General features: G+C 41.7%; 1 protein-coding gene across 1 annotated transcript; it reads left to right on the top strand.

The window, feature by feature from the left end:
* The first annotated feature begins 9,775 nt into the window (after window positions 1–9,775).
* LOC126201653 (mitochondrial E3 ubiquitin protein ligase 1-like) lies at window positions 9,776–48,982 on the top strand. Its single transcript, XM_049936801.1, has 4 exons — window positions 9,776–10,060; window positions 41,625–41,830; window positions 41,904–42,290; window positions 48,413–48,982. The coding sequence occupies exons 1-4, from the start codon at window positions 9,956–9,958 to the stop codon at window positions 48,738–48,740; spliced, it is 1,026 nt and encodes a 341-aa protein (XP_049792758.1). The 5' UTR covers window positions 9,776–9,955; the 3' UTR covers window positions 48,741–48,982.
* Window positions 48,983–72,089: the final 23,107 nt, after the last annotated feature.

Genomic DNA, 72,089 nt, shown 5'->3' on the forward strand with positions numbered 1-72,089 from the left:
CCAAATACGGTAGACTCTCCTTACATTCCTTATTGTCATCAGTTATTAACAGTTTGCAATATTTTCTATGTGGTCGAAATAGGCTTGCGGTCTTCCATACCGAACTTTTCTAAGGTTTCTCTTTTATACAGAGATTGATCAATCCATAATTCTTCTCCATTGGTACTTCTTAGAATCTTCATGTCTAGGTATTGCTTTACTTCAGCTAAATCATGTATATTAAATTCTGTTTTTAAAAAAAGTCCAGTTTATTTTCACTGTGGGTCAAAATAAAATAGCATCTTCCCTTATGGCCATGATTGTAGTTCCTTCCTTGCTTCTTTTATAAATATACTTGGATCTGCTTTTTGCTGTGGCATACCCAACTTCATCATAGTTTTTTGTAAACACTTATTACAGCAATCGCCACCCTGCTTTAATCTGTACATGCCTTTCTTCAAACGCCAAGCTTTCCTTTCCCCTTGATAAGGTCTTTTAACTTCATCAGGTGGGTTCACATATATTTCCACCTCCAGATTTCCATTCAGATACCCTCTTTTCACACTTATTTGATGAATTAATAGGTCTTCCCTTACTACAAGAGGTATCTTAATGACTGATATTTCACTACTGGTGAGAAAGTCTCATGATAATCTAGTCCTTCTTTCCACCAATCTAGGCTTGAATTTTGGTATTGAACTCTCAGGATTTTTAATACTGAATACCCATCTTGTTCATAGTGCTTTTATTTTCAGGTATATCAATCCATTCATACATATCATTATTCAAAATGAATTCAATTCTTTTTCCATTGCCTCATTCCAAGTTTGAGCACTGGTACTTGCCAATGCTTCATCGACTGTGGTGGGTTCACTGTTGAAGATTTGGACATCATACATTTCATACTCTGGATATCTTGTTGGTTTTATTGTATGTGTAGAATACCACAAATTGGCTTCCTCTACTGAACCTTCTTCCTCAGTTTCATTCTCAAGTAGCATATCAGTTTGTTCTTCATCCTTATCTCCCTATTTTTCAATTTCCATCTCTTTTCAGTATTAGCATACCTTATATTTGGCTGAATTACTCTAATATTTTCACTGTTTTCCTTTATTTTATGTTTAGAATTCTCTAAAAAAAACTACATCTCTGTTCCTTATTATCTTCTTATTCACAGGATTACACTATCCGTATCCTTTCGAATCCTTATATTATCCATCAAAAACATATTTCTGCGATTTTTCATCCCATTTACCTCTTAATTGTTTTGGAATCTTAACCATGGCTTCACATCAAAGACTTTTAAGTGCCTTAGGTCTAGTTTCTTACCAGTCCATACTTCAGAAGATGACTTGTTTGTCATAGCTTTGCTAGGTGATCTGAAAATTGAACACAACACTGTTGACACCACCTCTGCCCAAAATCACTTAGGTTGCTCTGCATCGCTTAGCATACGTCTTGCCTTCTCTAGTATAGTTTTGTTGGCATGTTCTGCAGCTCTATTCTGTGTGGGACTATAGGAAATGGTAGTCAGATTCCTGATACACATTTCATTCAACTGGTAATTAAACTGTCTGTTTACATACTCTGATCCGTTGTCCAGCCTAATAATCTTAATTTTCGTCCTTACCTGTCTTTCGAATATTTTGCAATAAACAGCTAATATATCACTCACTTGATCCTTGGTACTTATGAAGTAATTGTGAACGTATTTTTTTTAAATCATCTTTGAATGTCAGGAAATGGTAGCTACCTCCTAAGGATTTATTCTCTATAGATGCAGAGAGGTCTATATGAATGAGTTGAAAGACTTCCATAGATCTGCTTTGATTTGATTTAAATGACAGTCTGGCCTGATTCCCTTGCAAATACATTTCACACTGTACATTATTCTTTTGATCATTTTCCATCCCAGCTGCCATATTTGTCAATAAGGCCATACTTTATCTATTCAAATGTCCAAGACTCCTAAGACACAACAAATATTTTGCAGTGTAAGTGGGGTGATTTCCAGTTTCAGTAATATCTTGAACTGTGTTTAATTTGTAAATATATGTTACTTCAGTTGCAATGGCTACTACATTGGCACAACAGTAAATTATTTTGGATCCCTCTGCATGAAATATAACTTATTACCCTTCTTTAATACTTCGCTTACCAACAGCAAATTAGTTGCAATATTCTTCATATATGTAAATCAGGAGCAGTAACATTTTGCTTTTCACCATTCACTAGGAAATTAAGATTAACTTTCCCTGTGAGTTCACACTTTAACTTATACCTATCAACTGTGGAAATTCCAATGTTAGATCTTGAGTGAATATCATAGAAAACTAATGGAGCTTGAATAATACACACAGATGCCCCTCAATCTAGAAACCATTCTGCATGATCTTCACTTGCTTTACTAAAAGAATAAAAAGCAAAAAGTGCCGTACCTTTATGGGAAGTTTTCCTCTCAGGATTACTAGAATTAAGATACTTGTTTTCGTTAATACCCAAACTTTCGTTACACTATGATGACAAATTTCCAATCTTCCGGCATCTGAATCATTTTGTTGTCTTCTTATGTTTAGAGTATAAAGCCGATGCTGTTTCTATCTTCAGATCGTAAGCAATTAGCTCATTTTTCATGTCCTGTAGAATCCGTCCTTCACACTATCCACTGTAAAGGGTATTCCTGAATGTTCCAAACCCATAATCATAGGTGAATATTTCAATGGTAGCCCAGCTAAAAAAAAGTGCCAATCCATTCTGCCACAATTTTAAAACCAATATTCCTCAGCCAATTTGAGACTGAAATTATTTTATTCGCACATTAGTCCGCATTTTTGCACTTGTTCAGTCTTGTAGTTATCAACACGCAAAGTAATCCTACTTTTCTCATTAAACCTCCATCTTCAAACATGTTTTTCAGTTTCTCCCATACCTCCTTTGCTGATGTATCGTTTTCTTTGTTACTGGATCAATCACAAGGATTAGTTTTGATTTCGCCTGCGGATCCTTAGCAGAAAAACTTGATTCTGTAGGTTTCAATTGATCATTTATGACCTCCCACAGGTCATCAAAATCTGAGGCGTGTTTTTTAAGTAAGGTCCGTTTGAACATAAGTACACAACAGAAGGTTATATCAAAAAAGTAAATTTATTTTCAGAAAGTACATACTTCACTCTATTTTTCGACGTAGTTGCCAAGTTTGTTGAAACACATATCATACCTCTCAACCAATTTTAAAATACCTTCTTCATAAAAACTTGCCACCTGCTCTGATAACCAAGAGTTCACTGGCATTTCCACGTGGTCGTCGTCATTGTAATGGTTGCCACTGAGATGTTGTTTGAGGTGGAGGAACAGATGGTAATCCCTCAGCGCAAGATCAGGAATGTAGGATGGGTGGTCTAAAACGTCCCAGCGAAAACTGTCCAATAAATCGCGGTTCTGACCTGCTGTGTGAGGTCTTGCATTGTCATGGAGAAGAACAATTCGCTTTGTCAGCACGGCGCGTCTTTTGTTTTTAATCTCTCTGCGTAGCTTTCTCAGGGTTTGTCAATATGTTTCTGCATTGATAGTGATTCCTCATTGCATGAAGTCGACCAACAAAACACCATGCCTATCCCAAAACACCGACGCCATGATTTTGCGCTGGGACAGAGTCTGTTTGGCCTTCACCTTTACAAACAAATGTGTGTGCCTCCATTCTACGCTCTGTTGCTTCGATTCGAGCGTGATATGCGAAACCCACGTTTCGTCTCCAGTGACGATCTCACTCAAGAAGCCGTCAGCTTCTTCGTGATAACGAGTCAAGAACTTCATCGAATACTCAAATCTTTGGTTTTTGTGGGCCTCTGTTAGGAGCTTCGGGACCCAACAGCAGCACAGTTTCCTAAGCTTTAGGTGTTCAGAAACAATGTTGTAAAGCACTGATCTCGACACGTCGGGAAATTCGTTTCTGAGGCCTATTATTGTGAAGCTCCTGTTCTCACGAATCCTCACTTCAACTGAAGCCACCAAATCGTCTGTAATCAAAGAAGGGCGACCAGAACGGTGCTCATCATGGTCGTTGTCATGGCCATCTTTGAATTCACGTACCCACTTATGCACTTTGCTTTCACTCATAACAGTATCACCGTACACTTCGCAAATCTGTCGATGAATGTCTGCAGCAGACAGGTCCCTTGCTCACAAAAACCGTATCCCTGAGCGAACTTCACATGCGGCGGGCGAGTTGATAGTCTTAACCATTTTGAAAGCAGAGGACAGATCTGTACAGGTTAGCTATAGAGCTGAAAGTGAGCATAGTTGTTCCCGAGATATAACGGTACACGACGCACGCGCTCGTTGCGGTATGCGCGTGAACTACTAGTGTCTACAACAAAATGAACCTTACTTAAAAAAACATGCCTCGTACAATTGTGTCAATGACAGATTACCACATTGCATAATTCTTGCGACCTATGAGCTGCTCTATTTGTGGAATCTGTGTTGTAGTCACATTAACAGTCACTTTTTTCACTGGACCCACAATGTAATTTTATACAAACTTCTGTGAACTTTTACGCAAAAACACGTCATCATGAAATTTATTATTTCACTTTAATTCAGTGCTGGGCCCAAAATATATTGGTTTCTTTGTGTAGTGCAGCGAAAGATAGTAGAAAAATTGTTTAGGAACAAAGTAAAACTTATATTTAATTAACACATTTTTCATCTTGGCTTCGCACATGATCTCATTGCCAATCAAGATGATGTCTTATTTCACAGAGGTCCAATGCACTCAGTACAAAGTGTTTTATTCACAACTCTACACACTGGAAAAATACTTTTTCACATTTCTCAAACAATCCGTTCACTGTTGATCACATGACCCCCAAGCTCATTTGTGCTTGACACTTGATCATATGCAGATCTCCATATTTCGTTTCATTGTGGTATTTATGGTTAATATCAGTAGTTTTTGTTCTGTTTTTGTTATATACTGTTCCTTTTCATCAATTTTTAAAAAAAATCATAATAAATGACGAAAGATTAATTGCAGTAGTGAGGCAGCAGTCTTAATTGCACAACATGCATGTACTAAATTACTTTTCCTCTACTACATTTATAAAGTGGGCTTTTCTACATAGCAGTACGGTATTTAATATTTAACAATGAAATGCGATGCAATATGGCTGCAACATGAAGTGAAAAAAGTACTGTAGGTAAAGTAAGATTGATTAGTAGGAGGAATTTAATTGTATGTTGTCAAGCATTTGTAGCATTTCATAAAGAAGTGGGCTGAAACCTATGTGTTCGTGGCAACTTATTTATTGTTAAGTAGCTCTCAGGATGTGGGTGCAACAGTGTAACAGGCAACAGTGGGCAATATTTATGAGATTTCATTAACTAACACGGTATAAATAAGGCATATAAACTATTAAAAGCCAAATACAAGTCGTAAAGAAGACCTAGAACTCTTGAAGGGAAAGCTATTGACAGAGATATGACAATTAGAAAAAAATTGCACTAGACTGGCTACAAAACTTAACCTTAAACAACCAGTTTTTCATGGGATGTGATGGCAGATCGTAACACTGAGTTCCTTTTAGTAATTCTGGTTGTAGTTTGCTGTAACAAATGAAAAAACTGATGCTTCTACTTTCTAAAATATAAAATGAAGATTCGTCTTCCTTGAGCTCCTTGTACAATGTGTGAAATTCCCCTTCTGTACCATGTAATGACATTTTCCGGTTAAACACACATTTTTCTGTCATTTCGCACTTCTGTCTTTCTTCTCTAATATACAAACTATCCCTGCAAGATGCAAACCATTTGAGTCCGTTAAATGTCATTTTCATACAAATGTGGACTCCAGAATCCATATGTATAAGCCACAATGTTGTGTATATGCATTTCACGTGTAAAGATTGTTGAAAATCGTCTTTCAAAAATTGCAATTCTCGGGAGAAAAACAAGTGAAGACAGCCATATGAGCTGAGATAACATGATTCTGACTAACCTGACGTGTGATGACATGATGGACATTGTGAATACACATTGGCATGACGCTTCCGTGACGTGACGGTACCATAATGGCCAGTGAGAATTGGTTTTAAAGTAGCGAATGATTTGGAAAAGATTTTTTCAAGTTCATAAATAACTCAGTACTTGGAAAACCGATGTGAAATAATAGAAACACAGTGAACATAAAATTACTTTCAAATAGTAGAAACAAATTTCAAATGACGAATAATATTTCATGAAAGTCTTGCTACTACTCACATGAATAAAACTAAACTCACATTTAACATGCCAGTTTACATTGGAATGAACATAAGTTGTTTACCAAAGACTTAATTATAATTTTCATCATAGAGTTATGAAAGCAAAATATGGAGAAAAAATTGGACTTCATTATTGAGATACTGACAGTTACATCTATACTACACAAACAGAAGATTTTTATGAAAATGTGAAGCAAAAGATAATATTTGCTACATTCACAATTAAAAAAAGAACTATTAGGTAAAATGAAAAAAGAATGTAATGGAAAAATAATGGAGGGATTTTGCAGAGAAGATCAAAAATATATGCTTTTCAAATTGGTTATATTGCGGAGAAAAATCTAAAGAGTAAAAAATAAAATAACTTTACAAGATTTTAAAGATTGTGTAATGACATTTAACAATGTAGAACAATGAATTTAAAAGGAATTAGTAAATGTATAATGTATTCTGTTAAGGTTAATATAAAACACTAAGTACTCATGATGATATAGGATATCTTTTCAACAGTAGAAGAGATACATTACCACATAGATATCGTAAAATAAATATTTGTCAAAATTTGCATTTCATATATTTTCAGTTTTTGTAGGATTCAACATTTAATATATTACTGTTTTCCATTGAAAAATAAATTAATTATACGTTCTTTGATTTTTACGTTTTATTCCCAGACATCATAATCATCTTTTAAAGTCATAACATCACTAACATTCGAAAAAATCTCTTATTATACTTCTCAATCTAGAATGTGCATGTGATAATTAACATTTTCATGGATTTATCAGATAACACAGTTGATGTTTTGTTAGAACATATATAATAATAAAACTTTCTAACTTTTCCAAAACACTGATGAGAGTCATCTATCTACAAAAAATTATAATAAAATTTTTACGGAAATAAATGAGACAAATGAAAAGATTTTTCCTTGTTTTACTGGGTTTTCCATTTTATTATCTGCATATTCATGAAAAAAAGAAGTGATGATCAGGAAACGATTTGAAACTTATTTATCTGATTTTATACTTGAAATATTGTCAATGTTCATTGTTTTAATTAATTATTTCGAATAGATGAAATTTGTATGTTCTAGCACATTTTGCAAGATGATGAAAAAGTCACGAAAACTTGACAGAAAGATAGGGAAATGATTGGTCATTAAAAACAGTTTCAAAAAACATGAAAAACTAGAAAAATAATGACAATATATGAAATAATATTTGCTGATAATGGACGGAAAAGTGATGAAAATGGACGAAAAAACATGTACTTTCGCTCAGTGACCTCTGTTCAACATTTCCATTGTGATTTCTGATATTTTGGGAAAAACTTATTTTTATCATAATTTTTGACAATGACCAAGATATTTACTCAAAACTTCGCGATTTTTTTCATCTTCTTGGAAAATGTTGACAGAACATGCAACCTACACCTTCTTACGTTAAAGAGAATATTTACAGCTGTTTCTCATTGTTAACACGCAATTCATTGATTTGGAACCACTTACTGGCTGCTCTCCGATGATCCCTACATTACTGCTTTAATGTTGCTAAGTCTTTGCCAGATGCAACAAAGGTCTTATCATCTAAATAGAGTGTGGATTTCCACAACATAGCTCTGGTCTAATCATTTACACAGAACCTTGTGTCACACCTTGCATGATGTCGAAGGCATGATCTCATATTGTTGAATTGCATAGTTTGCTTTCTGTCAGTCCGGAAGGATCTGGTTGTGAGTAATTCTAAAACCGTAGCATTAGAGTTTTTCTAATAGTATTCTATGGTTGAAAGTGCCAAATGCCTTACTGAGATCCACAAGGATAGCATTAACAGATAATTGATTCAAATGACGATATTGTAGGCTAAATGAAACAACATTTGTAACTGCTTTTACTGTTGACAAATTGGACCTGAAGCCATACTGAGTGTCGCTAAGAATATTATTCACAGACATATGTTCATTCATTTGGAGTTGTATGCAATATTCCAGGACTTTTGAAATGAAGGGCACTAGAGAGATTGAACGGCAAATTTTATGGAAAGACTTGTTATCTTTTTATTGGCGAGCAGTAATAACTGTCATTTTTAAGGATGAAGGGGAACAGCTACTGACAAACATCCGTTTTATTAGAGAATGAAGTGGGTGTGCTGTTACAATCACAATTATTTTGATCACAAAATTGGTGAAACCATGAATTTTTTTCGATTTTGAGTAATTTAATTTTGCTATTGCAGGTGTAATATTGGTTACTTTTACTTTCTTCCATTTAAATCCAGGAATTATATCTTCAAAATTTTGTATTAAGGAGTTCCCACGATTTGAATTAAGCAGGTTGTCATATATTCAGTTGCAGCAGTGTTATTAGTATTGCCAAAATTAATAAAGAAAGTGTTGAAATCATCCGGCGTGATACCAGCATCCCAGGTGTTATTACTGCTAATACCTTTACTTGAATAAGTAAGCACATTCTTTCTGTCTGCTTGTATAAAATAAGTCAACCATCCATTTCAGCAAATGTTGATAACTTTCGTCCTGTTAACGATGACATCCCCGAAAATATAATACACCTGTTTGGAGAAGGGGAATTTGTAAGCTTGAAAGTAAGCGTACTGGACGAACTCAACAGAGAAAGTATTGTGCCTTCTGATTTAAATCAGCAGAAGGAGAAAAATGAAGCAAAATTTTGCTGATCTGACTGACACTATATGTTCTTCAAGGCAGCTGGAGGTTTTAAAACGCCAAATGTCAAGTCTGAAATCTACATTAACTGCTGTTGACTCCATCACATATCATCAAAGACATGGTCCCTGCATTGTTGTAGGGGAAAATATGTTGACTCATAGAGCCTGTTCTCTGCAAAGATTAGGAAAACAGTGCACCATAAGCACCCCGAGAAAACGTGTACAGCTGAGGCACAAAAGCATTACTATTTTTCTGTTACAAGACAGGCAATAGATACCGACGTTAGCACAATGCAAATTTATCTTCCGTAACTTTTTTGTTTGTAACGTTTCTCATAGTTCTGCAGTTCATATAGTAATTCTGCTGTTGCTCCTATACTTCACTCAGTGGCATAAAGAATGCGTATTTTTCCCTTGATAAATCTGAAGAACTTGAATTTATGCAGTACTATGTATTCTCAAGTTTCTTAAAAGTTTGTTTTTGCTATTCTTGCGATTAAAATAGTGAACAGTGGCCGTAGGCAGTTCGAGTACCAGTGATGTGGAAGAAGATGATACTTTGTGTAGGCCGCTTTTGGATTCAGTTAGTATTACCACCAGAGAACGAGTAGTTAGTACAGTAAATAAAAGATCTCCATTTTAGAGCTGCATTTAATTCTACATATACTTCCAGTGATATTACAGTGTGGTGGTAGGTCGTAACGATCAGGCCGCTTTTGTGTTGCGCGCCCCGTGAATATCTCTGTAATTCGTATGTTCTGCGAGAGCCGGCTCACTTGATAAGCGTGGAGCCGCAATTGCACGTCAAGCGCTATACACAAGTTCGACCATGACTCCTTCTCGACACCTGATAAGACTGAATTGCTACTCATCCTTGGTCACTGGCAAGGATGGGGTGGGGGATGTGATTCCCAATTGTTGCTACTGATGAGAGTGGGTGTTTGAGGCGGTGTGAAATATGATACCTAAATCTAAATGTAAATACGTTTAAGAAGGAAAAAAGTCACTACGTTCCCTTGGTTTTGATATAATATGGAATACTCCTGGCACGTTATAGGACTTGGAATCGACGCACTTGTTTTCGGAATATGCCTCAAACAGTACATAAAGGGTCGACGTGCAACTAAAGCGTTACAGGTAATGTCTTTCTTCATTAAGTAGATGTTTTTTTTTTCTCAATTAATTCCTTTTGCATGTTAATAAAACATGGATAGAGAGTTTACACGGGACGAGTGACCTTGCACTTATAATGCAAAAGACGATTTAGAGAGAGCTGTATCTATCTATCTATCTATCTATCTTTCTTTCTTTCTTTCTTTCTTAATCGAGAACAACTTTCCTTGTAGATGGTATTTTTAAGGTATCAGATCATTACCGTCACGTTTGTAGCAGCAGCACACTGTACGTCAGAGAGATCAATTTAGGTAATGTGATGTTAAGAGATCATTCGCAATGATGTGCACTGCTGATACGTTGACAACTTACACAGAAATACAGGTTCTTTGCGGATTTTTGTATATTGATTTTCCTCAGGAGAACTGCTATGAAAACTGAGAATGTGCTCGTCGACTAATCAAAGAGAACACTTATGGAAATTTTTCTCAAGCAGTGGAGGCATTCAATCATACTCATGCACACAGCTGCAGATTTCTTGTGCATCAGTCAGCAAAAATGCCTGGAAAGTGAACTATTATATCTAAAGCTGTAGGCCTACATGATACATCAGTTCAACTCTCCTCAATACTGGAAGCAAACTACACAGGAAAAACTGGTCTAAAAATTCTGGAGGGAAGAATTGTTGCACTTGCTGTACCACTGTAAATAATGGTCTTAGTAATTAAGTTAATTATTAATTTTCTTTCTGAAAAACCTATGTTTAGCACATGAACATAGCACACAGCATAAAGTTATCCCAGCCTTGAGCCTGGGTCTGGCACACACTTTTAATATGCCAATAAGTTTCAGAATAAAATTGTTTAGAGCACTTAAATAAATTGTTTAAACCATGAGATAGTATGGAGTTCATCAGATACAGTGGACCATTTTTTATGTGGGCTGCTGTATGACACTGCTGTGCAAACCCAGTTTCCATTCAGACCAAACAATGAACATTTTTTAATCCTGAGTTGAGTGATCAAAATGTTGTTGAAAGTATAGTGGGCACACCCATGCATATTGGTTCTTCTCAGATTACTGGATGTGTGATGATGATGATGATGATGATGGAGTGGTTGTTGTTGCAGCTGTCCACAGTAGTCTTATCATGTGCAGGTCTCTTCATTTCTGCATAACTACTGCAACCAACATCCATGTGAACTATTTTACCGTATTCAAGCTGTGGCCTTCTCCACAGTTTTTAACTCCCTCCCCTGGTACCTACACACATGCTCAGTACATTACCAAATTAACTATTCTTTGATGTCTGTGAACATCTCATTGACACCCTATCCCTTCTTTAAGTCAAGTTGTGTTATGAAGTTCGTTTCTCCCCTATTCAAAGTAGTGTGTATTCAATGGGAGATCAATCTACCCATCTTTCATTTGTAGCATTGCATTTAAGTATACTCTGTTCCATTCTTTTCTGAAATGTTTATCATTCATGTTTCATATTTGTACAAGGTGACACTCCAGACAAATACCTTTAGAAAAGGCTTAATAACTCTGGGTTTATACTTTGTGTTAACATATAAGCAGCAGTAAATTACAGATGTTGTTGTTGTTGTTGTTGTGCTCTTCAGTCCTGAGACTGGTTTGATGCAGCTCTCCATGCTACCCTATCCTTTGCAAGCTTCTTCATCTCCCAGTACTTGCTGCAACCCACAATCTTCTGAATCTGCTTAGTGTATTCATCTCTTGGTCTCCCTCTACGATTTTTACCCTCCACGCTGCCCTCCAATGCTAAATTTGTGATCCCTTGATGCCTCAGAACATGTCCTACTAACCAGTCCCTTCTTTTTGTCAAGTTGTGCCACAAATTCCTCTTCTCCCCAATTCTATTCAATACTTCATCTTTAGTTATGTGATCTACCCATTTAATGTTTAGCATTCTTCTGTAGCACCACATTTCGAAAGCTTCTATTCTCTTCTTGTCCTAACTATTTATCGTCCATGTTTCACTTCCATACATGGCTACACTCCATACAAATACTTTCAGAAACGACTTCCTGGCACTTAAATCTATACTCGATGTTAACAAATTTCTCTTCTTCAGAAACGCTTTCCTTGCCATTGCCAGTCTACATTTTATATCTTCTCTACTTCGACCATCATCAGTTATTTTGCTCCCCAAATAGCAACTCCTTTACTACTTTAAGCGTCTCATTTCCTAATCTAATTCCCTCAGCATCACCTGACTTAATTTGACCACATTCCATTATCCTCGTTTTGCTTTTGTTGATGTTAATCTTATATCCTCCTTTCAAGACACTGTCCATTCTGTTCAACTGCTCTTCCAAGTCCTTTGCTGTCTCTGATATAATTACAATGTCATCGGCGAACCTCAAAGTTTTTATTTCTTCTCCATGGATTTTAATACCTACTCCGAATTTTTCTTTTGTTTCCTTTACTGCTTGCTCAATATACAGATTGAATAACATCGGGGAGAGGCTACAACCCTGTCTCACTCCCTTCCCAACCACTGCTTCCCTTTCATGCCCCTCCACTCTTATAACTGCCATCTGGTTTCTGTACAAATTGTAAATAGCTTTTCGGTCCCTGTATTTTACCCCTGCCACCTTTAGAATTTGAAAGAGAGTATTCCAGTTAACATTGTCAAAAGCTTTCTCCAAGTCTACAAATGCTACAAACGTAAGTTTGCCTTTCCTTAATCTTTCTTCTAAGATAAGTCACAGGGTCAGTATTGCCTCATGTGTTACAACATTTCTACGGAATCCAAACTGATCTTCCCCGAGATCGGCTTCTACCAGCTTTTCCATTCGTCTGTAAAGAATTCGCTTTAATATTTTGCAGCTGTGATTTATTAAACTGATAGTTCGGTAATTTTCACATCTGTCAACACCTGCGTTCTTTGGGATTGGAATTATTATATTCTTCTTGAAGTCTGAGGGTATTTCGCTTGTCTCATACATCTTGCTCACCAGATCGTAGAGTTTTGTCAGGACTGGCTCTCCCAAGGCCATCAGTAGTTCTAATGGAATGTTGTCTACTCTCGGGGCCTTGTTTCGACTCAGGTCTTTCAGTGCTCTGTCAAACTCTTCACGCAGTATCGTATCTCCCATTTCATCTTCATCTACATCCTCTTCCATTTCCATAATATTGTCCTCAAGTACATCGCCCTTGTATAGACCCTCTATATACTCTTTCCATCTTTCTGCTTTCCTTTCTTTGCTTGTAACTGGGTTTCCATCTGAGCTCTTGATATTCATACAAGTGGTTCTCTTTTCTCCAAAGGTCTCTTTAATTTTCCTGTAGGCAGTATCCATCTTACCCCTAGTGAGATAAGCCTCTACATCCTTACATTTGTCCTCTAGCCATCCCTGATTAGCAGTTTTGCACTTCCTGTCGGTCTCATTTTTGAGACGTTTGTATTCCTTTTTGCCTGCTTGATTTACTGCATTTTTATATTTTCTCCTTTCATCAATTAAATTCAATATTTCTTCTGTTACCCAAGGATTTCTAATAGCCCTCGTCTTTTTACCTACTTGATCCTCTGCTGCCTTCACTACTTCATTCCTCAGAGCTACCCATTCTTCTTCTACTGTACTTCTTTCCCCCATTCCTGTCAATTGTTCCCTTATGCTCTCCCTGAAACTCTGTACAACCTCTGGTTCTTTCAGTTTATTCATTTCCCATATTCTTAAATTCCCACCTTTTTGCAGTTTCTTCAGTTTTAACCTACAGTTCATAACCAATAGATTGTGGTCAGAGTCCACATCTGCCCCTGGAAATGTCTTACAATTTAAAACCTGGTTCCTAAATCTCTGTCTCACCATTATATAATCTATTTGATACCTTCTAGTATCTCCAGGATTCTTCCATGTATATAACCTTCTTTCATGATTCTTGAACCAAGCGTTAGCTATGATTAAGTTATCCTCTGTGCAAAACTCTACCAGACCCTTCCTCTTTCATTTCTTACCCCCAATCCATATTCACCTAGTATGTTTCCTTCTCTCCCTTCTCCTACTCTCGAATTCCAGTCACCCATGACTATTAAATTTTCGTCTCCCTTCACTACCTGAATAATTTCTTGTATCTCATCATACATTTCATCAATTTCTTTGTCATCTGCAGAGCTATTTGGCATATAAACTTGTACTACTGTAGTAGGTGTGGGCTTCGTGTCTATCTTGGCCACAATAATGCGTTCACTATGGTGTTTGTAGTAGCTTACCCGCAAACATATTTTTTTATTCATTATTAATCCTACTCCTGCATTACCCCTATTTGATTTTGTGTTTATAACCCTGTATTCACCTGACCAAAAGTATTGTTCCTCCTGCCACCGTACTTCGCTAATTCCCACTATATCTAACTTTAACCTATCCATTTCCCTTTTTAAATTTTCTAATCTACCTGCCCGGTTAAGGGATCTGACATTCCACACTCCGATCCGTAGAACGCCAGTTTTCTTTTTCCTGATAACGACGTCCTCTTGAGTAGTCCCCGCCCAGAGATCGGAATGGGGGACTATTTTACCTCCGGAGTATTTTACCCAAGAGGACGTCATCATCATTTATCCATACAGTACAGCTGCATGCCCTCGGGAAAAATTACGGCCTTAGTTTCCCCTCGCTTTCAGCCGTTCGCAGTACCAGCACAGCAAGGCCGTTTTGGTTAATGTTGCAAGGCCAGGTCAGTCAATCATCCAGACTGTTGCCCCTGCAACTACTGAAAAGGCTGCTGCCCCTCTTCAGGAACCACACATTTGTCTGGCCTCTCAACAGATACCCCTCCGTTGTGGTTGCACCTACAGTACGGCCATCTGTATCGCTGAGGCACGCAAGCCTCCACACCAACGGCAAGGTCCATGGTTCATGGGGAAGGAAATTACAGATAATGGAATTTAATTGAATTAAAAATCTTGTTATGCTGACAGAATTAAAATATATAATAAGATATTAAAAGTAATAGAAGATTTGCTGAATTGTCAGCAAAATGATAGAAGTGAACAGGATATAAAATGCTGACAGCCAACAAGGGAAGCTTATCTGAAGACAAGAAATATTTATCACTTTTCACATTTGAAATTTGCTTTGTTTTATGAACTCCTAGACCAGTATTCTTATGAAATGGCTGCAGTGCTTTTGTCCTCCATTGAAGATGCTTCTTTTTTCCATGTTGATAGAAACTACGCAAGCAATCATTTATACCAAAGAACAATTTTGTCGATAAAACTAATCAGTTATGAGACAGAAGTTTTGCTCATGAAAATAGGAGCATCAGTCATTGGGACTTAAAACAGTTAGGCCTACATTTAATGGTAAGGAAAGTAAAAGCTTTCACTTTGGACTGGATTTAGGAAATGTTATGTCTCACTCATATGACAACATTGTAGGTTGGCAGGTCCTGAATTCTCAGTTCTTTTGGAGAGAAAATGAATTGTGGAGAGAGTGTTAATATTCTGAGAGTAATTTTCACTATTTTTGCAAGGTAAAGCATGATGTGGGTAATTTGATTTCATCTTAATCATACAATGCATGTCAATTCATCGTCATTAATTTCTCTGGGAAAACAGACTTCTAAATCATATATGTTAAGAAATAAAATATTTTCTTTTTCTCATGATTTCTTTTTTTAATTTACAGCTCTGTGAAAAGTGTGTATTTTCTGAACTGTTTATCATCCAGTTTTCATATTCGTACAAGGTTACACTTAATAAAGCAGAAAACTAAAAAATGTAACTAATAAAAGTACTGGAGACCTGGCAGGTTGTTGGATTATTTTTAAATCTCTCGTAGTGTGTTCAGACTTAGTTGACAGGCATACTGATGGGCTTTTAACTAAGAAAATACAGACTTTTAGATTTGTTTCTGATATTAATTTTTTTTGTTTCATAAGACTGAATGGCAACTTCCCTACATCTTTCCTGTTATATTACCACATGCGACTTGTAAATATTTAATAACAATTTTTTTAAAAAAAGAAGATTTTCATGAGTTTTTACAAATTATTTACTCAACCCCATTACAAAACTTATAAAACTGCACAGTATATTATTTATTGTGTTAATAGTTGGCACCATCAGAGTGGGTGATTTGTTATGTGTAAAGTGTTAGAAACTATTCAACATTCTGTGTATTTAGCACGTAATTTCTAGTGTAAAATAAGCATTTGTTTAACTCTTAGCCAAGCTCTCTTTTGTTTGTTTGAAACACTTGGAATGTGCACATGAGTCATTCTGTTTAGTTCTGTGTGTAGTCTGAACTTTGTTAGATAGGGTACTGGTGATGGAATACAGCAGTGAAAGGATGTGGTGTGTGGGCTATGAGAACAGGCATAAGAAATACTTAACAGTTTTTGGAAATGTGGCAGAGTTGCCACAGAAATATCTTGGTTCTCAAGTAACTCTGTTACCAACACATATATTGTGCAGAAATTGCTATACTCACCTCAGCAAAAAAATTAGTGGCAACTACCTGAAAGATCAGTAACTAGAATGTGGAAGTGAAAAAGACTGTGCAGATGTTTATATTCCTGAAGGTGAAGTTGTTGATGGGTTGAATGTTAACATTTCTGCTATAGCCTCTAATATCTGGCAAGATAAGAAGCACAGGAAGAAAACACTGTAAAATGGAAGGTGAAAGAACTGGAAAAAGGTTTCACACAAGCATCACCAAAAATTTGTGAAATGTTTAAGTAGATGCAATGGGAGCAGAAAACAAATATGGGCAACAAATGTGATATGTGGTGTCAAAACCTAAACACAGCAGCCACTTATCCTAAGAAAATATAATTGATACCAGATAGCTGCCCCATGCAGCTATTGCAAAATGCTCACATTACTTAATTACAAAAGCCCATGAAATAAAGAAAGAAAATGGTGTTTGGGCAAGTTCAGATTTCTACTGTGAACATTCATTGCAAGATGATCCACTGAACTTTGCTTAGGAATGTTACCTAAATGATGACAAAGAGTGCAGAAGGTAATTTGCCAGTATGGCTGGTGTTTCCTCTGTAAGTGGGAATGATGGAAAAGGTAAAAGATGTATGAAAAGTTCAGTAAGAGAAGCATATCTCCTAGTGAGAAAGGAAAACCCAAATTTAAAAATTTGTCTCACAAAATTACCAAAATGGGTGAAACACCAGCCAGTGAAGGAAGTGTGCATGTGTATTTACTGCCCTAATTTGAAAATTATTTGTTTCACCTTAAGTAGTGTTACAGGAAAGAGGTGCACAGAAGTATACCTGATGTGTTTTTGTGTATGTGTCAAGAGCCACAAGATAAATGGTAGTGACTATTGAAGCATTACACCTTCGGGATACTGACAGTGATGTAAGCTGAGTATTGTCGGAAGGCTAAGAGTTGAGTCATTATTGCTTCACATCCTGTGCCATCTGGGTACTTCTGACCAACATCAGCTTTTCTGAATTGCGCAGATGAGAACTCTCCATGCAGTATATCCTACGTTCCTGTAACCCTCCTGGCCTCAGCCTTTGTTATTCATTGTTCTTCATCCACTTATTTCCTTCCCTTTTCCTCTTCATCACTACACAGCCTTCAATTCTACGAGCACACCCACAGTCTTTTTACTTCTCTTCTCCCCCAATCTCCCTCCCCAGCCATCTGTCTAACCTCCCAACTGCACTAACTTCCCTACCCTCTCTCCATCTCACTCTGTATGCTCTCACAAACAGCACTTTACCATCTCCCAACTTTACCCCGCTCTCCCTCCCCTCTCCAGCCTCCTCCTTACCCCTACCACCCAGATCGCTTCTCCCTTCACGTACAGTTGCTTGCAGTCTTGCCTCAGCAGCCAGAGCCAGTGGTCGCGTGTGTGTAAGCTATGTCTGCATGAATGTGTTGTATGTTGTCTAATTCAGAAGGAGGCCTTCTGACTGGAAAGTTACTTGTTTAGTAGTCTTTTTGTTGTGTCTGTCTGTGACTCAACTACTCTGCTGTATGGTGAGTAACAATCCATCCTTTTCGTAATATTGTCGGATCTAAAATAAAGAGAGTTGAAAGTAAATATGTGTAAAAAACATTAGAAACAGGAAAATGCATTTTATATATTTAATTTCACTATAAAATGTTTGAACAAAATCAAAAATTGTTTTCCTGCTTGCTTATTTTGACTCATAAAAATCAATTTTGCATTACATTTACTCAATGTCAGCAAACATTTTAAATATTTAAGTGTCCAGCTTTTCTACATTGAGTGTAGATAGGTCTAACTTAAAAAATTTGCCCACTCTGATTGTACTTTCATAAGTACAATGACCAAATAGTATTGTGTGCAATTGCGAGACTATACAGGGTGGTAGTATTGGAGAAAATAATGTATAGGGATTCAAAAAATGTTCTTATTCTCTCATTTTTATGAAGAAATATTTGGTAGTTTAAGGAGTTATGATATTATTGTCATTGCTGACAGTAATTTTTCCACATTACCATTTGTCAAGACAGATAACATCCTATGGCTATTCATATTTTCAAAACGATTTTGAACTTTGCAATAAGTTAAAACGTTTCGTATTTTATTTTTCCAAATTAAAGATTAAATTAAGCTCGGAAGTGTGTATGTGTTAATCATGTCCAATAGTATTTTGAACAAGCTTTTTAATGATTTTTGTTTTGTTTGGTTACAATTTTATTTTTCCTTTCCTTAAGAAGTTTTTACAAATGCCCTCATTTAGAGAGATTTGTAACATTTTAACAAATCAACAAAAAAATGAAATATTTAAATTTTTAATAGATGTCACATTTTAATTTTTGTATTTGTTAAAATGTTATAGTCTATATCTAACTGAGGGTATTTGTAAAAAATTCTTAAAGAAAGGAAAAATAAAATTGTAATTAAAAACAAAGCAATAAAGATCATTAAAAAGCTTGTTCACTGATGCTACTGACATGAATTGCAGCAAAAAGAGAGAGAGAACGTTACTCAGGGTATTCAGTATAACTTTAAGGGAGATTATAAAATATATTTTTAAGTTATTAGCTGAGTACTTTATAGGAAATACATAAATCTCTGGTCTATATCATCAGACTGGTGTTCACATTTTACTTACCTTCAGCAGGTGGAACACGTAGTACTGTCGATAAATTCACTTAAAAGAAAAGGACACTAGCCTTCAGACTAATAGCTCTGTTGTTGGAGAGGAGAGGGGGTAGGCGTGGAAATGTTAAAAAAAGGAAAAATAAGTTATTCAGACCCCAGAATAAGGGAGACCTACCTGCAGCGAGTTCGATGGCAGATAGGATGAATGGGAAATTGCCAGAGAGATTAGGTCAGAGATGGTACAGAAGGACATCAGGAAGCAAGGATATATTGCAGGGCAAGTTACAATCACCAGAGTACGGGGAAACCAGAACTGGGCAGGAGAATCTAAGTAACCTGTGTGGTGTAGCAAGCACTCAGATCCCTTGAGTCATGCTGTAGAGAAGGTCAGTTCACGAGGTAGCTAGGCAGTATGAGCGCTCACACTCACTCACTGCTTGGATAGTGAGCACTCATGGTAAAATAGGCTGTTGGATGTAATGACGTAGTGCAGGGGAAGTGCTTATTATGTGCTGTCTTCATAGGAATAACCATGTGTTAAGTTGTCCAAAGCTTTAAATGCAAGCACATGTACTTAATGGCTCAGTACTTAAAATAAATAGTAGCTCTTTTTAAATTGGTGCAAAGTGGCGTTATGGTCAGGTCACGAACTTATAAGTGTTGGTCAGAAACATTATCAGTTTTATAACTTGTCAGATGCCTAGTTACAGTTAGAAATTATAGACCTGCAGTGTGACACGGTTGCATGTTAAGTTTCATAACAAAATAAGTCTTGTAGATTTGTAAAAAAGTTTCTCCAACATAAATTTTATTACTTCGCGTGTTTGCAGCTATTATTGTCAGTGTTTGGACATACATATTTATGTGAGTTAAAGAAAGAAATTTACTCACAGAAGTTCACTCACAGACTTTAAATTAAAAGCATTCTTTGAATTAGTAATGCTCAGAAAATAGTACCAGACATTGACGCTTTAATGAAAAGTAAAATAAGTTGTATTCATTGACATCCAGTGTTTCAATGTGTAATCTATGAATAAAATAGGCACAAATACAAGTCAATGTCAATTTAAACTTTGTCTGAAAATGGCATTCGTTGTAAGGCTGCATCAGTTGTAGGAAATATCATGTTTCAAACTTAGCTGCCTATGTTCTTCGTCTTTTCGATTTCAGTGTCATTTCTTATCAATCCAACAGCCTTAGGAAGTACATTTGCCACAATCGCCATGAAGCTATATCTCCACAGAATTAATACTAGTGGCCGCAGAATTGACTGTTTGGTAAGAGTTTCTTGAGCTAAGCTGTGTTATTGAAATTCCTCCTCCCCTCGCCTTCCCCCTACCATTACTCACCTGAGTTGGCTGGTTGCTCGCAGCTGTGGCATGAGTGTGGGCCAGTTCGCATGAGTAGATTGCTGAACAGACCTGCTGTAGAGCAGGTTCAGCAACTGGTTGCTGGGCACTCTCAAAGACACTCCCTACAAGTGGGTCTCTGTCATACTGTGGTCTGAGGCCATTGATCTTTCTATTTGCAGCTCAGGTCGTCTCCCCTCCATCCATTGGAGTGTCTGTGATTACCTGTGTAATACTCTTTGCTACCTCAGTAACATCAGCTGGGGGGGGGGGGGGGGGGGGCAGATTGCTCTACACTTCTGTGGCTTTACAAAGCTTTGATCCTGACCTGTCTTGGTTATGGGAGTCTAGCATATGGCTTGGCATGGCACTGTCTTCAGCACTGCAAATCCTGGACAAAATACACCATTATATTGTCTAACTTGTGGCAGGTGTCTTTCAGATTAGGACTGTGATCAATCTATTCCTGGAGGCTGAGGTCCTTCCACTATGGATCACACACTAAAAACTGCTGCTCCGTTATACCATACACATTCGCTGCTCCCCCTGAGCATCTGAATACCGTGTTCTTTTACCTGGGAGGGAGGCCCAGGACTGGATTCATGATCACAGTTCGCATACAGGGTCTCTGATCTGAACTCCACCTTCCCCCATTGTTGCCTCTTGTTACATAGCAAATGCATATGCCCCCATGGTTTGTACCCCTTTATTGGATCTGTCTCAACCAATCATTTGAACTGAAAGACTGTTGGCACCATGGTTTTTTGCCACCTATTCCTGGCCATTTTTGATGCACGTTTGGTTTCAAAAGTGGTATGCACTGATGGCTCAACAATCAATTGGTTTGGCTACATACATGTAAGGCGCAGTGAACTACACTCTCTGCCAGATAGATTCAGTGCATTCTCTGCTTAATTGGTGGCCGTAAAATGAGCCCTCAGTCATATTCATTCTTGCACTGGTAAGACCTTAATTACCAGTAACTCTGTCAATAGTCTTCAGGCTGTTGACTAGTGCTGCCTCCGACATTCATTGGTTGTGACTATTCAGCATCTCTTTTCTGAGCTCCATCATGCTGGATGGTCGGTCACTTTTCTCGGGACCCCAAGGAATGGACACTGACTGATTGGTCAACTTATTTACCAGGATGCCAACTTTGAAGATGGGGGTACTGGAACCAAACTTTCAATCAAATTTACGCTGTCATTTGTCAGAAGCTTGGAAGACAGAATATGCCCTGGTTTCTCTAAACAAACTGTGGGTAATAAAGGCGACCATGACCATGATACAGTCTTCCCTTTGTGCTTCTAGCAGGGAATCCACTCTTCTGTGAGCTTTGCATTGGCCACACTTTTCTGACTCATTGCCACACCCGTGGTCTAGGGGTAACATCTTTGATTCATAACGTCTTCGGTCCCGGGTTCGATCCCCGCCACTGCCTAAATTTTGATAAATAATCAGCATTGGCGGCCGAAGACTTCCAGCATAAGAAGTCAGCCTCATTCTGCCAACGGCCTTGTCAAAGAGGGCGGAGGAGCGGATAGAGGTTCAGGGCACTCTCTTGTCCTACGGGTGGGAAATTGCCCCTAAAGGCGGAAGAATCAGCAATGATCAACGACATGAGGATGCAGAAGGCAATGGAAACCACTGCATTAAAGACACGTAACGTGTATCCACAGGACATGTGGCCTGTAATTGAAGAAGTATCATGATGATCTCTCCATTGGCAAAAGATTCCAGAATAGTCCCCCATTCGGATCTCCGGGAGGGGACTGCCAAGGCGGAGGTTACCATGAGAAAAAGATTGAATAATCAACAAAAGGATAACGTTCTACAAGTCGGGACGTGGAATGTCAGAAGCTTGAACGTGGCAGGGAAACTAGAAAATCTGAAAAGGGAAATGCAAAGGCTCAATCTAGATTTAGTAGTGGTCAGTGAAGTGAAGTGGAAGGAAGACAAGGATTTCTGGTCAGATGAGTATCGGGTAATATCAACAGCAGCAGAAAATGGTATAACAGGTGTAGGATTCGTTATGAATAGGAAGGTAGGGCAGAGGGTGTGTTATTGTGAACAGTTCAGTGAACGGGTTGTTCTAATCAGAATCAGCAGCAGACCAACACCGACAACGATAGTTCAGGTATACATGCCGATGTCGCAAGCTGAAGATGAACAGAGAGAGAAAGTGGATGAGGATATTGAAAGGGTAATGCAGTATTTAAAGGGGGACGAAAATCTTAATAGTCATGGGCGACTGGAATGCAGTTGTAGGGGAAGGAGTAGAAGAAAAGGTTACAGGAGAATATGGGCTTGGGACGAGGAATGAAAGAGGAGAAAGACTGAGTTCTGTAACAAGTTTAAGCTAGTAATAGCGAATACCCTGTTCAAGAATCACAAGAGGAGGAGGTATACTTGGAAAAGGCCGGGAGATACGGGAAGATTTCAGTTAGATTACATCATGGTCAGACAGAGATTCCGAAATCAGATATTGGATTGTAAGGCGTACCCAGGAGCAGATATAGACTCAGATCACAATATAGTAGTGATGAAGAGTAGGCTGAAGTTCAAGACATTAGTCAGGAAGAATCAATACGCAAAGAAGTAGGATACGGAAGTACTAAGGAATGACAAAATACGTTTGAAGTTCTCTAACGCTATAGATATAGCAATAGGCAGTAGGCAGTACAGTTGAAGAGGAATGGACATCTCTAAAAAGGGCCATCACAGAAGTTGGGAAGGAAAACATAGGTACAAAGAAGGTAGCTGCGAAGAAACCATGGGTAACAGAAGAAATACTTCAGTTGATTGATGAAAGGAGGAAGTACAAACATGTTCTGGGAAAATCAGGAATACAGAAATACAAGTCGCTGAAGAATGAAATAAATAGGAAGTGCAGGGAAGCTAAGAAGAAATGGCTGCAGGAAAAATGTGAAGACATCGAAAAAGATATGATTGTCGGAAGGACAGACTCAGCATACAGGAAAGTCAAAACAACCTTTGGTGACATTAAAAGCAACGGTGGTAACATTAAGAGTGCAACGGGAATTCCACTGTAAAATGCAGAGGAGAGAGCAGATAGGTGGAAAGAATACATTGAAAGCCTCTATGAGGGTGAAGATTTGTCTGATGTGATAGAAGAAGAAACAGGAGTCGATTTAGAAGAGATAGGGGATCCAGTATTAGAATCGGAATTTAAAAGAGCTTTGGAGGACTTACGGTCAAATAAGGCAGAAGGGATAGATAACATTCCATCAGAATTTCTAAAATCATTGGGTGAAGTGGCAACAAAACGACTATTCGCGTTGGTGTGTAGAATATATGAGTCTGGCGACATACCATCTGACTTTCGGAAAAGCATCATCCACACAATTCCGAAGACGGCAAGAGCTGACAAGTGCGAGAATCATCGCACAATCAGCTTAACAGCTCATGCATCGAAGCTGCTTATAAGAATAATATGCAGAAGAATGGAAAAGAAAATTGAGAATGCGCTAGGTGACGATTAGTTTGGCTTTAGGAAAAGTAAAGGGATGAGAGAGGCAATTCTGACGTTACGGCTAATAATGGAAGCAAGGCTAAAGAAAAATCAAGACACTTTATAGGATTTGTCGACCTGGAAAAAGTGTTTGACAATATAAAATGGTGCAAGCTGTTAGAGATTCTGAAAAAGTAGGGGTAAGCTATAGGGAGAGACAGGTCATATACAATATGTACAACAACCAAGAGGGAATAATAAGAGTGGACGATCAAGAACGAAGTGCTCGTATTAAGAAGGGTGTAAGACAAGGCTGTAGCCTTTCGCCCCTACTCTACAATATAAAATGGTGCAAGCTGTTAGAGATTCTGAAAAAAGTAGGGGTAAGCTATAGGGAGAGACGGGTCATATACAATATGTACAACAACCAAGAGGGAATAATAAGAGTGGACGATCAAGAACGAAGTGCTCGTATTAAGAAGGGTGTAAGACAAGGCTGTAGCCTTTCACCCCTACTCTTCAATCTGTACATCGAGGAAGCAATGATGGAAATAAAATAAAGGTTCAGGAATGGAATTAAAATACAAGGTGAAAGGATATAAATGATACGAATCGCTGATGGCATTGCTATCCTGAGTGAAAGTGAAGAAGAATTAAATGATCTGCTGAACGGAATGAACAGTCTAATGAGTACACAGTATGGTTTGAGAGTAAATCGGAGAAAGACGAAGGTAATGAGAAGTAGTAGAAATGAGAACAGCGAGAAACTTAACATCAGGATTGATGGTCACGAAGTCAATGAAGTTAAGGAATTCTGCTACCTAAGCAGTAAAATAACCAATGACGGATGGAGCAAGGAGGAAATCAAAAGCAGACTCGCTATGGCAAAAAAGGCATTTCTGGCCAAGAGAAGTCTACTAATATCAAATACTGGCCTTAATTTGAGGAAGAAATTTCTGAGGATGTACGTCTGGAGTACAGCATTGTATGGTAGTGAAACATGGACTGTGGGAAAACCGGAACAGGAGAGAATCGAAGCATTTGAGATGTGGTGCTATAGACGAATGTTGAGAATTAGGTGGACTGATAAGGTAAGGAATGAGGAGGTTCTACGCAGAATCGGAGAGGAAAGGAATATGTGGAAAACACTGGAGATGATGATAGAACATCTGCTAAGACATGAGGGAATGACTTCCATGGTACTAGAAGGAGCTGTAGAGGGCAAAAACTGTAGAGGAAGACAGAGATTGGAATACGTCAAGCAAATAATTGAGAACGTAGGTTGCAAGTGCTACTCTGAGATGAAGAGGTTAGCACAGGAAAGGAATTCGTGGCGGGCCGCATCAAACCAGTCAGTAGACTGATGACCAAAAAAATATATATATATGGGGATCCCCCCACCCCTATTGTTGGTGTGATGCCCATCTGACGGAGGCTCAAATCCTACTGGTTTACCCTAATTTGACTACCTTGTGGTGAAATCTTAAAACTTGCTAACATGCTGCCTCTGCTGCTAGCAGATGCTAAGGCGGGTGATGCTAGCGGATGATGACAAGGCAGGTGATCTGATTTTAGATTTTACTCATCCGAAAGCGGTCGGCGGTCTCTACTCCTTTCTGTGGGGTGGGGCATTTTGGCCTCATTAGCTGTTTGAGGAACTGGAGGGGCACCCCGTCACTTGCTCATGAGGCCGTTACCTGCCCCTGCTTGGTGGTCTGGCATGGCTCCCGGCCTTCCCATCTTTTTCTTCTTCTTATTATTTTACATTTTTCATAGTTTTAATGGCTCATCATCATTATTCTCTTTCCTGGGATTTTATCAGCTTGTATGCATTGCTAGCTTTCTTGTGGTAATGGACGTGAGTAAACACCAGTTAAATGTAGAGGATGCGTCTCCCACCGCATAACATGTCCCAGAGGCTTCCAGCTGCTTTCTGGGCAGAGCATCTCACCCACCTCACTCCTTTTCACATCTCTCTCACTTATACTTGCTTCTCTCTTGATTTTATTAGTTCTCAGTTACAATTTGCTTTCATCAGGATTTGTCTTCTGTGTCCTTCTTCTCTGATAATTGTTCCTGGTTTGATGCACATAAGATAGAGGGGCCAATGACCTCATAGTTTGGTCCCATTAATCTCATTACTCCAGTCCAGTCCATCAAACCGTCCAGAATATACCCAAGCACTGGTGACCAATGTTAGAGACACTAACAGAAGATATAAGAAAAACCAAACGCCAAGAAAAAGCTCAGAAAGAAAAGGAAAGGGAAAATCTTTAGACATAAAGAAACTTGAAGCGGTGAGGAAATTAAAGAAACCCCTCAGGAGGCTCGCCGCTCTTTGGAGAGTTCGTGCTTGGCTACCATGGGCCCCCAGCCTATGCAGCATCTTTTTCTTTCTGTACTGCATGTCTGCCCTCCTGTTATTCTTTTTCCCCTCCCTTGGGGAACATGTCTGGGATATTTTTGGGAATGTGTTCTGCATTTTCAGTAGCCTGATGTCGGAACAGTCACTCCACCATTTTTTGTTCTTTTTTTTTCTTTGTTCATTCCTCTTCTCCTCTCCTTCCTCTGCTTCAGCATTTGAGGTTCTACTTTTTCTTCTGCCTTGCTGTGTGCTCCTGAAGGCTGGCCCACCGGTCTGACATGTAGTGGGTGACAGGGTAATTCATTATTCCCAGCCCCGGGGTCAACAGATAGGGTTCGCATGTACCCCCCTGATACAAACCAGGCCCAGGGATGACTGGTTGCCCTGACCTTCCCAAATTGTCAATTGGTCCCTCTGTCAGGAGCTCGGGATTCGTGACCTGAGGTGTGAACATTCACTTAAGGCTGGTGAGGCCCCGTCTGAGGCCCCCGCCCCCCTCCCCCCAGTTGGAAGGAGTGTGTCGTCAGAGGTGCAGACAATCATGGGGGATTATCTCACAATTGGCTGAAAATCATCTCAGTCTACATCTACTAAATGTGAAAAGAGTGAGGTTGACAATTCAGAGACCCTCCCAGCTTCACCTCGGTTACTCATGGTTTCATGTACTGAAGACAGTCAATCCTTTGCTACGGTTAATCCATTTGTTATTCAGAAAGGTTTTGATGCAATTGCTGACCCTGTGAAGTCCTGCTCTAATTACAGAATGGCACTTTGCTTTTGGAGAGTACTTGTGATTCTCAAGCACAACAGCTGCTTGCAGCTTCGCTCCTCCATCGTTACCCTGTTCATGTTGAGGCCCATTGAACACCGAACTCTTAGTGTGGAGTTATTTACATTAGGCTGCTTGATGGTCTGACAGAGACAGAAATCCTGACTTACCTCTTTGATCAGGGCGTCATTGCAGACCATCGGATGATAAAAAAAGGTAGATGCATCCTTTGAGTCCACATGCACTATTTTTCTCACATTTGATAGAGTAGTGTTCCATCAAAGTTCAAAGCTGGCTACCAAGTTACCACAGTCCGATTGTACATTCCGAAGCCAGTGCACTGCTACCAGTGTCATCATTACAACCACACTCGGGTGTCCTGTCGACACCAAGCTAAATGTGTAACCTGTGGTAGGGATGCCCACGAGGGTGATTGTCCATCTCCTCCTCCCCACTGTATCAATTTCCATGGTGTGCATGCAGTCTCCTCCCGAGATTGTCCTGTGTATCTCAATGAGCTGGTCGTCCAGGAGATCTAGATGAAGGAAAAAATGCCTTACCCTGTCGCTCTAAAATTGTTGGCTAGTCAGAAGCCCTGCATTTTACCATCTAAAACTTATTGTATTGTTCTTGCTACGTCTTGCTCCATGAAGGACATGGCCACGCAGACGTGCAATCTTAGATTCAGAACAACCGGCAGGCCAGAAAGGACCGAAGGAACACTTCTCCGAAGACTTTTTACGTCCCTCCGGCCAACAAACGAATAATCACATGTCAACCACAAAGGCTCCAAGAAATCAAACAAAGAGCCTTCTTCTTCACCGACTCAGAGATGCCCTTCAATAGTGTTGCCACATGATACCCTCACCTGGCTGGCCTTCATCTCGCCGGTGTGCACTGCCAACCGTTTCTCTGACCCAGACTTCACAGATCGACCGAGTGAGAATGCCAATGCTTCTGTAGATTTCATGGAGCAGGACCTCCAGCCTCTGCACCCTGTAGCAGAAAGTCTTTGAAGGCTGGCACTCGGCAGCCACCGAGATGACATCCATTAGCTCCTCCGCTTTCCTCGTAATGACTTCTCCAGTGGAACGTTCGTGGCCTTAGATCCAACAAGGAGGAATTACGGCTGCTTTTGGAATCACAGTGCCCACTTGTTCTCTGCCTCTAGGAAATGGAATTGTGTTCTCACAAATGTTTTAACCTCTCGCATTTCTTTCCAGTCCACGTTGACTTTCGTCTCGAGGACGGCATTCCGTCTTGTGGAGGAGTCATATTGCTCATCCAGGATAATATTCGTAGTCAGACCATCTCCCTGAACACCCGACAGCAAGCTCTTGCAGTCGGCATTTTCCTTCCTCGCTTCACCTTTTCCCTTTGTACTTTTGACATACCTTCGTCATTCCATGTCAGCAGGGCAGACTTCCTCCAGCTTATTGGGCAACCCCCTCATCCCTTTTTGCTAATTAGTGACTTCAGCACTAACCATCCCATTTGGGGTTCTTACAGAACCTGTCAGGGGGGTGCCCCCTTGTCTGAACTCAGTCAACTCAAACTCACCTCCCTTGACACTAGAGCACCCACATTCCTTTCAGTCTCCTTGCACACCTACTCCCATTTGGACCTCTCATTCTGCACTGCCCAGCTTGTCTGTCTTCTCAAGTGGCCCATTTCTCTCTGACATCTACTCAAGCGACCATTTCCCATGTACTGTCCTTTTGCTGATTCCTACCCCACCTACATGCAAACCAAAGAGGCATCTTTCTATGGTTGACTGGAGGCAGTACTCCTCCCTGGCCATCTTCGATGAACAGCTTTTCCCCAGTTGTGATGACCAGGTAGAATACTGTACCACTGTTATCCGTACCAACGCAGAACGTTCCATTCCTTGCATTTCCTCTTTACTGCACTGTGTCCTGGTCTGTAGGTAGATTGTGGTGTGCCACAATGCAATTCAAGCACAGAGACATGCTCTCTGCGTTTTTAACCACCATCCTATGATGGTGAATTGTGTTCATTATAAATAGTTGTGTGTTCAATGTCTTCGCTTTCTTCGGGATAGCAAAAAATCTAGCTGGATTTCATAAACTAGTCCTTTTAAGAGTTCCAGCCCCTCTTCTGTCCTCTGGGCCAACCTCTGACAGCTCTTTGAGACGAAGGACTATTCTCCAGTTTCTGGCCTCACTGGAAGAGGATGTCATAGAGGACTCTATTGTTATCTCCAAGACCTTGGGCTGCCCTTTTGCGGACATTTCAATCTTCACCCACTATCACCCTGTCTTCCTCCATCAGAAACGAGCGGAGAAGGCTTGGACAACACCCCTCTGTTCCTAGAATTATGTCTGCCCTGCGGGTCCGGGGGTTAGGGTAGACCCCAGGTATTCCTGCCTGTCGTACGAGGCGACTAAAAGAAGTTTCACACATTTCGGCCTTTATGTAATGGTCCCCTGTAGGGTTTGACCTCCATTCTTCAAAATTTTCCGGAAGAGCGAGCCAATTGGGGGAGGGCACCTTACGAGGTGCATCGTGTCCATTGTGCATTGAGATCTTTAGCCCACTTTCTCATCGTCACATTGCAGTTCTACCCATTCTCCATCTCTGGGTGTGTGTTCCACCATGCACTATGCAGTGTCTATTTCTACATCGACAATGACCATGGACTTCTTTGCACCTGGTATCCAGCACAGTAGCCAGTCCATTGTAGTGGGGCCGCCATGTACCCTGTTGGTTGTAGCCCCATGACCACACATGGATCGCTCTGCTGATGCCTGCACTGTTAACTCCCCATGTATGCCAAGGGATAGATGCCCATCCCCCTGGGGCATCAGGAGTCCCGGCAATGGCCATCCTGCTAGGTGGCCATTGCTGCAGCTAGGTGGCACTCGTGGGGAGGGCCCCTGGTCAGAGTGGGTGGCATCAGGGCAGATGACACGCGATGAAGCGTGGTCCATCATCTCTTGCTGGTGGTGAAGAGATCAAGAGCTCAATTCAATGCACAGAAGTACGACCCCAAATTGTTCCCCTCCCTGGCCACATCATGGGAGGAACGTCAGGCTAAGGATGGCAGCAGATCCTATTCGCCACAGTACCTTGTATGTTGGAGAACCAATGGGGAATCTTTCATGACAATGAAGCCTCAAGTTTTTGTTGAGCATTTAGAGGACAAGTTTGGGGACATGGAGGGCTTTTCCAAAATGGGAGCTGGGTCAGTCTTGATCAAAACAGCATCCTCTGCCCAGTCACGGGAGTTACCCGCTTGTGACAAGCTGGGGGATCTTTCTGTAACCATCATGCCCCATAAGAGCTTAGATGTGGTCCAGGGCATCATATTTCACAGAGACCTTCTTTTGCAGTCCAACGATGAGCTGCGCGCCAATTTAGAGCAGCAAGGTGTACATTTCGTCCGGCGTGTCCACTAGGGTCCGAAGGATAATCAGGTTGCCACTGGTGCCTTCATCTGGGCCTTTGATGGTGCTACATTGCCCAAGGTCAAGGTAATGGTCTACCGGTGTGAAGTCAAGCCATATATTCCTCCCCCAATGTGGTGCTTTAAGTGCTGGAAGTTCAGCCATATGTCTTGCCGCTGTACTTCCAGTGTCACATGCCACGCCCACCACATCCCAGTACTCCATGTGCCCCGCCTCCCTCCTGTGTCAACTTCGGAGAGCACCATTTGTCTTGCTCGCCTGACTGCAGGATTCTCCAGAAAGAAAGGAAAATCATGGAGTACAAGACCCTGAACAGACTGACCTACACTGAGGCTAAGAGAAAATTTGAACGCCTGCATCCTGTGCATATGACATCATCTTACGCCGCCGCTACAACAGTTCTGGCACCATCAGCTCCGCCAACCCAGGTCACCTCTCAGAGCCGGAAGACTACACCTGCCCCCTTGATGGTGGGGGGCATTTCCCTCCCTGTTACTCCTGCACCATCTACTTTGGGAGCGAACCCCCCCCCACCCCCCCCCCCCCCCTTCCAAACCATCGGGGACATCCATCCCCACTTCAAAGCCAGAGAAGCGTCAGTCTTCTTCGGCTTCTCTCGCTAGGAAGGGGTTCCTTGGGTCACTTCCTTCCCAGGTTCCTTCTAGTGGGAAAGACGACACTCGCCAGCGGCCGAAGAGCCCAAAAGCAGCTGGTCGTAGGGCTTCATGTTCATCCTCAGTCTGAGCCAGTGAAGTCCTCCCAGCCAGGGAAACCCAAGGAGCAACGAGAGAAATCCAAAAAGAAAACCCCTGAGATCAAGGAAATTGCGGTTGAGGATGGGGTGGAGATTTTGGCATTCGCTGAGGACTTAAATCTCGCCAGACCCTCAGACACAATGGATATAGACTAATCGGGCAATAAATCGGTGGCAGCAGGTGACTCTGAGGCGTAAACTGCATCTTGAATGTTCCATGCCTTCCCAGTCTCACAGTGTCAGCCTCCAGTTGAATTGTAGTGGTTTTTTCCACTGCCTGGCTGAGCTACGGAAGCTGTTAAGCTTTACACCTGCTATCCGCATTTCCCTCCAGGAAACCTGGTTCCCAGCAATGCGGACCCTGCCCTCCGTGGCTATAAGCGATATTACAAGAACCGTAGTGACTATAATCGAGTGTCAGGTGGAGTTTGCGTTTATGTCCTAAACTTGGTCTGTAGTAAACATGTGCCGCTTCAAACCCCTCTTGAAGCTGTGGCTGTCAGGATAAGGACGACGCAGGAAATAACTGTCTGCAATGTATATCTTCCTCCAGATGGTGCAGTACCCCTGAATGTATTAGCTGCACTGATTAATCAACTCCCTAAACCTTTCCTACTTCTGGGAGATTTTAATTCCCATAATCCCTTGTGGGATGGTACCATGCTTACTGGCCGAGGCAGAGTAGTCGAAACTTTACTGTCGTAATTCGACCTCTGCCTCTTAAGTACTGGGTCCGCCACACATTTCAGTGTGGCTCATGGCAGTTACTCAACCATTGATTTCTCAATCTGCAGCCCAGGACTTCTCCCATCTATCCACTGGAGAGCACATGACGACCTGTGTGGTAGTGACCACTTCCCCATCTTCCTGTCAGTGCCCCAGTGTCAGGCGCATGGACGCCTGCCCAGATGGGCTTTGAACAAGGCGGACTGGGGAACTTTCACCTCTGCTGTCACTGCTGAATCTCCCCCACACGGTAACATTGATGTGATGGTTGAGCAAGTGACTAGCACAATTGTTTCTGCAGCAGAAAGTGCAATCCCTCACTCTTTAGGGTGCCCGAGGCATAAGGCAGTCCCTTGGTGGTTGCTGGAAGTCGCTGTAGCAATTAAGGAGCATCAGCAAGCTCTACAGTGGCATAAGCGGCACCCTTCCCTGGAGCACCTCATAGCCTTTAAATGGCTCTGTTCATTACCTTATCAAACAACTGAAGAAGGAGTGTTGGAAGAGATACATCTCCACCATTGAGTGCCATACATCACCTTCCAAAGTCTGGGCAAAGATCAAACATCTTTCCGGGTACCAGGCCACAACAGCTGTCCCCGGTGTTACTATAAATGGCGAGTTATGTACCAACACAAACACGATTGCCGAGCCCTTTGCTCGAGCCTCTGCGTCAGAGAATTAACCCCCCCCCCCCCCCCCCAGCCTTTTGCAAACTCAAACGGCAGCTGGAAGGAGCATCCTCTCATTCACTACGTGCTGCAGTGAATCCTGTAACACCCCATTTACAGAGTGGGTGCTCCTCAGTGCCCTTGCACATTGCCCCGACACAGCTCCTGAGCCTGATCGCATCCACAGCCAGGTGATTAAATATCTCTCATCTGACTACAAGCGACATCTTCTCGTTATCTTCAACTGAATCTGGTGCGATGAAGTCTTTGCATCGCAATGGCGGGAGAGCACCATCATTCTGGTGTTCAAACCCAATAAAAACCCGCTTGATGTGGATAGCTATCGGCCCCAGCCTCACCAACATTCTTTCTAAGCTGGTGGAACATAAGGTATGTTGGCAGTTGGGTTGGGTCCTGGAGTCACGTGACTTGCTGGCTCCATGTCAGGGCGGTTTCCGCCAGGGTCGCTCTACCATTGATAATTTTGTGTCCATCGAGTCTGCCATCCGAACAGCCTTTTCCAGATGGCAACACCTGATTACCGTCTTTTTTAACTTACTTAAAGCATATGACACGACTTGGTGACATCATATCCTTGCCACATTGTATAAGTGGGGGTCTCTGGGAACCACTCCCAATTTTTATCCTAAACTTCCTGTCGCTCCGTACTTTCCGTGTCCAATTTGGTGTCTCACGTAGTTCCATCCATAGCCAGGAGGATGGAGTCCCGCAGGGCTCTGTATTGAGCGCCTCTCTATTTTTAGTGGCCAGTAACGGTCTTGCAGCAGCTGTCGTGCCTCCGTCTCACCTTCTATGTACGCGGACGACTTCTGTATTTCGTACTGCTGCTCCAGTACTATTGTCGCTGAGCGGCGCCTCCAGGGAGTCATCCCCAAGGCGCAGTCATGGGCTCTAGCCCACAGCTTCCAGTTTTCAGCCACAAAGTCGCGTGTCATGCACTTCTGTCGGCATCATACCGTTCATCCGGAACCCGCACTTTACCTGAATGACGATCCACTCACTGTATGGAGACATATCGATTCCTAGGACTGGTTTTAGACACTCGATTGACTTGGCTCCCTCATCTTCGTCAGCTTAAGCAGAAGTGCTGGCAGCACCTCAATGCCCTCCATTGCCTGAGCAACACGAATTGTGGTGCAGATCACTCTACGCTGCTGCAGCTCTACAGGGCCCTTGTCCAATCCCGAATTGACTATGGGAGTGTGTTTTATGGTTCGGCAGCGCCTTCAGCATTGCATTTACTCGACCCTGTGCACCACTGTGGGGTTGGATTAGCTACAGGAGCTTTTAGGACGAGTCTGCTGACCAGCGTACCAGTGGAGGCTGGTGTCCCTCCGCTGCAGATCAGACGTGCGCAACTGCTCGCCATTTACGCAGCACACATTCATAGTTCCCCTGAGCATCCAAATTACCATCTCCTTTTCCCGCCCACTGCAGTCCATTTCCTGCATTGGCGGCCAAGATCGGGCTAACGATTGCAGTTCGCTTGCAGTCCCTTCTCTCTGAACTGGAGTCCTTCCCTTTACCACCTCTACTTGCAGTCCGTTCACGTATGCCTCCATGGTGTACGCCTCGGCTGCAGCTTCGTCTGGACCTTTTGCATGGCCCTAAAGACTCCGTTAACACCGCCGCTCTCCGCTGTCGCTTCCTCTAGATTCTTGGCATGTTCCGGGGCTCTGAAGTGGTTTACACAGACAGCTCAATGGCTGATGGTCACATAGGCTTCGCATATGTTGATGGAGGACATATTGAGTAGCACTCCTTGCCAGTTGGCTGCAGTGTTTTCACTGCAGAACTGGTGGCCATATCTCATGCTCTTGAGTATATCTGCTCATGCCCTGGCAAGTCATTTCTCCTGTGTACTGACTCATTCAGCAGCCTACAAGCTATCGACCATTGCTACCCTCACCACCCTCTGTTAGCATCCATTCAGGAGTCTATCCATGCCGTGGAACAATCCTGCCGTTCCGTGGTGTTCGTGTGAACCCAGGACATGTCGGAATCCCCGGCAACAAACTTGCCGACAGGCTGGCCAAACAGGCGACACGGAAACCACTTCTGGAGATAAGCATCTCCGAAGCTGACCTGCTTACTTTCTTACACCACAGCGTTTTCTGGCTTTGGGAGACAGAGTGACATAACAGCATGCAGAACAAACTGTGTGTCATTAAGGAGACTATGAGTACATGGAAGTCTTCCATGCAGGCCTCTTGCAGGGAATCAGTTGTCCTCTGCCGGCTCCACATTGGCCATACGTGGCTAACTTATGGTTACCTACTCCGTCGCGAGGACCCACCTCAGTGTCGCTGTGGCTCCCAAATGACAGTCGTTCACCTCTTGCTGGACTGCCCACTTTTAACCGCTCTGCGGCAGACTTTTAACTTTCCCAGCACCCTGCCTACACAGCGGCTTTAGTTTGACGTTTTATCCATGAGAGTGGGTTTTATACTTCTATGTAGGTTTTAGCTCATGTCCTTGGTCCCTCTGTGTCCTCCAACCTAGTGCTTTTAGGGTGGAGGTTTTAATGTGTTGCAGAGTGGCTGGCTTTCCCTTTTCATTCTCATGGTTGGCCAGCCTCTGTAATCTGCTTTCATGTTTTCCTCTCTTCTGTTTCTAGCATCTCCCTGTTGTTTTCTTGTCCTCTTTTGTTCCTTTTAGTGTTCGTTGCCTTCCCTTCGTTCTTGTGGCTTTTCCTTTCTTTCCGTTTTGTGTTATATGTTTTGTCCATTTTATTCTCACACTTGTGGCATTGTTTTATTAGGAACAAGGAATGATGACCTCGTAGTTTGGTCCCTCCTCCTCCTCCTTTAAACCAACCAACCAACCTACCCAGAATAATGAATGTTACAGTGCCCCTTTTACTATGAGGGAGCTAGATCATGCTCTTACTTCATACCTATCCTCCTCCCCAAGGCAACATTCAGATGTTACAGCACCTTTCTCCTGCTTGCAGGCACTTTCTTCATATGTACAATAACATCTGGGCAGAGGGCACATTTTCCAGAAGCTGGCATGAAGCCACTGTTGTATCTATACCTAAGCCTGGGAAGGATGAACACCTTCCTTCTAGCTACCACCGCATTTCTCTCACAAGCTGTGTTTTTGCAAGGTGATGGAATGTTTGATTCATGCCCAGTTGGTATGGTGGCTTGAGTCTCGCAATTTACTAACCACTGCATAGTGTGACTTTTGAGCATGCCGTTCTGCAGTTGACCATCTCGTCACTTTCTTAACCCATGTCATGAATGACTTTTCTGTGAAAATACCAGATTATGACTGTTTTTCAATTCAGAGAAAGCCTATGTCACTTGCTGAAGGACTGGTATCCTCCATACTGTCTACATGTGGGGTTTCCATGGCCACATGCTCCATTTCCTTCAGGAATTTTTAAAAGACCGAGGTTTCAAGGTACATGTGAGTTCTGCCTTGTCAGACACCTTTATCTAGGAAAACGGTGTACCTGAGGGTTCTATCCTGAGTGTCATCCTCTTTGGTATCACCATTAACCCATGGCTTGTCTCCTGCCAGGCATCTCCAGCTCCATTTTTGTTGACGATTTTACGATCTATTGCAGTTCTCCATGGACTTGTCTCCTTGAGCAGCATCTTCAGTGATGTCTTAATCGTCTTTACTCATGGAGTATCGACAATGGCTTTTGTTTTTCCACTGACAAAACCGTTTGTATGAATTTCTGGCGACACAATGTATTTCTTCCAGTACCTTTACACCTTGGGCCTGTTGCTCTTCCATTCCCTGATACTATGAAATTTCTGGGGCCCATGCTTGATAGTAAACTTTCTTGGTCCTCCCATGGGTCTTACCTGGCTGCCCACTGCACCCAGTCCTTCAGTGCCCTATATGTCCTGAGCGGTACTTCGTGGGTAGCGGGTCAGACCGCCCACGTCCATTTGTACAGATCCCTTGTCCATTCGAAATTAGACTATGGGTGTTTTGTTTATGCCTCTGCATGTCCATCCATCTTATGCTGCCTTCATACAAACCACCATTGTGGCATTCATTTGCCTACTGGCACCTTTAACGCTAGCCCGGTTGAGAGTGTGAAAGGAGAAGCTACCAAACTACTGCTGTCACACTGACATGATGTTCTCCTCAGCAGATAAGCATGCTGTTCATCTGCCGTGTCTGGCAACACATCTTATGTCTCCTCCTTCGATGACTCATTTGTCCGCCAGTATAGGGTGTGTCCCTTTTCTCTGTTACCTCCAGGAGTTCACTTGTGGCTCTTGCTCCAGCAGCTGAACTTCACACTCCCTGCCACTTTCCCAATGGGTGTGAACCCTTCACCATCTTGGCTTCGTGCGGCAGCCTATATTCTCCTTAGACTTCGTTCACTTTCTAAGGACACTATCCCAGATTCGCTCTATCGTTGTAAGTTTCTTGACCTTCACACAGAGCTTTGCTATGGTACCTTTCTGTACACTGATGGCTGTCATCTGACTGTGGTGTCGGGTAACCTCCTTCATTACCACTGATGATTTTCGGTATAGGCTTCCGGAACACTGCTCAGTATTTACAGCGGAGCTCTTCGCCCTGTATCAGGCCAGGCACGTAGTAGATTCAGCGACATAGGCTTTTCAGATGTCATTTGCACCGACTCTCTGGTCCTTCAGAGCCTCTGTGTTCTGTACACTGTTCATCCCTTAGGGCAGCAGGTCCAGGAAAGCTTTCACCTGATCACCCTTGATGAAGCCACTGTGATATGTATGTGGGTTCCTGGTCACGTCGGTCTGATGAGAAACGAGGCTGCTGACGCTGCTGCCAAGGCTGCAGTCCTCCTACCTCGGTCCGCTAGTTCTTCCATTCCCTCTGAGGATCTCCATGTTGCCACCTGTCAGCAGGTGGTGTCCCTTTGGCATCACCACTGGTCTTCCCTTCATGGGAACATGCTCCGGGGAATTAAACCTCCCCCAGCAGCTTGGCCGACCTCCTCTCTGCCCTCTTTTCAAGAGGAGATAATTTTAGCTAGGTTGCATATTGAGCCCTGTAATTTTAGCTGTCAACATTTGTTAAGTAATGATCCCTCACCGCTTTGTGCCCATTGTCACCCATGTTTGATGGTTCGCCATTTCCTAATGCAGTGCCCTTTTTTTTACCCACTTACATTCTAATTTATCTTTGCCGTCTGAGGTATCGGCCATTTTAGCCATTGATGCGTGGACTTTCGATGGTGTTTTACTTTTTATCTGTCATAGCAATATTGTGAAGGACATTTAATCTGTAGTTCAGGACCTCTGTTGTCTCATGGCATATTTTATGGCCGCTTCTCCAAGAGAAAGTCACTGTGTTTAGCTGTTTTTCTTTCTGTCAGTTGAGCTTAATGTGTAGCCACTTTTAACTCCTTTTTAGTCTTCATGTTTTATAATTCTGACATGGGCACATATGACCTTAGTTGTTTTTGTACCCTGAAACAAAACAAATTAAAGAAACTCTAAACTTTGGCAGAAGAAAACAGGGAATTGGAAATTAAATTGTTGGAGAAGAAGAAAGAAAAAACATTAATAAGTGTAGCTATATTTTTATATTCCAATCTGCTTTGTATTATTTGTCATACAGAATGTGATTTTTTGTGTGGTACTAGTGGTAATTTAGTGCCATATAAAACGGAAAATGTACTTCTGCCTATTTTTTCTGATAGCAGTTAGTGTGAACCACATTTTAAAATACAGGGTGAGTCACCTAACATTACCGCTGGATATATTTCGTAAACCACATCAAATACTGACGAATCGATTCCACAGACTGAACGTGAGGAGAGGGGCTAGTGTAATTGGTTAATACAAACCTTAAAAAAATGCACGGAAATATGTTTTTAACACAAACCTACGGTTTTTTAAATGGAACCCCATTAGTTTTGTTAGCACATCTGAACATATAAACAAATACATAATCAGTGCCGTTTGTTGCATTGTAAAATGTTAATTACATCCTGAGATATTGTAACCTAAAGTTGACGCTTGAGTACCACTCCTCCGCTGTTCAATCGTGTGTATCGGAGAGCACCAAATTACGTAGGGATCCAATGGGAACGGTGATGGACCTTAGGTACAGAAGAGACTGGAACAGCATATTATGTCCACATGCTAACACCTTTTTATTGGTCTTTTTCACTGACGCACATGTACATTACCATGAGGGGTGAGGTACACGTACACACGTGATTTCCGTTTTCAATTACGGAGTGGAATAGAGTGTGTCCCGACATGTCAGGCCAATAGATGTTCAATGTGGTGGCCATCATTTACTGCACACAATTGCAGTCTCTGACGTAATGAATGTCGTACACGCCGCAGTACATCTGGTGTAATGTCGCCGCAGGCTGCCACAATACGTTGTTTCATATCCTCTGGGGTTGTAGGCACATCACGGTACACATTCTCCTTTAACATACCCCACAGAAAGAAGTCTAGAGGTGTAAGATCAGGAGAATGGGCTGGCCAATTTATGCGTCCTCCACGTCCTATGAAATGCCCGTCGAACATCCTGTCAAGGGTCAGCCTAGTGTTAATTGCGGAATGTGCAGGTGCACCATCATGCTGATACCACATACGTCGACGCGTTTCCAGTGGGACATTTTCGAGCAACGTTGGCAGATCATTCTGTAGAAACGTGATGTATGTTGCAGCTGTTTGGGCCCCTGCAATGAAGTGAGGACCAATGAGGTGGTCGCCAATGATTCCGCACCATACATTTACAGTCCACGGTCGCTGTCGCTCTACCTGTCTGAGACAGCGAGGATTGTCCACGGACCAGTAATGCATGTTCCGTAGATTCACTGCCCCGTGGTTTGTGAAACCCGCTTCATCGGTAAACAGGTAGAACTGCATTGCCCATTGACAGAATTGCACTCGATGATTAAAGTCATCTCCATGTAATTGGTGATGTAGCGACACATGAAAGGGGTGGAAGTGGTGACGATGCAGTATGCGCATGACACTACTTTGACTCAGTCCACCGGCTCTCGCAATGTCCCGTGTACTCGTGTGGGTTCATGGCAACAGCAGCTAACACACCAACTGCACCCGCTTCTCGTGTGACGGGCCTGTTATGGACCCGTTTGCGTGCTACGACCATACCTGTTACATACAGTTGGCGGTAGATGTTTTGCAATGTGCGGCACGTTGGATGCTCTCTGTCCGGGTACCGTTCTGCATACACCCTGCAGGCTTCAGCTGCATTTCGTCGACACTCACCATAGATGAGTATCATCTCCGCCTTTTCAGAGTTCGAATACACCATGGTCACAGTTCCTACAACACTACACTATCACAGACGTCTGGTAACACGGTGTACTATAGTTGGTCTGCGTGCGGAGACGAATGCAGAATAACAATAGCAGCAAGCGCTACATGTGGACACTGCGACAGCTAGACCAAACTACAACAGTGCACTACAGCCACACTCGTAAACACGGTCGTCATCGTAAACATGTCCCTGCAGATGCTGCTCGCCAACCGTGGCCCGTGTTTGTTATAACACACAACTGAACGTCGGAGGTTTCAAGTGTCAACTTTAGGTTACAATATCTCTGGATGTAATTAACATTTTACAATGCAACAAACGGCACTGATTACGTATTTTTTTTATATGTTCAGATGTGCTAACAAAACTAATGTGGTTCCATTTAAAAAAAAACGTAGGTTTGTGTTAAAAAACATACTTCCGTGCATTTTTGTATGGTTTGTATTAAACAATTACACTAGCCCCTCTCCTCACGTTCAGTCTGTGGAATCGGTTCGTCAGTATTTGATGTGGTTTACGAAATATATCCAGCGGTAATGTTAGGTGACTCACCCTGTATACTTTATCAAAAACATAATGTACTAACCATACAAAGGAGGGCACTGGACAGCTATGATGATGGTAAAGGCCAATAAATAAAAATTTTAAAAAAGTTCCTTAAATAGTGACTAAAATGTGTGTATTAAGAGTTGAGAGCCAGAGAAAATATATTTATTTAGTGATGGAAAGTCAGAAAAGTCAGGGAATTCAATACCAAAATAAAAGTGTGAAGCAAATAATTTTGCAGATAATACAGGTATCTGTTATGAAATGTTGTGTGAGGAAACCTGCACAAATATTGAGTCATTTATTAATAAAATTTCAAAGCAGTGCAAAGATTGGCACCTTGGTTGAAATGTTCAGAAATTTAAAATTGTGCACTTAACAAAATGCAAAAACATAATATCCTGTTGCTGTGAAGTTATTCATGGCCAAGTCCTTGGATACAAAATTCTTGGTTAACTTGACAGGTCAAATTTGGATACAATCCCAGACTTTAATATCTTTTCCTGTGACAGGTGGCAGTTCATTAAGATACTGGGAAAATGCAGTCAATCTGGAAAGGAGATTGCTTTAAAAACACTCCTGCAAACCATCCTAGAATATTGCTAGATTGTGTGGGGTCAACACCCCCCACCCCACCCCCCACCCCCCCCCCCCAAAAAAAAAAAAAAAAAAGAAGAGAGAGAGAGTAAAAGGAAATTCTAAACATGTGCAAAGAAGGGCAACATGAATGGTGACAGGTTTCTTTACCCCATGAGAGAGCATCACAGAGATGCTGAAGAATATGAGCTGAAAGTTCTTGAAGATAGATGCCAAATATGCCACAAATGTGGGTAATGTTTACAAAATCTCCAGAACAATATTAAATGTAGAAAGTTGGAATATACTTCAGTCCTATAGGGACCACAGAGACAAGATTATGAGAACTAATTGTTCACATAGAGGCATTCAGGCACCCACCCTTCCCAGACTCCATATGAAAATGGTGTCGGAAGAACCCAAGTACATGGTACTGTTGGAAGTACCCTCTGCCATTCACTTCATTGGTTTGCAGAGTAAGAATGTTAATATAGAAGTTAGACTGCTTGTATCTGTTAATAGACATAACTACTAGTACGTAGAATAGATTATAGTGCAGTTTGTATGAAAATTTCTTTTATTGCAGGATGTCTCTGTACATGAAATTGACCCTAGCTTAGAAGATTTAGTCCACTCTCTTCCAGACCATAAAGTTCCTTACATTGCTGTCAGGGGTGTTGTAAAAGCCCTTGGAAAGTCAATCAAAAGCTTAAATTCCCCTGACACATCTGGGGTAGTACAAAAACTTAGCATAAAGGAACATGTTGTATCAAGAACATCAGGAGGATTCTGGTAAGTAAAATTCTGTATACTCCTCAGTTTTTGTTGTGAATATACATTTTTATTAATTTATATAATGTTCCAGGTCAGATCATGAAAGGACGATACAAGAAGTGTACAACACAGTTCCTTTTGTACTGCTGAAGGGTTCAACGCAAATTGAGGTGATTGATGCCTTAGATGCAGAAATCCTTGATCTCGAAACCATTTCAGATCACTTTGAGCCAAGTACATCCAGTATTGCAGAGCACCTTTGGGGTTTTTTCACTGGAGTTAGGCGAAGAGGTCTTCAAATTAGTGAGGAAATGCTTAGAGAGGGAGTACTGGTTACAGGAATAGGAGAGTTGTCAAGTGATAACAGTGAAACTGGCCTTAAACTTCAGCCGCCAGAAGATGGTAATCCATTTTTCATCACAGCTCTACCAATATCGTCTCTCATTCGTCGCATAGAATACCACAGGCGCACTTACAGGTAAGGTTCGCGGGTTTGAATTGTTGTTAACACTCTTATGTGAATGAAATTTTATTTAACAGTTCATTGTTGGCATTCCTTAGCTGTCCAGTTCTAATCACCACAGTACAGAGGGATGGAAGGGTCACTAGTATTGTAGTGGCACATGATCAGTACATCACAAAATTGCAAAGAGAATGAATTTTAACAAAAGTGAGGTAACATAGCTGATGTGCGTTGCTTCTAGAGGTTTATATTTAGTTACACAAATTGATTTTACCCTCTGTGTATCCTAAAAAAAGTATTGTAACTCTTGTTGAACTGTCGTGTGCGACTGGGAAGTCTTGAAAGAGCCATGGGGTGGGATCGTCATAACATTCTGCTCACTTTGATAACAAGCACTTTGCCTATGCTCCCTGTAGCTGTGGCACGCAAATGGAACTGTGACAATGCTGATTGGAGATTGTTCAACACTAGTGAAGAAGAAATGAACAGTCTTCCAAACCACATTGGATTTGTGATATATGGATGGTTCATAGATATTTTGTAGAGAGCAGCTTGTAAAATTATTTCAAGATAAACCGTTCACAACCTCTGCCATAAATAACCTGTGATCTGGTGGTTCCTGAAATGATCTTGGGTTTATTGCTTTACAATGAGCAGCATTATGAGAATGTAGTCAGTACCGAAGATACACAAATGTGTTGGCACGGGTCACTCAATTCTTGAAACAAGACACTATTACAATTGTGATAAAATGATAACAAAACTAATTAGCATGTTGTTAATCCCACCATTTCGTAATGTTGGAAAGGGGATGTCTAATAGGCAACAAACTGTTTAATGTCATGGAGAAAAACAGTTTGGTATTAATCCTGCTGTTACCTCCTTATGTGGTTGATATCTCATCATATTTATTTTCTGTAATGTTACTTTTTTTTGTAATGTGGCAGCATTATGAATAAAGAATAGTAGATAAGTAACCTGCTGAAACATTTAGTGATACAGTAACAGTTACTGGCAATTTCTGGTGATTAAAATTAAATTTCAAGAGCTCTCATTAGTAATGTGAATACACTCAACAAACCTCTCAAAGTACTACCGTGTTATCACTAGTAAACTGCAAACAAAAGTAGGCAATGGGGAAGATCAAGCAAGTGATTTAAAAAAAAGTCTAAAAGAAAAATTTTAGAACTATGGGAAAGCAAACTAGAAGGACAAATCACCTGCAAGACTTAAACCGGAAGACAGTATAGTCTGATTTTGCAGACAGATCCTTAAGTTCAAGATTGTAAACAGCATTTTACATATTTATAAATGATTTAATCTCAACAGCTGCGTTATGCCCCAAAATAAATCCAACTAGTCATCTGTACTACCAGTACAGTGGCATGGTTAACCCTGCCATACACTGGACAGTAAGTTTATGGAAGTTTAAATCAGCAGGATTGTTATCAACAGGTGTTAACAAAATAAACATCAAGAAAATAATGTACATGGACATCAAAATGTTTCCAGCATCCGAGACAAGAACACTCACATTGTTTATAGATGGTCCAGTCACAGTAATGTGACCAATTCCTGTGTTCAGTGTCATTGTGCAATAACCACTCACCGACTGCAGGTGGCAGGGCTAGCAGTGGAGGGTATGTATGACATGTTGGGGGGGATGCTGAAAATAGCGCAGTCATTGTTTTATTGTGGAAATGAAGTGATTTATCTAATGACGAAAAGGGCATGATTATTGGCTTTTGAGCCAAGGGTGAAAGCATTTCCAAAATGGCTAATTTTGTAAACTGTTCACATGCTGCCATGGTTAAACTACACCATGCATGGCAAATAGGCGCTATCTAAAACCAGTGCCAAGGCAACTGCGGTCCACCACGGACCAGAGATTACGGGTGAACAACAGCTGTGTAGATGTGTTCGGACGAATAGATGTGCAATTCTTGAGTAACTGACTGCTCACATGAAACAAGGGGCTACAAACACTGCCTCCTCAATGACCATTCAGGAAATGTTGCTGCATATGGGCATTACACAGCAGGTGCCTACTTCATGCACCTATGGTGACTTCTGTTCATTGGTGACGAAGGTTGGCAGTTGCATGCCCTTGCGATGGGCATCCACAGAGTGGCAACAGGTGGCCTTTTCAGATGAACGATGTTTTATGCTTCATTGGACACATGGATATTGCTGTGTATAGTGTAAAACATCTAAAAGGAAACACCCTGCAACAATTGTCAGAAGGATCCAGCCCAGAGGAGGGAGCGTTACAGTCTGGGAATGTTTTAATAGCATTCCTTGGGTGAGCTCGCCATTCTTGAAGGCACAGTGGATCAACACAAATATGCATCCATTCTTGAGGACCATATTCACCCCTACACACAGTTCGTTTTTCTTCAGCATGATGGCATCTGCCAGCAGTACAATGCAAAATATCACACAGCCAACACTGGACGAGTTTATCCTACTCCCCTTGCCACCAAACTCCCTGGATCACATAATTGTAATTGCCACACTAAAAGAGTTGTGGCATCAATGGCATCCCTCTTGCATGGGTGGAATCTTACCTTTATAGTAGAGGGTCTCATTAATGGACTGTGTCACAGGCATGAAATTAACTTTGGAATGAGGGAACGCAATGTGAGATGCCACAGGGATTGCTACTGGGCCACCTCTAGTTTCTAACCTACATAAATGGTTTTCCAGTGACTTTGAAGAGCAGTTTATGTAATATTTTTTTGAAGTCCTTAATCTCACAAAGTCATGTTATGCTATTTCAAATCAGGAATAATGACGTGTTACATCTGTGCTAGGACAATCAAGAATAAGTAAGAAAAGGAACAGAGTGGATGCAAGTGTCAAACTTAGCATACTGGAACGATTCCATCAGTCAAATTAGGAAGGTATGGTCATGTGAAATGGATGGAAGAAATCGGGATAGCCAAGAAATTCCTTGAAATTATTGGAAATGGGAAGTGATGTGTTGGAGAGCCAAGGAGAAGATGGATTGACATGTCACCGAAAGTGATCTTTGGGATAGGATCCATGAGGACTAGTTAACAAAGATGAAAAAGTTGGAAGAGGCTTGTCACTAGCACCAAAGAAATGAGAGCTGTAACATGATCATGATGACGATGATGGCCTTACACTAAATGAAACACATTGTGTAAAATTCTTTGGGGTCCAGTTGGATAACAAATTGAAATGGAGTCAACACATGATGGATAAACTAATCAAGAAGCTCAAACCCACTTATTATGGCCTAACGGGCATCTCTCAGTGTGTTGATCTAAAGACAAGTGTTAGCTTATTTCACATATTTAAACTGCTATTGTCATATGTGATTGTCTTCTTAGAAATTACATGTAAAATAAATGAAGTGTTTATTTGTGTGAGGCAAGCAGTAACAATGTTGTGCGACTTAGATAACTGTACCTAATGCACAAGCTTTTTAAGGATCTTGGAATTTTTACTCACTTCTCAATGCATTTACTCCTTAATGGTTTTTGTTGCTGATAGATATCAGCTTCAGTTGAAATTTAATTTACACAGTCATAGTATAAATCATGATAATTATTGGGTAGACTTTGCCTCCTTATCTGGGGTTCAGAATGTAGTTTCATACTGAGGTGGGAAGATAGTCAGCAAAGTCTCTGGCAGCACTAAATGTCTCAGGCAACACTATAACAAGAAATTGGGTATTCTTAGCAATTCAAAAGGAAAGTAAAAGCCTACCATCTTGGGCACTCTTTCTACAAATTATCAGAATATCTAGATTCAGGAACTGAAAAGTTCCAGACACTATCTGGTAAGTAGCAGTATTTGTCATAAAGCTGCTGTATAGTCATATACTGTAGACGGATCCAGTATTTACAGATGTACCCACATATTTTCTTGGAAAAATAAAATTGCAGTACAGTAGATATGAAGCTAATAATGTCAAATAACCTGTAGCATTATAGTATAACTTAGAAACCGGCAGCTGTTTTAAAAGATGGTAGATTTCTTTCTAATTTAATTATTTAAATTTAGATGGTATAAGCTTCAATTGTGTTAACCAGAATGCTGATAATTTATTGTTAATACGGTATATAGATTTTGCATGTATGATTCTTTGTAATTTGTTGATGTACACCTTGATCTGTTCCACATCCCTAAATGTTCTCCTCCTCAGTGGGGTCTACAGAACATGATGAATGAATGCTCTGATGATTTGCAGAGAAGTTTTGATTAAAGTTTTTTCACATTAGCAACCATCCTAGACTTTCACATATGTACACTCAAACAACTGTGAACCATGGAGGAATTATACGAATGGGACAGAAATCAGCAGATGTAATGTACATGTACTACAATTTCAGAAAAATTGGATGATTTATTCAAGAGAGAGAATTTCACAAATTGAGCAAGTCAATAATGTGTTGGTCCATGTCTGACCCTTATGCAAGCATTTGGTTTGGCATTGATAATTATTGGACGTTCTCCTGATGGATACCGTGTCAAATTCTGTTCAATTGGTGCATTAGATCATCTAATTTTTGAAGTAGTTCGAGGGCCCTGCCCATAATGCTCCAAATGTTCTCAATTGGGGAGAGATCCTGCGACCTTGCTGTCTAAGGTGGGTTTTGGCAAGCACAAAGACAAGCAGTAGAAACTCTCACCGTGCATAGCTGGGTAATACTTTTTTAAATGTAAGCCCAGGATGGCTTGCCATGTCGGGCAACAAAACATGGTGTAGAATATCATCGACATGCAGCTGTGCTGTAAGGATGCTGCAGATGACACCCAAGGGCGTCCAACTGTGTCCATTGCTCCTTGTTGTAAGGCTGTATGGTGGGAGACAGGCCAGGTTGGTATCCCACCTCTGTCCAGAGTGTCTACAGAAGCTTTTTCGCTGGTCATCAGGGCTCAGTTTGAAGCAGGACTCTTCACAGAAGACAACTCCAGTGAATAAGATTCTGGGCCAAAGACGTGTTTGGAAATGCCCCGGACAGTGGTGGTATACCAGTCTGACTGTTGCCCACCATACTGTCTGACAACCTGGGGTGATTGTCTGGAGAGCCATTTCTTTTAATACCAGGATGCCTTTGGCTGTCATCGGTCGCACCTTTACAGCACAGCAGTACATCAATGATATTGTACACCCTGTTTTGTTGCCCTTCATGTCAAGCCATCCTGGGCTTACATTTCAGCAAGACAGTGCCTGCCCGCACACTGCAAGAGCTTCTCTGCTTGTCTTTGTGCTTACCAGTTACTACCTTACCCAGCAAGGTTGCTGGATCTCTCTCCCAGTCTCCGAAGCTTGGCAATTTAACACATGAGTTGAATGGAATTTGGCACGATATCCATCTGGATGACATCCAACAACATTACCAATCAATGCCAAGCCGAATAACTGCTTGCATAAGGGTCAGAAGTGGACCAATATTTTATCGACTTGCTCAATTTGTGAAGCTCACCCAATTTTTCTGAAACTGTTATCATTTGTTTGTCTGTACATGTACATCACCTCTTCTGATTTGTCCTATTTGGTTAATTCCTTCATGGTGCATCAGTTTTTTTTCCCCCTCAGGGTGTATTTACTTTCACTTATGACAGAATTAAAAAAGCTGAGCAACATTTTAAAAAATACATTTGTTTATTTCTTGGTAAAGTGTTGCATTCACCAACTACAAAATTTACAACTTCATACGTAGTGAAAATTTTACGTTTATTTGTGTGATCAGTATTTTGAAAATTGATGAAATCAGAAAATTCTCAGGTCTTAACCTTTACTTTCAAAACTACATTTGGAAGATATTTCTTAATCCATTTTTAAATATACTTTTTGCACCATAATTACTTTAATTTATTTCAGTAACAATTCTCTAAACATCTTGTCTGTTCCACAGGAATCTCTCATTTGTATTTGGTATCATAGGACTGGCAATGGTAGGATACTTCACTTACTGTTTACTGAAGCGACGTGCACGGAGCCTGCAAGAGGAAAATTAGAAAATTCTCGGATATTATTCATTACTTTTGTCACTACATATGAGAGATATTTTTTCAACTTCATATTAAAATATATTCTTTGCTCCATAATCACTTTAATTTGTTTTCGTAACAATTCTCTAAACATCTTGTCTGCTCCACAGGATTCTCTCAGTTGTGTTTGGTGTCATAGGACTGGCAATAGTAGGCCACTTGACGTACCGTTTGCTGAAGCAACGTGCGCGGCGCCTACAAGAGGAGGAGTTGCATCGGAAATTGGAGGAAATGCGAAGAGAAAGACGACAGCAGATGCGTGATGCGAATGTCCCAGAGGGCCAAGAGTGTATAGTTTGTCGCACAAATCCTCGTGAAATTATACTACTTCCTTGTGGTCATGTTTGTTTATGTGAAACCTGTGGACAGAACATCCACAACACATGTCCTGTGTGCAGAAACCACTTTGAGCGCAAAGCACCTGTATATTTGTCATAAATTTATAAAAGTATGACTCTTGTCGATGTTGTGTAAAGAGTCTGGGAGTCAGTGAATTATTTGTGAAATTGTGATTTTATTACAGGTGTTAATGCCTCATTTGTAAAAGGTAGTTTCTTTCTAAATTATTTGCATGTGTTCTTGGAAAAAGGAATACATTTTAACTGTGTTATAGAAACAAAAGTATTGCTTGTGATAATAGATGATATAACGATAAAATAAATGATAAATGCTTCTTTTTATTCATTTTCCCTTTTTCAGTGGTAGTTGTCTTGTACACAAGCAATAGTTAAGGCAATGGACTGACATTTTGTAGGATGGTGGTTTGAAACCATGTCTGGCCACATATATTTAGGTAGTCTGAATTTTTTACTAAAGTTGCTTAAGGTAAATGTTGCAGTGGTTTCTGTGAAATGGCACAGCTGTTTTCCTTCCCCTGTCTGAGCTTGTGTGCTATCGAAGTCCTCAGTGGGACCATGTTTGATATAAACTTTACCCTCCACTTTGCACAACCCAGTTAGTTTTCTGCCTTGTTTGGCGTACCCCAACTTGAGTTAGCTTAAATCTCAGCATAACACCACACCCAATGTCGTCACTTATTTGTTGGATGTATTCCAATCTCTCTCTCTCTCCCTCTCTCCCTCTCTCTCTCTCTCTCTCTCTCTCTCTCTCTCTCTCTCTCTCTCTCTCTCTTTTTGTGTGTGTGTGAGAGAGAGAGAGAGAGAGAGAGAGAGAGAGAGAGAGAGAGAGAATTACAGTTTTGACCTCTGTGACTCTATTTAGTACCACGGAAGTTGCTTTTATATCTTACCAGTACATTTACACAGCCTTTGTCGGAAAAAGAAAGAGAAAATCATACCATTCATTCACAAAAGCAAGCACATCTCGTGCAGCATGACTGTCATCTCCGACAGCTCGGACCAGAATGTAACTATCATGTTGATGGTCAACTGGGCCCTCCCCTCCACCACCAGCTCTTCTGAACTCCTTACAACACATTCTCCACTCCTATAATTATCCCAACTTCCACCTATAGTTACATACTGCCTCCACACTCTCCACCCAACGGTTTTCACCCACTCTGCCCTATCACCACCTTCCCATTTTCGTCTCCTAGTCTCTTTGTATGCCACCCTCTGCCAACACACCAGCCCATCTTTCTCCGCTCCTCTCCTTTTTCGCTCCATTTTCCGCAGCTCCACTTCTTGTTCTTTTTCTGAAGAAGGCTGTGGGTGAAAGCTAATGTGTAAGTGTCTTTTGATTGTGGCTGTCTGCAATTTACCATGTCATCTTTATGCTACAATATTCCAATCTGGAGTCTCCATTGTTAAGTTTTATCAGCACATATAATTTTCAGCATCTTTCTGCAACATCACATCTCAGTTGTTTCGATTTTCACGTAGTCCATAATTAACTTGCGTACAACACTAGTTTTCAGATGTACATTCTCAGAAACTTCTTTCTCTGCCTAAGGTACCAGTCGTTTGCTTTTGATGAGGAATAATATCTTCCCATGTGCTGCTCTACTTTTTACTCGTCTTTGCTTTGTCCGTCACACACTGTTTTGTTTTCGAGGTACAAGAATCTATGCGGTAGCAGCGTCATCAGCAAATATTATCATTGTATCATCATTTCACCCTGAATTTTAATCCACTTATGCTTCTTTATTTTATTTCCTTCATTATATCTTCGATATACAGGTTGAGCTGTAAATAAGTAAGATTGCATCCCTTCCATATTCCATTTTTAATCTGAGCACTCCCCTTGGTCTTTCTTACTGTTCCATCTTGGTTCTTATACATTTTGTATATTGTCCATCTTTCTGTATAGAATATACCTACTTTTCTGATGATTTCAAACATCTTGCACCATTTTATGTCATCAGATGCTTTTTATAGGTCGTCAAGCTCTATGAAGTGAAGTGTCCTGATTTTCTTCAGTCTTGCTTCCATTATTGACTGTAATATCCTTGGTTTTTTTCTCCATTCTTTTTGCATTATTCAGATTATTATGATTGAAGAGAGAAGGAAACACAGATTTTCATGAAAAGAAAATTATACAGCTAGGTACCGCACTTAGGAATGTGGTCTACCACATAGCTGTCATTGTTGTTAGTGAAATTTTGTTATTGTTGATACATATTGTACTAATAAAGTAAGTTAAATATCAACTTTAACTATATAGTATTCTCATTCGTAATGCTTTTTAGTAGTGCCATATGCTTTGTTGGAATGTACACTCACAAAATTCTGTTTTGGACTATTTATTGCCAAAGTAAATTCATTTAAAGGTGGTCAAGAAAATGGAGTTGCTACTGATGTACCAACATTTAAGGGGGAGGGTGGGGGCTCTGAATTCAGATTTTGCTGTAATTGTCTTGGACCCAGTACATATGAAGAATGTTCGAAAACTGTGTGATGAAACCCTCAAAATTGGCACTGAAGGGTTTGTGAAATAGATGGTGATGCTGGAATACTAGAACAAAGAGTAAGTATGAAATATTTTACAGGAGGAAATAAGTCTGAGACAGCTTTTTGTGAGAGGGGTACCACAGCTTCAGAACAAAAGCAATGCAAAAACAAATTAATCAGCAATGTTTGGGTTATATTTAATAAATTTTACTGTTTTCCTTTAACCAGTTTATTACTGTGGGTAAGGTGGGGGGGGGGGGGGGAGGATATTCTTTCACATCAAAAATAAAATAGCTGTTAGTCACTTTGCACCAGAAAGATATGGCAAGATTTTGTAGGGTGTTATATGGATCTTCTTATTGCCTACTTTACAAAAAGTGAAATGGTAAGTGGCAAATGCTAAGACTTAGGTTCAATGGAGGAAAAAAATGTATGATTAGTGGCTTGGTTTGCAAAAGGCAACAAAAAATCATACTACTTCATGTCCAAGCACCTACCAACAAAGGTACTGTGGAATATCGCAAAACTGAAATCTTTGCCTGAAGTGACAAGTCTTGGGATACTTCATAGTATTGTGTCGGAAGGATTTTGTGCATGAACTGATGTCTTGATTATATTCACGACCTCGTGATTATATTCCTGTCAGGCAATTTGGGTGGCCATATCATTCACTCAAATTTTCCAGAATGAAATTTTCCATGAACGATTGTTTCCCAGTGTCATGACATCGTTGTTTGGGAATATGAAGTCCATGAATGGCTGCAGATGGTTTAAGCTGAACATCATCATTTCCAGTCGATGATCGGTTCAGTTTGACCAGAGGACCTAGTCAATTCTATGTAAACACAGCTCACACCATTATGGAGCCCACACCAGCTTCCACTGTGCCTTGTTGACAATGTGGATCCATGGTTCAAAAATGGTTCAAATGGCTCTGAGCACTATGGGACTCAACTGCTGTGGTCATAAGTCCCCTAGAACTTAGAACTACTTAAACCTAACTAACCTAAGGACAGCACACAACACCCAGCCATCACGAGGCAGAGAAAATCCCTGACCCCGCCGGGAATCGAACCCGGGAACCCGGGCGTGGGAAGCGGGAACGCTACCGCACGACCACGAGATGCGGGCGTGGATCCATGGCTTCAGGACATTTGTGCCACATTTGAACCCTACCATCAGCATTTACCAACTGACACATCTGACCAGACGATGGTTCTTCCGTATAGAGTCCAACCAATAAGGTAATGAACCCAGGAGAGGCACTGTGGGCGATTACGTGCTGTTAGCAAAGGCACTTGCATTGGTCGTCTGCTGCCGTAGCCCAGAACACCAATTATCACTGTATTCTCCTAATGGATACGTTCATCGTACATCCAACATTGATTTCTCTGGTTATTTTGTGCAGTGTTGCGTGCCTGTTACACTGACAAATCTACGGAAATGCTGCTGCTCTCTGTCATTAAGTTAAGGCCGTCCCCACTGCATTTACCGTGGTGAAAGGTAGTACCTGAAATTTGGTATTCTTGGCACACTCTTGACACTGTGAGTCCCAGAATATTTAATTTCCTAATGATTTCCGAAATCGAAATCTCATGATTCTAGCTCCAACTACTATTCTGCATTAAGAGTCTATTAATTCCCACCATGTGGCCATAATCATGTCGGAAACCTTTTCACATGGATCACCTGAGTACAAATGATAACTGCCAATGCACTGCCCTTTTATACCTTGTGTACATGATAGTGCTGCCACCTGTACATGTGCATATTGCTATCTGAAGACTTTTGTCACCACACTATAAAGTATGAACTGTTGGAACATTCATACCATTAATTACACTATTGGCCATTAAAATTGCTACACCAAGAAGAAATGCAGATGATAAACGGGTATTCATTGGACAAATATATTATACTAGAACTGACATGTGATTACATTTTCAGGCAATTTGGGTGTATAGATTCTGAGAAATCAGTACCCAGAGCAACCACTTCTGGCCGTAATAACGGCCTTGATACACCTGGGCTTTGAGCCAGAGCTTGGATGGCGTGTACAGGTACAGCTGCCCATGCAGCTTCAATACGATACCCCAGTTCAAGAGTAGTGACTGGCGTATTGTGACGAGCCAGTTGCTCGGCCACCATTGACCAGACGTTTTCAATTGGTGAGAGATCTGGAGAATGTGCTGGCCAGGGCAGCAGCAGAACATTTTCTGTATCCAGAAAGGCCCGTACAGGACCTGCAACATGCGGCCAATCATTATCCTGCTGAAATGTAGGGTTTCGCAGGTATCGAATGAAGGGTAGAGCCACGGGTCGTAACACGTCTGAAATGTAACGTCCACTGTTCAAAGTGCCGTCAATGCGAACAAGAGGTGACCGAGACATTAACCAATGGCACCCTATACCATCACGCCGGGTGATACGCCAATATGGCGATGACGTACACATGCTTCCAATGTGCGTTCACTGCGATGTCGCCAAATATGGATGGGACTGTCATGATGCTGCAAACAGAACGAGGATTCACCCGGAAAAATGACGTTTTGCCATTTGTGCACCCAGGTTCGTCAGTGAGTACACCATCGCAGGTGCTCCTGTCTGTGATGCAGTGTCAAGGGTAACCACAGCCATGGTCTCCGAGCTGATAGTCCACACTGTTGCAAACGTCGTCGAACTGTTAGTGCAGACGATGGTTGTCTGGCAAATGTCCCCATCTGTTGACTCAGGGATCGAGACATGGCTGCACGATCCGTTACAGCCATGCGGATAAGATGACTGTCATCTCGACTGCTAGTGATACGAGGCCGTTGGGATCCAGCACGGCATTCCGTATTTCCCTCCTGAACTCACTGATTCCATTTTCTGGTAGCAGTCCTTGGATCTCGACCAACGTGTGCAACAATGTCGCGATACGATAAACCGCAATCGCGATAGGCTACAATCTGACCTATATCAAAGTCGGAAATGTGATGGTACACATTTCTCCTCCTTACACGAGGCATCACAACAACGTTTCACCAGGCAACACCGGTCAACTGCTGTTTGTGTATGAGAAATCGGTTGGAAACTTTTCTCATGTCAGCAAGTTGTAGGTGTCGCCACCGGCACCTACCTTGTGTGAATGCTCTGAAAAACTAATCATTTGCATATCACTGCATCTTCTTCCTGTCGGTTAAATTTCGCGTCTATAGCGCGTCATCTTCGTGGTGTAGCAATTTTAATGGCCAGTAGTATAGATTTGGCAGCATAATGGAACTGGTAAAGAAAGCTAAAGTAAGTGTGTGTGTGTGTGTGTATTTTTTTTTTTTTTTTTGGGGAGGGGGGGGGGGGGCTGGGGCACATGTGCAGTCACTCTTATTTGTTTCCAATGCGGTATTAAGGATTATTTTCTGAGAAGATGTGCTCCATTTACATCAATAAACAGCTAATTATCATTTTGGGACAAAGAATTTGCCAACACAAAGCATCACAGTTCTACAAAAAATCAATTAGTGATGGCTGTGTATGTAATATGTATCCAGAACAAATTGTTCACTCTCTATTATTTTATGCTAGATTGAATCTCCTACACCAGACTCTTCCCTTTCTCTGGTAATGAACTAACTGAAATATTCAGGCATGACTAACAACCCACAGCTTCAGTTCTGCCAGCACCTCTGTTCTGCTTTTGAAATTCTGAAGGAGATCTGGCTACCTTATCGGACTAGCGCTCTATTTCTGTGAAATATAAAATATTGAGGAGAGGTAATGAAGCAAAAATATTGTGGGCCTGTCTGGACCACAATGTCAGCCGAAATAGTTTTGAGACCATAGTAAAAAATTGAATTTGACGGAGCACTGAAAGACATAAGTCGAAACAAGGCCCCGGGAGTAGACAACATTCCATTAGAACTACTGACAGCCTTGGGAGGGCCGGCCTTGACAAAACTCTAGTATCTGGTGAGCAAGATGTATGAGACAGGCGAAATACCGTCAGACTTCAAGAAGGATATAATAATTCTAATCCCAAAGAAAGCAAGGCAAAGACGCCTGCAGTACCATCTGTTGTTGAACACTGAGAGTGCAAGTGGCGATAAGCCGTGTAATGTCCCCATCTGTGCCCGGCCAGAACACATGTTGGGCCAAAGCTTTGATATGAGACATCCCCAAATGACCGACAGCAGAAGTCACAGTACGTTACAACGTAAGGAAGCAGGAGTCACAACCCAGGGAGCAGCATTCTCATAGCTAACAAAAGAATTCTGTCAAACACAGAAAGGCAGTGATGGAGGGAAAATTAATTACAGAAGGGATCTGAGGCACATCTGGAGGCTTTTCCTGTTAACAGTGCTGCATAAAAGAGGACCCAACTAAGTACAGTATCTAGGGTGACGGCTGTTACTTTCATGGGACTAGTGATGGGCAACCCATCACCGCATTCTGGTTCTCAGTATGTAAAGTGAAACAAAGCAACTCGTTCTGATTGAACGCCAGGTCCGGCCCGATCAGAAGGCAAGATAAGGCATTGGTGTTGGCGTACAGTACCATGGGCCAGTAATGGATCTGGCAGTAGTAAGGGGAGAGGAAGAGAGTCCACCACTGCAAACAGTGTGCTGCATTGTCTGGCATAGAAGCCAAAGAGCTAAAAGGAGCAACCAACAGTTGTGATCCGCGATTAAATGGAACTTAGAACCATAAAAGAAGATGTGAAATTTCTTGAGGGTTAACACAATCGCTAAAGCCTCCTTTTTAATCTGAGAATATCATTGCTGAATGAGTACAACTTCACTCAGAAATGCCTGCAGATCCTTAACGGAGGTCAGCCATGGCAAAGCCACAAATGCATCAACATGGTAGTGCAACGGCTTGACCACTGTGAGAAACTTCAAAACCTAGGTACTCAATTAAAGGCTGAGAAAATTGAGATTTGGCAAGATTGCGCTTGAGGCCCACAGACTGCAAGACAGAAAACAATCGGAGATTTCTAAGGTGGTCTTTGGTGAAAGAACCTGAAAAAGTGGTATCACCAAGGTAATTGATGCAGCTGGGTACAGAGGCTGTCAGCTGTTCTAAATATTCTGAAAAACTGTGGGTCTAAAAACCTGTAGCACAACTGAACCCCAGGGAAAACAGAAAAACTCAGAGCAGACGGACTCTACTTGCTGATACGGAATTTGACCTGACACTAAGTTTATCTCATGGACAATGGAGAAACTGAAAGCGTTTAACACATCTATCCGAACAGGTCTGTGATATGGGCATGATCCACAACAAGGCAGATGAGAGTCCAAACAGATTTAAAGAAGACAGGAGTGGAGAACTGACCTAACATCGGAATCTGCTGTTTATTGTAGCCAACCAACTTCCATGAAACCTGCGTGAGGGGAGGGGAGCCAAGGCCACATACATTTGTGCGTTTACTTAAGTCACTGTGGTTCATGTGTTTGCTTGCATTTTTAGCGATTTATTAAACACACGCAAGTCAATAAGCAATTTGTTCAGGAGAACCGTCATTTTAGAGATACAGTTTATGTCCATCGGTACTACTGTGCCCACCATGTTCGAAGAGGACAGCACACCAATGCAATGTAGCCTTCCTTTCAACACTTGTTACAAACTGCCCAGCAGCAAGCTCGTGTTGGACGAAGCAGTCCAGTCGAGGTGGAAGAGGGGCACGCAGCTGCTGGTGTGGCGCGGCCTGTTGTTTCTGTGGCTGTAGCAGACACTGCCCATGCTGAGTCGAAGACTATCCTTCCTCCACTTCGACATTTGAGGTTCCTCTTTTTCTTCTTCCTCCCTGTGCACTCCCTCTTGTCTGACATGTAACAGGTGACTGGGTAACACACAATTCCCAGCCACGGGTTGACAGGTATTCGCACTTACCCTTAGTATAAGCCAGACCCAGGAAGGGGTGATTGCTTGAGCTGTTGCAATCCCAAATTGCCAATTGGTCCTTCTGTCAGGAGTTCGAGAGGTGTGACCTGATGTGTGAACAGTCACCTAAAGTGGGAGGGGGGGGGGGGGCAGTTGGAAGGAACATGCCATCAAAGATGCTAGCAGTCTTCGCAGCAAGCCAATCCTCACCTTCTTAATCTATGTCTACTTAATGGAAACGAAATGAAGCTAATGATTCTAAGACTCTCCCAGCTGCACCTCAGTTCCTTGTGATTTCTTGTAATGAAGACAGCCAGTCTCTTGTTACTGTTAATTCGTTTATTATTCTGAAAGGTGTTGATGCATGCAAACCCTATGAAATCCCGCCCTTGTTTACGCAATGGCACTTGGCTTTTGGAAATTAATTGTAATTCTCGAGCACAACAACTGCTTGCAGCTTTGCTCTGTGGGTATCCTGTTCATGTTGAGGACCATCAAATGCTGAATTCTTCTCGTGGTGTTATTTATATTAGGCTGCTTGATGGTCTGACTGAGGGAGAAGTCCAAGTTTACCTCCCTGATCAGATCGTCACTGCAGTCCATCGGGTGATGAAAAAGGTTCATACATCTTTAGTGCCTACACATACTCTTTTTTATTTTCTCGTGTTCGGTAGGGTAGCGCTTCCATCAAAGATCAAAGCAGGCTACAAAGTCATCACACTTTGACCATACATTCCGAACCTGACGCACTGCTACCAGTAACAACCACTCTAAACATCCCATCGAAATCCAGTCAAATGTGTTACTTGTGGTAGGGATGCTTATAAGGGCAACTGCCCACCTCCTTCTCTCCTTTGTATTAAAAGTAATAGTGACAATGCAGCCTCATCCTGAGAATGTCCCACGTATCTTGATGAGCGGGCTGTCCAGGAGATCCGGGTGAAGGAAAAAGTGTCTTACCCTGTCACTCGCAAGTTGTTGGCTAGTTGAAAGCCCTGCATTTTACCATCTGGCACTTACAGTACTGTTCTTGCTGCACCTCACTCCACGAAGGACATGGCCATGCAGGTTTGCAGCCTCAAATTCAGCACCTCAGTTGTAAAATTGACAAGTGTCACAGTAGCATTCCCATGTCTTCTCCTCCACCTGTGCAACACGCCAACAAATGTTTGCTTCCCGTCGGACAGGACGGAAGGAATACTCCCATGAAGACTTTTTACATCCCTCCAGTCAACAAACATCTTAATCTTCATCTGCCAAAGGCAAAGGCTCCAAGAAAGCAAACAAAGGCAAATGGTCTAGTCCTTTGCTGACTCGGAGATCCTCTTCAATGGTGTCTCCGTGTTATACCCCCATCTGTCCGACCTCTTTGTCACCGGTGAGCACTGCTATCCATTTTTCTGCCCTGATTTCCACAGGCAGACTGAGCAAGAATGCAGATGCCTCTCTTTGAAGGCTCTTAACTGTCAGCCACAGAGATGAGGAATTGCAGTATCTACTTGTTCCCTACCTCTGGGAAACAAAATTATATCCTCACAACCGTTTTCACCTCAATTTCTTTCTGGTCCTTTTTGCCTAGATCAACTCTCGCAATCTACTAACCACTGTTTAATGTTGATTTCAATGCACTATTCTGTAGTTGACCATCATGTTACTTTATCAACCCATGGCATGAACAGTTCTCTGTGGAAATGTCACAGACTGGCTGTGTTATTCAATTTGCAGAAAGCCTACGACACCTGCTGGAAGACTGGTATCCTCCATACACTGCCCACGTGGGACTTCCATGGCTGCCTGCTCCATTTCCTTCATGTATTTTTAAAAGACAGAGTTTTCAAGGTACATGTGGGTCTGCATTGTCGGACACCTTTATCCAGAAAAACTGTGTGGCCCAGGATTCCGTCCTGAACATCGTCCTCTTTGCTGTCGTCATTAATCCTCTTATGGCCCATCTCCAGCTGGGTATCTCTGGCTCCCTTTTCGTTAACGATTTTGCAATCTATTGCAGTTCTCCGTGGACTTGTCTTCTTGAGATGTCTGTCATCTTTAAGCGTGGAGCGACGACAATGGCTTTTGCTTTTCCACTGCCAAAACTGTTTGTATTAATTTCTTGCAGCGTAATGGGTTTGTTCCACCATCTTTACATCGTTGGGCCTGTTGTTCTTCCATTCATTGAACCTATGAAATTCCTGGCACTCATGCTCAATAAGAAACTTTCTTCGTCCTACGTGTATCTTACCTGGTCGCCCGCTGTACGCAGTCTGTCAGTGTCCTGTGTGTCCTCAGCGGTACTTCCTGGGGAGCGTATCGGAGTACCCTCTTCCGTGTGTACCATTCGAAAAAAGACTATGGGTATTTCATCTATGCATTGCACGTCTGTCTGTCTTATGCCATCTAAATAGAATCCACCATATGGCCGCTGGTGCCTTTTGCACTAGCCTGGTTGAATGCCGCTATGCAGAAGCTGCCAAGGTACTGCTGCTATACCGACATGGCCTCAGTGGATGCACATGCCGTTTGCCATGTCTGGCCACCCATACAACACCTCCTCCTTCGATGACTTCCGTGCCCCTCTTTTCTGCTACCTCCTGGACTTTACTTTTGGCTATCATTCTGGCATCTTAACTTCATATTACCTGCCACTTTTCCAATGAGTGGGAACTGTTCACCACCTTGGCTTCATGCGGCTGCCCGTGTTCACCTTGGACTTCATTCACTTCCTAGGGACACTACTACAGATTCGCTCTATCGCCGCAAGTTTCTCGACCTTCACATGGAACTTAGCAATAGTACTTGATGGAGCCACTGTGATATTTATGTAGGTCCCTGGTCACATCAGTCTTGACGGGAAACAAGGCTGTTGATGCTGCTGCCGAGGCTGTAGTCCTCCTACCTTGGCCCGCTAGTTATTCCATTCCTTCCAATGATCTATGTGTTGCCATCTGTCAGCAAGTGGTGCCCCTTAGCGTCACCACTGGTCTTCCTTTCATGGCAACAAATTCAGGGGAATTAAACGTTTCCCAGCTGCTCGGTCAACCTGCTCTCTGCCCTCTCACCACAAGATCATTTTAACTAGGTTGCATATTGGGGACTGTCATTTTAGCCATCACCATTTGTTAACTGGTGATCCCCAACCACTTTGTGCTTATTGCCATCAATCCTTGATGGTTCACCATTTTCTGGCCAAATGTCTTTTTTTTTGAACCACTTAAGTTCAAATTTATGTTTGCCATGTGAGTTATTGGCTGTTTTATGCATGGCCTGTCGACTACATTTTACTTTTTATCCATTGTAGCAATACGGTGAAGGACATTTAATCTTTAGTTCAGAACCTCCGCTGTTTCTATGGCATATTTTATGGACCTTTCTTGAAGAGGAAGTCCTTGTTATTAGCTGTCTTTCCTTCTGTCAGATGAGCTTAATGTGTAGTCGCTTTTAACTCCTTTTTTGTCTTAATGTTCTACGGCTCTGAAATGACTGCATTTGACCTTAGTTGGTTTCATGCCCTTAAACAAAACGAAACAAAACAATTGCCCATAAGCGTGGGATTCTCACAATGAAGTGCTTTCTCATGGACTGTCCTATCCTGGGGCAGATGAATAACATCATGCACCACGTGGTCAGTGTAGGATTTGTGACGGATACTAGTGACAAATTTACGACGACAGCTCAACCCTGCAATTCTGCAGCTTGGGCTTTGTAAGATTGACAATGGTATAATTCTAAATTGTGTTTCAGGGACATGTGTCCTGTCGCAGTAGTAGGTTGAGAGAAGCTTGCACATTTCATCAAATGATAAGTTGGCCAATTCTTGCAAAGGTGCAAGTTGGCACAACAAGTGATTAATGCACGGTAAAAGCCAGGAAGGAAAGAGAGCCCTACATAGGTTTGCACCATCTACACAGAAAACGAGGAAAAGTTGCTGTAACTGTCTTCTAGGAATCCCAATCTTCAGTCGATTCATTGTATGCCAGAAAGGGCAACGGTTGCACTGATAGGAGAGTAGCCTGACATGAACATGCAGACGCCATTTGATTTAGAGCGATGGCAAGAGCTTGTTGTTCCGCGAAAGCTCACTGCTGGGCAATGGAGTATTTCTTCCATCGAGATGTTCATCAGGTGACAGTGCTGACACTAATAGGTGGAGAATATGTAATTCTCAGTTTTTGCCAGGTTTGCTATAGCATAGAACACATAAGATACAATGAAGTACAGGTTGCACTGAACACTTTGACTGGACAACAGTAATACAGGTTACAGAATAGCTTGAGCACTCATTTGCAGTACTATACCCAGGTGGCTTCTATAAGTGGGCTTGTGAATAGGAATGTGTGATCTCTGAAACTGCGTACATGATGAGTGAAGGGACATCAAACAACATACTTTCCAAATAAAATTATGTACCGTGAGTTAGCTACATGTAATAGCTTGGAGTATACATTGGTCTCTTAAATTAAATCATATTAAGATTTTGTGTTTTTGTCATTTTCAAGGTTTATTCTTGAATAATCATCCCACAAAATGCTTGGATATTGTCCATACATTGTCACATAATTATGATAATTTATATGGAATAATGTCAATTTTATTAGACCTCAAAATTAGCAATGTACAGTCCCCATAAGATGCTGTCTCTGCAGACACACAGACCAGACATGAAACTCGGCATACAGTAGATGAGGATCTCTCATTTCACCACCTTTTTAATAAGAAACACACACAGCTTTTTAATAAGAAACAAACCATATAAAACAAATGAAAAATTGAATCTCAGGAAATCAATGTGTAAATATGTAAACAAACAAATCCTCTAACTCCATTTACTAAATGTTATCCAAATGTCAATGCAGGTTTCACATTGATCATTGATCAGCATTAGAAGCATTTGTGAGGAGCACTCTGAGAAGTTCATCACACTACATAATGTTTAGTAAGCTCAGAAAGAAGCATTATCTCCTGTAGGTGGGTGGGTTTGGGCACTCCAGACAAAAAGTGAGGCATGGTGTTAACATGAAACACTCTGGACTTGCTATTGAGAACAAGTGATTCATGGCAGCAGATCTCATCAGTTGACATCCAGTAGGGCTGCAACCTCAACTCTGCTAGTTCTGTAAAGTAGTGCTCCAAATAGAAATGATAATGTGATTATCATCACTGTATTGCCTATTGCATATAATTTGTAATTCACCAGCTGAATGTGTAATGTAGTCTTTTGTTAATTGGCCTTAAATATCTTTCGCTACCCAATACTATCCAGCTGTGCACCTGTTTGAAGCAAAACATCAGGAATGCATCCAGTGACATAGCAAGCCTAAGCTTTTACAAAACTCACAGTTGTTTCATAAACTATATGTATATATTGTACCATTACTACAGCTTTGTTGAAGTGAAAATTTGCTTAAATGGATATTAATTCTACCAATAGTACTTGAGCACAAGAACTTTCACTGCTACACAGTTACAAGAGAATACTGTATTCGAACTGGAACATGGACAAAAATTTTTACCGAGTGTGGTTAATGTAGGCACAAACAAAGCATTAAAAATACCTTGAAATGGGAGTTCCTGTGTCTAACAAAATGAGAGAAAAGACAGGAAGAAGAGGGATTCTTCAGGGATGAACAAATTACTGTGCTGATTTCCCCTCCCATTGTGTCCTGTTTCTACCAACCCTTTCATCTCATCTGCCTACATATGTTGCTTGGTAAATAGACTTTTTCTATCCTTATATTACATTAATTAACAATGCAGGCATTGTGACCTCTGTACAAATAAGAATCTGTACTAAGTGAACGTACATTACCCATGTAACTTAAATGTTTGTCACAGGAAGACAGTGACACTTCAGAGTTAACTAACAAGAAATTTCTGCATTTTCAGTAATGCTGATACTGACATAGTTTTTTAGAGTAAGACACAAAATAATGGCTGCTGACGTGTGAAGTTGAAAAACGTATGTATAACATGACTAAGCAGGGTCCCATAAGTATGCCAGTTATTGTGAAAGGACATATGAAGCGAATGAACAGTTGGTCAGGATATTGTAGTGGTTTGTTTTGTCACTGTCCCACACTGTGTGCCAGTTATGTGGCGGTTTGCTCTGCTGCCCCATGTTGGCTACCCATTTTATTGTGGTTACTTTTACAGGCTTCACACGGGGCAAAATTCATGTAGTGACACACTGTGTTCTGTTATTGTTTCAACCTTACTGTTCTAGTCAGGTCTGTATGACCAAAACACAACATTCTTGTATTAATATCCTTTTTATAAAATGAGATATATTTGTGTGACTTTGTCTATAATCACAAGAACTGTTATTCAAACAGGTATGTGATTGTTAAAATAGTTTTGTTCCAAATGGTAACTGTTATTTATAAGATGTTCGGATCAGTAAGATCCAAAATGCACATATTGTCAACAACTGAGTTGGCCTGCATTGTTACTCACTTGAAGGATCACTGGTAGAAGCTTCTGTGGGTTGCTTGACTTCAGCGGTATTGTAACATAGCAAACAAATCACAAACTGATGCTAAGATAGAAGCCAATGTAAATGACTTTGATAGTGAAGACAGAGTTCGCCAATGTGGAGATCATATGAGTAATGGTACTGAAAGTGAGGATTATGATTACTACAGTCAGTATTCTGCCAGCAACACAGATACTGTTCCCCAGTAGCAGCTGGTGCTCATTTTTGTTGGTGCGACCCAGATAAAATAAGTAAACTTTTTAATGGAATTGTTCTGAATTGTTGTTATGTAACCATTATTTATGTCAAGGGAAAGGAATCTTTCAATAGGTTTCTTCACTGTAATGTACTGCATTATAACAAAAAACTGTCATTTGCAGGTAATACCTGTTATTTTGTCAGCCTGTACACAAACAAAAGTGGCAGCATTAATGTCTTTAACCAGTTCTTCAATGATAATGTGATGCATACAATGTAAAAGCTAATTCTATACAATAGGTGACGGATATCTACAGATGGAAAGTACAAGAGCTGTTGAAGCAGTTATCTAACACAGTCATGTTTTCTTAGAAGAGATAGCATATCCAAGAAATTGCAACATGCAAGGGTTCCATTAATTTATAAATTATCTTGTTGCTGATCTTCAGCTCCAAGAAGTCTGCGAATCCCTAACACATTGTCTTCTTATGTTTGTAAAATAGCTCAATTCCTACCATAACAAGAATGTATCAACTCTGATTTATAGGAAGGCTTTTGTTGTGTCTTTAATTATAAAATGTAATCAGGGTTTAATCAACTAGGTATAACTCATTTCTAACAAACTCCAAACTTCCGAAGAAAAACAAAGAGTATCAGTATATACATTACTTTTGTAATCTTCTCATTGTTGGTATTCCTTGATCCCATGGTTCATGCAGGAGATTCCTTGCTGCCTCCAATTATTTCACCTGTCATGATGCCAAATGCTGCTTTAACGCACTTGTTGGCACAGAACCCATGCAGAATACTTCAGACAAATAATAGAGCATATGAGTCAAGATTTGTTCCTTAATGAATCTTCTTACAAAATAATTAAACTTTTAAGTTCTGGAATATTTTTTCTGAATAAACAAATGAACAGATCTGCTAATGAAGCTTTTCATTATATCCAAAATTAGTACAAAATTTCATCCTCAATCAACAAAGTTACTTATTTCCAAAAACTTTGGCAATAAAACATTTGGAAAATCTCATATCCTCATTGACACTTAGCTGACTCCCGTTTTTCATCAGAAGTCCATAGTGATAACTCATGATTTCTGTGATATGTTAAGCACTCTACTAATCTGTTTAATATGTGTGTCTTCTTCATAACTGATTCACTATGTTTTTGAACTGACATTTTATACGTTGTATCAATCTGAGCAACATTGTTAATGGTGCCAAACATTTTGTATCTACAAGCATTTTGTAAATTTAGTCCACTTTTCTCGTGTTTCTTAATTTGATCACTTAAATGTTTTAGATTCTTACAGCTGACTGTTGTCCACAATTGTTCACTACCAAATAACACACAATAGAAACAAAATAATGTTTGTTTCTTTCCACCCACTGTTAACTGTGACTTTTTGCAGAACCATTAATTGCAGAATAAAATCATAGTAAGAATATTTGAGCTACAGGCACACAGCTCCAGAATACGGGTTGGCACAGAGAGAGATCACGATTTGCCATTTGTGACATTTCCAGTTGGTGAATGACATGTGATAGCAACTGCAGATAGGTGCTAAGAGGCCAAGACAGCTGGCTCCAAACATTGTGTAGGCATGTGGACAGATGGGAAAGTGGTAATGTGACAGAGACAGCAGGGTTCAGGGAAAGAGGGGTATGTGTGAGCTGGTCTAACCACTGGCCCTGCACAAGATGTCCCCAAGCCAAGCTTTGGTGAGGGGCAAGCTGGAGAAAGGAAAACAGCTTGGTCACATCATTATGTATGTGATTCAAAGACCCAGCCAGCTTCCCAGCTGCACCACAGTTCCAGGTGGTTTCAAATACTCAAAATGGTCAGTTCTTTGCTAAGTAAATCTGTTTAATATTCAGAAAGGTGTTGATGGAATTACTGACCCTGTGAAATTCTTCTCTCATTTATGAAATGGCACTTTGCTTTTGGAGACTACTTCTGCTTCTCAAGCACAACAAATGCTTGCAGCTTTTCTCCTCCATGACTGTCCTGTTCGTGTTGAAGCCTACTGAACACTGAATTCTTCCCATGGTGTTATTTACACTAGGTTGCTTGATGGTCTGACTGAGGCAGAAATCCAAATGTACCTTTCAGATCAGGGTCTCATTGCAGTCCACTGGGTGATGAAAAAGGTAGATGCATCCTTAGTGCCCATACACACTCTTTTTCTCACTTTTGATGGAGTAGTGCATCCGTCCAAGATCAAAGCAGACTATAAAATTATCAGAGTTCAACCGTACATACCGAACCCAATGTGCTGCTACCAGTGTCATCGTTACAACCACACTCGGATGTCCTGTCGACACCCAGCCAAATGTGTAACCCGTGGTAGGGATGCTCACGAGGGCAATTGTCCCACCTCCTCCCCTCTATATCAACTGCAATGGCGACCATGCCACCTCCTCCCAAGAGTGTCCCATGTATCTCAATGAGTGGGCTGTCCAGGAGATCTGGGTGAAGAAAAAAGTGCCTTACCAGATCACTCACAAGTTGTGTAGTTGGAAACCTTGTGTTCTCAATCCACAAAGGATACGGCCATTCAGACATGCGACCTCAAATTCACCATCGCAGTTTTGAAATCGTCCAGTGTCATGGTAGCATCCCTGTCTCCTCCTCCAGCTGTGCAGCACAACATCAGACTTTCGCCACATGGATCAAAGTTACCTGCTACACAACCAGCAGGCCAAGGACAGAAGGGCTACTCCCGCACAGACTTCCTTTGTCCCTCCAGCAAACAAACATCTGAATCTTCCTCTGCCAACCAGAAAGGCTCCAAGATGTCAAACAAAAGCAAAGGTATTTTCTTTCACTGACTCAGAGATCCTCTTCAACAGTGTGGCCATACAGTACCCTCGCCCGGCTGACCACTTTGTTACCAGTGTGCACTGCCAACTGTTTTTCTGCACAGGACTCTGCAAATTGACAGAGGGAGAGTGTCAATGCTTCTCTAGATGTCATGGAGCAGGATCATTTAGCCTCTGCACCCTGTAGCAGTGAGTCTTTGGAGGCTGGCACTTGGCAGCCATCAAGATGACACCCCTTCATTTTTTCCCTCCTTCCCTTCCCTTATAATGGCTCTCCTTCAATGGAACATCTGTGGCCTTCAGTGAAACAAAGAGGATTTACGGCTGCTCTTAGAATCCCAGTGTCTGCTTGTTCTCTGCCTCCAGGAAACAAAATTGTGTCCTCACGACCACTTTCTTCCCAGTCCATTTTGACCTTCCTCCCGAGAACAGCATTCCATCTCATGGGGGAATCATGCTGCTCATCTGGGGTGATGTTCACATTCAACCTATCCCCCTGACTACCCGGCTTCAAGGTGCTGCAGTCCAAATTTTCCTTCCTCACTTGACTTTTACCCTTTGTACCATTTTCATCCCTTCGTCATTCAGTGTCACCAGGGCAGACTTCCTCCAGCTTATTGGTCAACTCCCTCACTGATTTCTACTGCTCAGTGACTTTAATGTGCACCACCTCCTTTGGGGCTTGCTTGGAACCTGTCAGAGAGATGCCCTCGTGGCTGACCTTCTCAATCAACTTAACCTCATCTACCTTAACATGGGAGCACCCACATTCCTTTCAGACTCCACTCACACCTATTGCCCCTTGGATCTCTCCTTCTGTAATGCCCAGCTTGCCCATCATCTTGAGTGGTCCATTCTCTCTTACATGTACTCGAGTGATCATTTCCCATGTGCTATCCGACTCCTACCATGTTTTGAGGCATCAAGGGATCACAAATTTAGCATTGGAGGGCAGCGTGGAGGGTAAAAATCGTAGAGGGAGACCAAGAGATCAATACACTAAGCAGATTCAGAGGGATGTAGGTTGCAGTAGGTACTGGGAGATGAAGAAGCTTGCACAGGATAGAGTAGCATGGAGAGCTGCATCAAACCAGTCTCAGGACTGAAGACCACAACAACAACAAACCCCAACTACATGCACATCCAAATGGCAGCTTTCTAAGGTTGACTGGAGGCTTTACTCCTCATTGGCAACCTTCATCGAACAACATTTCCCAGTAGCAATGACCAGGTAGAATATCTTACAAAAGTTATCCTTATTGCCACAGAATGGTGCATTCCTCGCACTTCCTCTCTACCATGCCGTGTCCCAGTCCCGTGGTGGATTGAGGTATGCTGCGATGCAATTCATGTGTGGAGATGTGTTCTCTGCATTTTTAACTGCCATCCTTCAGTGGTGAACTGCATTCTTTACAGACAGTTGCGTGCACAGTGTAGTCGCATTCTTGGAAAAATTAGCTAGATTTCCTTTACTAGTTCCTTTAACAGTTCCACTCCCTTTTCTGCCGTGTGGGCCAACATTAGAGGGCTGTCTGGGACCAAGGTCCATTCCCCAATTCCCGGCCTGACAGTAGCAGATGATGTCATAGAGGACCCTACTGCTATCTCCAACACCTTGGATCGCTATTTTGTGGAGCTTTTGAGCTCCACCCACTATTACCCTGCCTTCCTCCATTGGAAACAAGTGGAGGTATCACCCTGCCTTCCTTCATTAGAAACAAGTGGAGGAGGCTCGGTTGATACCCCTCTCTTCCCAGAATCGTGAGTGCTACAAAGCCGCCTTTACTATGAGGGAGCTAGATCATGTTCTCAATTCATCCCGATCCTCCACCCCAGGGCTGGACAACCCTCATATTCAAATGTTGCAGAACCTTTCTCTTTCAGACAAGCACTTTGTCCTTCTTACGTACAATTGCATCTGGGTAGAGGGCACATTTCCCAGGCGCTGGAATGAACCCACTGTCATACCCATACCTAAGCCTAGCAAGGACAAACACCTTCCTACTAGTTATCGCGCCATTTCTCTCACAAGCTGTGTTTTCAAGGTGATGGAACATGATTCATGCCCGGTTGGTATGGTGGCTCGAGTCTCGCAATTTAGTAACCACTGCACAGTGATTCTGAGCACGGCGTTCTGCACTTGACCATCTTGACACTTTGTCAACCCATTTTGTGATAGTTTTCTGCAGAAATACCAGACTGTGGTCATGTTTTTTGATTTGTAGAAACCCTATGAAACCTGCTGGAGGACTGTTATTCTCTGTACTCTCTACACGTGGGGCTTCTGTGGCCGCATGCCCTGTTTCCTTCGGGAATTTTTAAAAGACCGAATTTTCTAGGTACATGTGGGTTCTGCTTTGTCAGACACCTTCATCCAGGAAAATGGTGTGCCTGAGTGTCATTCCCTTTGCTGTCGCCATTAACCCTATAATGGCTTGTCTCCCACAGGGCATCTCTGGCTCCCTTTCCATTGCTGATTTTTTGATCTATTGCAGTTCTCCATAGACTTGTCTCCTTGAGTGGTGTCTTCAGCGATGTTTCAATTGTCTTTACTTGTGGAGCATCAACATGGCTTTCTTCTTTTCTGCTGAGAAAACCGTTTGTCTGAATTTCTGACAGTGCAATTGGTTGCTTCCACCATCTTCACATCTTCGGCATTTTGCTCTTCCATTCACTGAAACTATGGGTGTTTCGTTTATTCATCTGCATGCCCGTCCCTCTTACGCTGTCTCAATACTACCCACCATTGTGGCACCTGTTTGGCCACCGGCACTAGCACATTTGAGGGTCTGTATGCCAAAGCTGCCGAACTACCCCTGCCATACCGCCGTGACTTTCTCCTCAGCAGATACGCATACCATTTGTCTGCCATGCCTGGCCACCCATCCTACACTTTCTCCTTCGATGACTCCTTTGGTTGCCAGTAAGGGGCACATCCCTCCTGGAGTTCGCTTTCGGCTCTTGCTCCGGCAACTTAACTTCATGCTGCCTGCCACTTTCCCGATGGATGTGAACCCTTCACCACCTTGGCTTTCTGCAGTGGCCTGTGTCCACCTTGGACTTCATTCACTTCCTAAAGACACTCCTCCAACCTCGCTCTATCACTGTAACTTTCATGACCTCAGCATGGAACTTTGCAACAATACCTTTGTATACACTGGTGGCTCTCGGATTGACCATGGCATCGGGTGTGCATTCATCATTGGCACCAACAGTTTTCAGTATTGGCTTCCAGAACACTGCTCATTATTTGCACCAGAACTCTTCGCCCTGTATCAGGCGACGCAGTACATCCGACCACTCAGACTTTTCAATTGCATCATCTGCTCCGACTCTCTCAGTGCCCTTCAAAGCCTCTGTGTGCTGTACACCGACCATCCCTTAGTGCAGCGGGTCCAGGAAAGCTATCACTTGTTGACTCTTGATGGAGCCACCTGATGTTTATGTGGGTTCTTGGTCATGTCGGTGACAGGAAACGAGGCTGCTGACACTGCTGCCAAGGCTGGAGTTGTCCTACCTCGGCCAACTAGTTCTTCCAGTCCCTCCAATGATCTCTGTGTTGCCATCTGTCACCAGACCTTGTCACTTTGGCATCACCACTGGTCCTCCTTTTATGGGAACAAGCTCCGGGTTATTAAGCCTCGCCCAACAGCTTTAACGACTTCCTCTCGGTCCTCTTGCCATGTGGAGATCAGTTTAGCTAGGGTGCGTATTGGGCAATGTCTTTTTAGCCATTGCCATATGTTAAGTGGTGCTCCCCAATCACTTTGTACTCATTGCACTCAACAATTGACGGTCTGCCATTTCCTAACAGAATGCCCTTTTTCAAACCACTTAACATTCTCGTTTGTGTTTGCCGTGTGAGCTACCAGCCGTTTTAGTGAATGATGCGCGGGGTGTCAACAGCTTTTCTTTATTTTTATCCATCGTAGCTATGTGGTGAAAGCCATTTAATTTTTAGTTCATGATCTCCATTTCTCTGTGGCTTATTGTATAGATATTTCTTCAAATCCATGTTTTTAGCTGTCTGCTCTTCTGTCGATAGGGATTAATGTGTAGTCCTTTTTAACTCCTCCTTTGTCTTTGTATTCTACATTTCTGATGCAGACTTGTTTGACCATAGTTGTTTTATCGCCCTAAAACAAGACAAAACAAAACAATCTCTGGCACTGATGTTTTTCGGTATTGGCTTCCAGAACACTGCTCAGTATTTACAGCAGAGCTCTTCACCCTGTATCAGGCCACATAATACATCTGAAGAAACAGGCTTTTCAATTGCAACATCTGTTCTGACTCTCTCAGTGCCCTTCACAGCATCAGTATGTTGTACATCATCTATCGCTTAGTGCAACTGGTCCAGGAAAGCTGTCACTAGCTCACTCTTGATGGAGCTACTGTGATTTTTATGTAGGTCCCTGGTCATGTCAGGCTGACAGGAAATGAGGCTGCTGCCAATGCTGCAGTCCTTGTACCTCGGCCAGCTAGTTCTTCCATTCTTTCCGATGATCTGTGTGTTGCCGTCTGTCAGCAGGTGGTATCACTTTGGCATCACCACTGGTCCTCTCTTCATGGGAACAAGTTCCTGGGAATTAAGCCCCTCCCATCGTGGCCCTCTCTATACAAGATAATTTTAGCTAGGTTGCATATGAGGCACTGTCTTTCTAGCCATCGCCATTTGTTAAGTGGTGCACTCCCACCACTATGTGTTCATTGCCCTCAACCTCTGACGGTTCACCAGAGGAGTGTCCCATTTTAACTACTTACATTCTCATTTATGTTTGCTTTCTAAGTTATTGGCTGTTTTTGTGAACAACACACAGGCTGTCAATTGCGTTTCACTTTTTATCAGTCATAGCAATATGAAGAAGGATATTTAATCTCTATTTTATGAGCTCCATTTCTCTATGGTATATTTTATGGACCTTTCTCCAAGTTGCTGTTTTTAGTTGTCTTCTCTTCCTTATATTGGGAGTAACATGTAGTCTTTTTTAACTCATCTCTTTGTCTTCGTGTTTTATGGTTCTGACATGAGTGTGTATGGCCCTAGTTGTTTTTGCACCCAAAAACAAAACAAAACATCACTATGAATGCAGTTTTTGGAGCCAGGGGTGTGGAGGAGGTACATGTCAACTGATGGCCCTCAGCTTTTGATGAATGGGATGTGCAAAGGAAAACAGGTTCATCACTCTGGAGGGATTCATTGACGGAGGAGTAGTGGCAATACCTGGCCTAGTTACTGGCAGCTCCGAGTAACATTGTGTGTTTCTGCAATGGAACAGTGGAAACTGGGCCTGATTATGACTGATCTCTAGAACTTGTACTACACCAAAATCATGTCAGATGAAAATATATGCAGAATAAAATTGTATCACAAAATTTCCGATGGGGCCACAGCCCTCTGGCCCTTAAGAGCAAATTGCCCCTGCTATTCTTTCAAGAAATCATGCGATATGATAACGGCTATCCCTATGTTTGGAACTGTGCCATCTTTATGCAGCCAACACTGCCATCAAAAATGCACATGCAGTTACCAAGTATGCAGCCATGACAATAACTGCTTCAAACAAACTTTTATGTTAGTCTTTCATA

The sequence above is a fragment of the Schistocerca nitens genome, chromosome 1 (assembly GCF_023898315.1).
Source record: "Schistocerca nitens isolate TAMUIC-IGC-003100 chromosome 1, iqSchNite1.1, whole genome shotgun sequence".
Taxonomy (NCBI): domain Eukaryota; kingdom Metazoa; phylum Arthropoda; class Insecta; order Orthoptera; family Acrididae; genus Schistocerca; species Schistocerca nitens.

What these genes read in the sequence shown, in the direction of transcription:
- LOC126201653 (XM_049936801.1), top strand. Translation starts at nt 9,956, where the DNA reads ATGGAATACTCCTGGCACGTTATAGGACTTGGAATCGACGCACTTGTT. An exon ending in GTGCAACTAAAGCGTTACAG is followed by an intron (nt 10,061 to 41,624) that starts GTAATGTCTTTC and finishes CTTTTATTGCAG; the next exon opens with GATGTCTCTGTACATGAAAT. An exon ending in AGAACATCAGGAGGATTCTG is followed by an intron (nt 41,831 to 41,903) that starts GTAAGTAAAATT and finishes ATAATGTTCCAG; the next exon opens with GTCAGATCATGAAAGGACGA.